The 72089-nt window shown below is 38.5% G+C and overlaps 1 pseudogene; it reads left to right on the top strand.

Moving 5' to 3' along the window:
- Positions 1 to 995: 995 nt before the first annotated feature.
- On the top strand, positions 996 to 16578 carry LOC127493255 (importin subunit alpha-1 pseudogene; annotated as a pseudogene).
- Positions 16579 to 72089: the final 55511 nt, after the last annotated feature.

The raw sequence follows: 72089 nt of genomic DNA on the forward strand, positions 1-72089 counted from the left end.
AATATCAGTGTTCTTCCCACCAGATGACACTATTTATTTAAATGCAGTGGTATATTAGATTCTTGTCATTTAATATTCATTGTCCTACTATATCCATTTAGTGAGGTGACATTTTAATATACATCTTTTAGGATCCATCTTGAAGAGAGCTGGCCTTATAAATTTAATAAAATGTTGCTTTAAAGGTAACCACTAGAGGGCAATGCTATATTTAAATACAAGGGAGTTACAATCTGAAATTACTGTCCTATTAACTTGAAATAATAGGTTCTGAAGGAAACTAGTCTAGTATAAGGAAAATTTGGTTATACTTACAACATTCAAATTTTAATTTCAGTGTGTTCATATTTAATGCCTTTGAATTTAGTTTCCCAGTGCTTCATGTCTCTCTTCTATTAAGTATCTGCTTATAATATGTGAATACCAAAAATTATATTGCACACTGTATTTTTATCAATTATCTGTTTTTTGCCTGAAATTCATATTCATATAAAAACTTTGGTAGGGAAAGCTGAGATGCTAATAAATTCAATAAAATACAGTATCCTATTAGTATGGAACTTTCATCTTACACATAAATGATTGATTTGACTGCATTTCTTTATGAGTTATATAATTTCATGCTCCAATTTTAGTAGTTTCAGTATTCTACTTCTTTAAACTAATATGCAACCAACCCTGATATACAGCTGACAAAGGACAAATGAACATGAAGACTATGAATCTAAAAAGCTAAAAGATAACAGGCTTCTTTATTAATTATTGTTACTGACAGTAACACAGCATCATCTTAATTTAGGTGACACCCAGGGAGAGTAGAAAGTGGTTATACATTTCTAAACCTCTAATTTCCAGTTCTACTATTGATTTTTCCAATGAGAGTAAAATAGGTGTAGGTGTTAATAACATGAATTACAACATAAACCACATTAGAGCTGGAGTAGGAAAGTGCTGAAGTGATACCCAACATCCCACAATCACCTTTCTTGGATGATATGACCCCCTGTGTTCTGCAGAGCTACTCTTTAGGCCTTGCTCCCGGACTTTCAGGCCTCATCATGTACAGTAGCGGTCATGTGTTTACATTTAATACATATGGCAATAAACTGTCCTGGTACTTAACCTGCAGATGGAAAACTTTTTGCATTACAGCTTTGAAAAAAAGAATAGCATCATGATTGCTATCCCCAACTTTGTTTCTTCCAGGCAATTATGGAATTAATTATTTGAACTTATTAAAATGTGAAAGTAATATTACTATAGTCAATTTGACTATTGACTTCTATTTTCATTTATTTCCCTCTAAAATAACCTTGTTAAAAATATACAACATCTTACATCTACAGTGACATTTTTTGTATTTTACTCTGGGGCTATTACTCACCTGCCAGGTCAGCTGAAAATAGGTTGGTTCTAATTATCTTTATCTAAAATATTTTATTCATCAACCACATTTCACCTTTAGTGAATACTATCTTTTTTTTGTGTGCATACTTTCCCATTCTTAGAACAAGAGAAAAAGCAGCTTTGGTAAATTCCATAATTGTTACAGATCATTCCTCAAACTACACCACAGCTTCTGCTCTCAACTGATATACCACAGGAGAACAAAGCAATGAGGGTAACCTAGAACTTGATCTGGGACCCCAAGAAGCCCAAAGAGAAAATTCAATGCTTGTTGTTGTTTCTTCACACCAAGATGTTGAAAACTTCTCTGAACTTAGAAAATGCTTAAGTCTTTTGTTGCTGTAAATTCAGGTTTTCCCAATATCTTTGGTTTAGTTCCCACTCTGGTAAGGAAGGAGCACTTAAAATCATGCTTTTCCCGTGCCAAGAGATAGGTTGTAGGAATGAAATCTTTCTTTATCCCCCAAATTCTGTGTTAACATGAACTGAAGAAAATGTTGCTGTGATCTTCCAAATTTCTTAATGTTATGAAGTAAAAGTCTAATTAATCCCTCTTGATGTTCTAGAAAACACAAATCAGGATGATCCTCTAGTTTTGATAACATGCTAGTCCTTTAGTCAACTGCCTCTTCTTTTACGTTCAAAGATTAAGGATATCACTAGTGTTCAGATAAAACGAAAAAAGTGAAAAATTACTCTTTTTTCAGAATAATTATCTCTAGATACTCATAGGATAATTCCTTTCCCTTACGTGAATACTATCTTGTAAGCTTTGCTGGAATTCATTGTGGTGTTTCCTCAGACCAATAAATGTGCCACATTTACTTGATGATATTGAAGTGTGTTCTCTCAAACACTGGACAGCTCTTTCTAACTTCTGCACCAAGTAACCATCATGATTTGTTTCACTTTCGGTTCAGTTGTGGGTACCACTCATGTGTAGCTTTAATGTGAATAAAAAGGCATAAATACTAGTTTTTTTTTTTTTTTTTTTTTTTTTTTTTTTTTTTTTTTTTCACTACACCAAAATACCTGAGACAATCTACTTTGGCAAGATAGAGAGGCTTATCTGACTTATGGTTCTGAAGGTTCAAGCACAAGATTGGGCAGCCCCATTTGCTGAGTGTCTGTTGAGGGCAGTGGATGACAATCTTGGAACCTGTGCAGAGGAAGCATCACATGTTGAACCATGAAGCACAGACAGTGGCTGAGCCTGAAGTAGGCTTTTATAACAACCCTCTTGTGAGATCTGTCTTCCATGGGCACGCCCCCAGTGACCTAAGGACCGCATGTTGAACCCACCTCCTAAACACTGTAATTGGATTAAATTTCCACTGTCTTAATACCATTAACTTATGACTCTAGTTTAAATTCTTCAAGAGTTTGGGAGTCATAGACTATTCAAACCATAGCATATATTTAATACTGAGAATTTGGTACTGAATCATTTTTGTATTTATGTCTCTAAGATCTATGTCTTAGATTCATTATTGTCTATCACACATCCAGCCTAATGCTATGAAAAAATTTGAATCACTATGGATGTAGCTGTTTGGTCTGTGGAGATTTTAATGCTGAGTCATATTTATCATCTTTCTCCTTGTACATCTGTTCAGTAATGACTTGGTTTCATGGCTCTTTGCCGTTTTCAGTTCAGTTCAGGATAACGTTATTTTAAACTGCTTCATGCTTTTGAAAATACTCTTAAATTTTTTTATATGGGCACTTTGTGAAATGAATGCTCTCATCTAGCATGTAATTATGTGGTATAGCTGTCAAACAGTACAACATTTAAATGACTTTAATAACACAGTAGCTAAATAGTATTATGCACTTCATGCTTACCTTATAGAGTGTAATTATTTGTGTTTAAGATGAAGAGTAGAACTTACTTTCATGCATAAACAACACAATAATGGGACAGAGAAGAAGAGTTATTTCAGTATCACTGTCTTTATTAGGGTATGGTTCCTTTTTAAATCCACAACTCCATTCAGAGACTAATATGCCAATTAGGCTTCAGAGAAAATGAACAGGAGTTCTAACCTCTCAGTTTCCTGATGTCTTAACTAAATTTTAGAAATTCATAAATATTAGTAGATCCTAAAATCTTTTGCAATTGTTTTATCATTTTCCTATCTGATCTCCTATGATTTTATTATCTATTTCTATATTACTCATGATATACTTGACTTTAACAAAACTGTGGACATACCTGAAAGATAAAGAAAATGATCTTCATTGGAACCAGTTAGAAGGTTATAACCCAATAAATTATAAACTTTAATGTAGCACCACTAATTTCTTTCTGCATTGTCAAAATAAGATTTTAAGGACAGTAAAATTGCTCACAGATTTCTTTTCCCTTTAAATCTTATGAACTTTATCTTGAATTTATGTGTGTGATCAGTGTTTGGTTGTTTGAGTATTAGGTGCAATCTAATTTGAAGAATGAAGCATTTGGGGATGCGTAGCCCTGTCCTTGGTGGTTTATAACTCTACTGTTGACACCCTACTAGTATAGAGCCTTTGACAACAAGAATAAGGACATTACAAATGCCTCAATATCTATGGGTGTGTGTTCCTGTTTGCTTCAAGCTGACTAAAAGTGTAAGTCATGAGTTAATAGTCATTCTGCTTTTTAAGCATGATCAGAATACTTGAATCCCATATATCCTTTGGAAAGTATTTTGCTATTGAATATGGTGTTGAATTACCAGATATAAAGTTATTTGTGCATTTGTATAACTTGTTATACTTTTGACACTTTGATACACATTTCTTATATGATTTCATAACAATGTTGGAAAGGTATTCAGAGTAGGGTTTATAACTTGTTTCTACCTTTGAAGAATCTGAGGGTCAGAGAGATTAAATGACATGTTCAAGGTCAGTGGTATGTGAAAGGAATGATAAGATCCAATCATCTGATTACTGTCACTGCTACTTCTCTCAGTTGTTGTTACCACATGCTTTCCCTGTATCAAGGTATGTGCTTTAGAAATGCATCCCATTGAATCTCCTCAATAGCCCTTTGAGAGAGGCATTATTCCATTTTTATAGAACCCAGTGCTCTCTCCAACAGATCTCTTGAAAAGCTAAAAGTTGGTTGAGCCAGAGTTATAAGTGTTGTCAGTTTATTGCTGCTTTTTCTTTGGTTTTTAAGTGCTGAGTTGATAACTCTAGCTCTCTCTACTTTGGGATCAATTCAATCTATTATTTAAAAAAATCACAGGCTTTTGTGTTCATTTCTATTCCTTTCATAATAACAGGTCTTAGAATTCAACTGTATATACCCCTTATTTTAGTCTAAACTTGTTGGAGGAAATACCAGTAGATGATTCTCTGTACCACAAAATGGTATAAAGATAAATTATACACCCAAGAAAGCACTAGTGACATGCTGTCCTCTCAGCAAAGACAGAAGTTACGGGAGTTAGAGAGAAAATAAATGTATTGGTTATATGACAAAGGATATATATTACAACATAATGGTTTGTAGGTCTCAGTGAAATACTTTTTTAAAAAGTCACAAAAATTTACTTTCTTGTTTACTTCTACAGTAGATTGTTAAGTTACCAAATACCTCCCAATGGCATACAAGGGCATAATGACTGACTTTTGTTTGGTGTAGGGCTTATACACTGTGTTGAAGCTCTGATTAATGAAATTAAAAAAAAAAAACAGATTTATTTATTGATTTGAAACACAGTGGAACAACAGAGAGAGGGAGAGTCGTTAGAAAGAGAGACCTTCCATCTGCTGGTTCACTTCCCAAATGGCCACAATGGCCAGCACTGGGCCAGACCAGATACAAGAGCCAGGAGTTTCATCTGGGTCTTCCAAGTGGATCCAAGGGGATCAAACACTTGGGCTATCTTCCACTGCTTTACCGAAGTCATTACCAGGGAGCTGGATTGGAAATGGAGCAGCCAGGACACAAACTGTGAATCATATGGGATTCCAGTGTCTCAGGTAGTGGCTTTACTTGCTATACTAAAATGCTGGTCCCTGATTCATAAAACTTTGAGCCAAATGGCAGTCTTCCTCTAACATCAAAAACATTCTTGAAATGTACTTTCCAAAAATATGGGAGCTGGTGCTGATGCTGTGGTGCAGTTAGCTAAGCCTCTGCATATGGGCACTGGTTCATGTCCCAGGTGCTCCTCTTCCCATCCAGCTCTCTGCAATGGCTTGGGAAAGCAGTCCCTGCATGGGACACCTGGAAGAAGCTCCTGGATTCTGGCTTTGAATTGGTCCTGCTCAGGCCATTGTGGCCATTTGGAGAGTGAACCGGTGATGAAAGACCTTTCTCTCTGTCTCTCACTCTCTCTGTCTGTAACTATACTCTCAAATAAATAAAATCTTAAAAAAAATGGGAGCTATACTGGAACATAATAGCAAGAACATTTAAATTCTGGATTATAATAACAGAAAAATTGAAATTTCCCTATGATCTCGTATAAGTAAATTAGATTCTTAAAATTCTAAGGTGGTTCTAAAGTTGAAGGTGCTATGATGATTTATTGTGTGGATAATGTTTAGATTTTTCCCTGATTTTTGAGTTACTGTGTGATTTTCATTTTTGAAATGAATAAAGTTGTTTCTATTAGACACAGTCAAGAAACTAGGTTTTCAATAAATACCAAATTTTCTAAAGTTATTGAATTAATTATAATCCCTTAGTTGGTATTATTTGATTCTAGAAAATTACTCCTGGTTTAGTCAAATAAACTTTGTCTTGATCAGAAGAAAAAATGTGAAAAGACTCAGAAGAAAAAATGTGAAAAGACTTACTGAACTTGGCTTCCTATCTCTGAATGGTAGTATGAGAAATAGAAATCAAAATTGATTCAATCTATTAAGAATTGTTAATATCTGAAGACACACAATGTTAGAAATTCAAGAAATAATTCTCTTTAAAACTGACTTCTAGGAAGTAGAAGTATGTGTTGGGTGAAATCTCAGTTTTGTTTTAGATGCCCATTCTGTTCTTAATTGTAATATGCTGCTCACTGCTTTTTTCTTGTTTTTTCAGCTTTGAAAATTTTATTGTGCCCCAGTTATTTTTTTTTACTTTCTTTTTTTCATTTAGTCTTTTAGTTTCTACCAGATTCAATGTAATTCACAGATACAATTCTAAGAATGTAGTGCTATTCTCTTCCTTCTTCCCTCCCCCACTCTCCTTTCTCTCTTTCTTCCTTCCTCTCCTTCCTTCCTTCCTCCCTCTCTTGCTTCCTTTCTTTCTTCCTTCCTTTTTTTAGATAACATATTTTTAATATACATTGCAATCAAGGGCTTAATGCTCCATTAAATAATTCAACAATTAAAAAGTATTTTTTTATTTTGACAGGCAGAGTTAGACAGTGAAAGAGGAAGAGAGACAGAGAGAAAGGTCTTCCTTCCATTGGTTCACCACCCAAATGGCCGCTATGGCCGGAGTGCTGCACTGATCCGAAGCCAGAAGCCAGGTACTTCCTCGCGGTGCAGGGGCCCAAGCACTTGGGACATCCTCCACTGCCTTCCCGGGCCACAGCAGAGAGCTGGGCTGGAAGAGGAGCAACTGGGACAGAACCGGTGCCCCAACCAGGACTAAAACCCGGAGTGCTGGTGCCGCAGGTGGAGGATTAGCCTAATGAGCTGTGGTGCCAGCCAAGTAAAAAGTACTAGGACTCTAATATGGTGGGAATATAGGCAAAGGTTGTAAGCAATCAAATGAAAAGATGACCATTTCACCCATATACAGTTAATTTTAAATTAATTATAGTTTTTTTTAAGCTTTTATTTAATGAATATAAATTTCCAAAGTACAGCTTATGGACTACAATGGCTTCTCCCCCATAACGTCCCTCCCACCCGCAAAACTATAGTAGTATAACATCTTTTAAATTTTTATTTATTTATTTGAAAGTCAGAATTACAGAGAGAGAGAGAGAGAGAGAGAGAGAGAGGGAGAGACGGAGATTTTTCCATCTGCTTGCGCACTTCTCAGTGGTCACAGTGGTCTGTGCTGTGCCACTTGGGTGCAGACTATCTTCTGCTGCTTTTCCAGGAACATCAGCAGGGAGCTGGTAGGAAAGTGGGGCAACTGGGACATGAACTGGCACACATATGGGATGCTGGCATCACAGGCAGAGGCTTAATCTGCTGCACCAATACACTGACCCCATGTAACATTCTTAACCATTAGCTGGACAAAGATGTAAAACAGCTTGACAAAACTATATTTGCAATACTGATATATACAGGCATTTCTTTCTCAGTTTTTTTTTTATTATTTTAGTTGCTACATATTTTGAAAATTTGTGGCATTTGTCCTACTGTGTGGCTTATTTCATAATGTGAAAATGTCCTCCAGTTGCTTCTATTTTGATACAATATGTTCATGTCTTTTGGGTATATACCCAGAAATGGGATTGCTGGATTATATAGCAAGTCTATTTCTAGTGTTTTAAGAAATCTCCATACTGCTCACCAAAATGAATGCACTGATATATATTCCCACCAACAGTTTATAAGTGTTCCCCTCTCTCCAAATCATCACTAACATTCGTTATTTCTGTCTTTTGGATTTTAGCCATTATGCCAAGGGTGAGATAGTATTTCATTGTGCTATGTATGTAGAAATGTCAAAGATGGGAAGAAATATGGACAATAATTAAGAAGTAGTTGGTGTAGGCATTTTGGGATTATGGTTGAGTATTTTGTCTTATGTTTTTAAACAGTCATAATTGTAATATAAATATAATCTAGTGTCCTGCTTTTTCTACTTACTATTTCTATAGATATATTTGCACATTGCTGTATAGTTCTTCATGATTATCACTATAAACAGCTGTATAAGTGTCCAAAGATACATTTTCTTAATCATTCATCTATTCTTTGGCATTTAAGTTATTCATAATTTTTCATTAGCCTAAGGCTGCAATGGACACACTGACTTCTTCACAAGTTACTTTCTGAAAAGGGTCTACTGATCACCACCACCAACTATAATGAACCCGCCAAGCTTAGTTAATGCTATCAACACTGACTCTATTTTCTTGGGTCCTCTTCCAATGCAGTACCTCACTGCCTCTAGTTTCTCCGGATGTTCATTCCAGCCTTAGGTGTTGCAATGCAGCTGGCCCTTATGTACATCACACCACCAAAAAAGTCCCTTCTTCCAAACTGCCTAGGACACCCCACTCAATTCATTCTCGCCAACCTGGGCTCCTAATCATTGCTTCAGCTGTTGTCTTTTGTCTGCTCCTCTTCATCCTGGGTCTGGTGCAGAGTTAGGACACCCTTCTTTTCTTACTCATTGTTGCTTCTTGTTTATTTCCACAATCTCCCTAGATTTTGGCATTCCCTGCAGCTTAGACACACTCCCTTCTAGCTCTAATCCTACAGGTCTAGGAGAGTAAGACTCAGACACATTTCCCACAGAGGGTTATTTTAATTTTGCTTGCTCAAATCATTTGCACTTATCTTTTGTTCACTTACTCTATAGATCCCCTTTTTTTAAGAAGATTTTTAAAATTAAAAAAAATTTTTTTCCAGCCAAGGCCAAAAACATTTCTTAATATAGCCACTATGTGAGGGAAGGGAAAACAAAAAAAGCACAGGTGGTCCACAGAAAAAGATACAAGGGTTTTTAAAACCTTAGACTTGGGAGGTCAATTCATGATTAAGAAGAATGCTGAGGGGATCAGACAACCATGACACTTCTAACGGATAGCTTGGAAATACTTAGGAGATCTGAAAGGAGGAGATGATAACAAAACAAATTAAGGCTGCTGGGGAACCTGAGTACGTGTTAAGGGGGGTTGACTGTAAAGAAAACATTTTATTTTATTTTATTTGTTTTCTGTTTTTTTAATCTTTTTAAATGCAAGTTAGACATAAGGTTCAAGGATCTGACTGGTAAAGAAGAGGACAATCAAGTTTAGCGAGAGAAAGATTTAAAGATTCTAGTTCCTGGGCACCCAGGGTGCACTCACTTGTGGCAGCACATTCTTCCACAGAGAAGATCCCACAGCTACTCGTCACTTAAGGCAGAAGCAGACAACAGAAGTGACGACAGGTGGTTAGCCTGCATCCTTGATTTCCTTTTTAATTTCTTCAGTGATACATTGATCATTCAGTAGCTTGTTTAATGTCCAAGTATTTATGGGTATTCTATCATTGTTATTGTTGTTGATTTCTAGTTTTATTCCTTCATTCAGAGAAGATACATGGCATGTTTCAGTTTTTTAGTGTGGCTATACCCTATTCATCTATCTTGAATCTCTCTGGCTCTGGTCTTAAACTGAGGTCTTTGTTCCATCTTGAGTTGATTTATGTGCATGGTGAGAGGTATGGATCTAACTTCATTCTTCTACATAAATACGTCCAGTTTTGCCAGCACTATTTGTTGGAGAGATTATCCTTACTTTTGTCAAAAATCAGTTGGCTGTATGTGTTTACAAAAATATTAATTCTGGGATTCTCTATTCTGTGCCTTTTCATTTGAAACTCAACTTTTATTTTCATTTGAAAACAAGTTTTGATTTGAAATCTGTGCTTAGATTTTTTTAACCCAGAAAACTTTCTATTAAGCTATACAAATTTCATGCATTTCATAAATACACATTTAGGAACATAGTGATTCTTCCTACTCTACCATCCCTCCCATGTGTACTCCCACCCTTCTTCCTCCTATCATTCCTTTTTTTTTTTTTTTTTTTTTTGACAGGCAGAGTGGACAGTGAGAGAGAGAGACAGAGAGAAAGGTCTTCCTTTTGCTGTTGGTTCACCTTACACTGGCCGCCGCGGCTGGCGCACCGCGCTGATCCGAAGCCAGGAGCCAGATGCTTCTCCTGGTCTCCCATGGGGTGCAGGGCCCAAGCACTTGGGCCATCCTACACTGCACTCCTGGGCCACAGCAGAGAGCTGGACTGGAAGAGGGGCAACCGGGACAGAATCCGGCGCCCTGACAGGGACTAGAACCCGGTGTGCCGGCGCCGCAAGGTGGAGGATTAGCCTATTGAGCCGCGGCGCCGGCAGCCTTCTATCATTCCTATTACCATTCTTATTTTTTACTAAGATCTATTTTCAATTAACTTTATACACATACATATGATTAAGCCTACGCTAAGCAAAGAGTTCAACAAACTATGAAAATAAAAACCTGTTCCTCAATAGTTGAGAATTGGGCTGTTCAAAGTCATTACATCTCAAAGTGTCAATTTCACTTCTGTAGATTACCTTTTAGGTGCTCTATAGTTACCACAGATCAGGGAGAACATATGGTATTTGTCCTTTTGAGACTGGCTTATTTCACTAAGTATAATGTTTTCTGGATGCATCCATTTTGTTACAAACGACAGGATTTCATCTCTTCTTTTTGTAGTATTTCATGGTGTACATGTCCCATAATTTCTTTATGCAGTTTTCAGTTGATAGACATTTGGGTTTTAACCACTGTTTGAAAATCCCTCATATATGATTTCAAAACTGTTTGTACCCAAATAAAATTACCTTTAGTTTTTGTTTTTTTTTTTTTTTTGACAGGCAGAGTGGACAGTGAGAGAGAGAGACAGAGAGAAAGGTCTTCCTTTGCCGTTGGTTCACCCTCCAATGGCCGCCGCGGCCAGCGCGCTGCGGCCGGCGCACCGCGCTGATCCGATGGCAGGAGCCAGGAGCCAGGTGCTTTTCCTGGTCTCCCATGGGGTGCAGGGCCCAAGCACCTGGGCCATCCTCCACTGTACTCCCTGGCCACAGCAGAGAGCTGGCCTGGAAGAGGGGCAACCGGGACAGAATCCGGCGCCCCAACCCGGGACTAGAACCCGGTGTGCCGGCGCCGCTAGGCGGAGGATTAGCCTAGTGAGCCGCGGCGCCGGCCTACCTTTAGATTTTAAAAATGTATTTATTTGAATGATGGGGGGTAGGGAGAGAGAGAGAGAGAGAGAGAGAGAGAGACAGAGGGAGGGAGAGAGAGAGAGAGAAAGAGAGAGAGAAATAGATATTTTTCATCTGCTGGTTCTCTTCCCAAATGCAACAGCTGGGGCTGGGGCTGGGCCAGGCCAAAGCCAGCAGTCCAGACAGAACTCAATCCAGATCTCCCACATATGTGGCAGAGACCCCTGCACTTTGATCATCACCTCCTGTTTCCCAGGGTTCATGTTACAGAAAAATGGAATAGAACGTATATCCAGGACTTGAACCCAGGCAATAAGAGTTTTTGAAGTAGTTGGTATTTTTGGGATATTATCAGATGAATGAAATAGGTGCATGCAATGGAATCTGGAGGTCAAGCTAATGTCAGATAAAGATATATAAAAGTTGCCTAAATATATTGTAATAATTCATTTTTTTAAAGATTTATTTATTTGAGAGGCAGAGTTACTGACAGAGAGAGGGTGAGTCAGAGAGAGAGAGGTGTTCAATCTGCTGGTTCACTCCCCAGAAGCCCGCAACAGCTGGAGCTGGACTGATCTGATGCCAGGAGCCAGGAGCTTCTTCTGGGTCTCCCACATGGGTGCAGGGTCCCAAGCACTTGTGCCATCTTCCACTTCTTTCCCAGGCCATCAGGAGGGGAGCAGGACTGAAAGCAGAGCACCTAGACTTGAACTGGCACCCATATAGGATGCTAGTGTGCAGGCGGAGGCTTAACTTCTTACACCACAGCCCCAGCCTCCGTAGTAATTAATTTAAAGGATTATTTAACTGTAGATTATTCAACCTTTTATTTTTTCTCCATATTTTGAAGATCTTTTCATTCAAATATCCTACCTTCTTAACTGTGCCTGCATGATAACTTGAAAGGAAAAAAACAAGCAGGAGCAATCCATTTTGTTAGTGTGTTATGTTTCATAGAGAATTTGCCAGTGGATCTAACTATGGCTTTATGTTAAGTGAATTTTCTTTTTCCTTTTTTTGTGATCAGTCCTATTGTCACTGGTGTGTATTACTACACTTAGTCCTCAAGTAAGAGAACATGGGGGCCTATCTGGGTCTTTATCAAGTAACTAGACATCTTATTTCTCTGGCAATATTTACAATATGTTTTTAATTTATATGGATGGATAAAATTATTTTCTGTCTCCGTTAAGGCAAAGAATTTCCAAGTTGCTCATCCAAAGGCTATGAGTAAACAACAAACAGCAAATGTTTTTAAGGAGATTTGGTGTTCTTCTTTACTATGGCAAATTGTACACAATATCACTACCCTTGTTTTTGCTTTAATAACAGATTAATATATTTAAAATGTAATAAAATCCATTCAGGGGAGGCAGTCAGATCAGTGTCTGTCTTCCTATTCTATTTGATGAAGAGAATATTTGAAGAATTTTTAAGAACAGGTAGCATTAATATCAGAACAGGCTAAATAAAGTTTGCAACTTTATTAGATTAGGTGGTCAGGCATAGGAAGGCTATTCTCATTGCTAATTTGTGTGGAAGAAAGGGAGGACTGGCACACAGTAACTCTGGAACTGCCCCATTCATGATGGAACAGCATTCTTTGGTTTCTCTTTCTGGAGATCTGCATTTGTAAAGCCATTCAGGTGTAATTTTCATGCCAGACTTCAGATTGGAAAGCCGTCCAGCGACCTATTGATTTTCTTGAAGCGATTTTAAGCAAATGCAGCAACTCATCTTTCTGTTTGTCCATTCCAAGTTTTATTAGCATGAACATATTAAACACAATCTTTCTAATGATTTATAAGAGCTTCATTATTTGTTCAGGACACTTTGGAATTCTAATTCCATTAAGTATCAGAAATCTCTCTCTACCTTTACAAGCAATCTTTCCTCCTGTACTAAATACAAGTGTATTGATACTTAAATTTTGATTTTTTTTAATTCCAAAAAGTTCAGTGGTTATTTATATGAGCTGAATATCCAGCACTGGGATTGTAAGAGAGAATCTGGGTGCCACTTGTCCTGCCAGGATTTGAGTAAGGAGCACTTTTGCTGTTGAAATAAAGGTTCTACAGGTAACAGCAGAAGCTGACATCTGGTTAAAATCTACAATAACTCTGCTAGATAATGAAAGTAGAAGCTAAATTTTTGCATTGCACAGAAATCTAGATATGACTTTTTTTCTAGAAGTAATACAATATTTGACATGTAATATTCTGGTATCTTAGGATTAGAGAAGAGTGGGTTTGTGCTTGTCAACATATGCTGTGTCTCAAAGAGGCCATGGCATTGCCAAGTGGAGCCTCTGAAAAGGCCAGAAAGGACGGAATGTGACTTGGAGTAGAATAAGTACTCTTTAGTGATGCTTTTGTATAGCAGGAAGATGTGTACCTTCTGCAAGCACTTGACAAGTCGTACACTATTACAGGATAAAGACACTTATGACTGAAAAGGAGGTTGTGGCAGAAGAAGTTTGAAAATAGAAATACCATAGTGTAATGATTTACAAGGACCAAGAAATCACTCTATTCTGAAATTTCATTTTTATAAGAAAAAATTCCTTTCCCATGACTAAAGAGACAAACTATACACTTTCTTTTTAATATTTTTTAAAGATTTATTTTTATTTATTTGAAAGACACAGAGAGAGGCGGATACACAGAGTGAGAGGTCTTCCATCCACTGGTTCACTCCCCAAATGGCCGCACGGACCAGAGCTGAGCCTATCCAAAGTCAGGAGCCTGGAGCTTCTTCTGGGTCTCCCACATGGTTACAGGGGCCCAAAGACTTGGGCCATCTTCTACTGCTTTTCCAGGCCATAGCAGAGAGCTGGATCAGAAGAGGAGCAGCCAGGACACAAACCAGTGCCCATATGCGATGCTGGTGCTTCAAGCCGGCGTTTTAACCTGCTATGCCACAGCACCAGCCCCTCTTTTTAATATTTGACAACTAAAATTTAGATATATAGATTATGAAAAAACACATGGATGTTTGACATTCTTATGCAAATATTAATTATGTGTATTAGTAAAATAAGCAATATTTATATGGTATGTTGGAATATAAACACCAAATACAAAAGAACACGAGGGCTGATGGTTAAAGTGAAAGAAAGAGGCCGGCGCTGTGGCATAGCAGGTAAAGCTACCATCTACAGTGTTGGCATCCCCTATGGGTGCTGGTTTGAGTCCTGGCTGCTCCACTTCTCATCCAGCTCTCTGCTATGGCCTGTGAAAGCAGTAGAAGATGATCCAAGTCCTTGGGCCTCTGCACCCAAGTGGGAGACCTAGAAGAAGCTCCTGGCTCCTGACTTCGGATTGGCACAGCTCCAGCCATTGTGGCCAACTGGGGAGTGAACCAGTGGGTGGAAGACCTCTTTCTCTCTCTGCCTCTCCTTTTCTCTCTGTGTAACTCTTTCAAATAAATAAATAAATCTTTAAAAAAATGAAAGAGAAATAATTATATTATTTGCATAAAATGAATATAACATCAAAAATCCAGATCAACTTTATAAAGAAAATTATCAGTTCCTGTTTATAAACTACTGTCTAACAAATGTTGGGCCCAGGCACACCGTCTTTGAGCTAGTTGCAGTGGACGTCTTTAGGGCAGCTGACGTAGCCGGTGGGCCCATAGCACATCCTGAGGAAGTCTATGCTTATTCCAAGTCCACCAATGAGAATGCTTCTCTTTATCGCTTCTCTGCCTTTTGGCTAAGATCAAGTGTGAGAATGCTTCTTTACCACCTGCCTGTCTTAGCAAAAGACAGTACAAAAATGAGATGGTGCTGAATATAAGTTAATGTGGAGTAAAGGAAAGCTACAAAAGATGACTAGATGCTGAAAAGGAGAAAAATAAGCTGCTTTCCTCATGATGCAACTTTTACAAACAGCACCAATAAGGACACAGTAAATTAATCAATAGATGGCATTGTCAAAGGCATAACTAACAACTGTTTGGAAAGTCAGTTCCAAGCTATCCAAGTTGCTAGAAAACTGCTTTCTATGGAAAAACTGTTCTCCATAGTCAATGCAATCAAAGAAAACATACAAACTTGGTTTGATTTCAAAATTACTATCTTTCTTGAGTAGAACTGATTGTAGCCCCATGTAGTTTAAATCTGCTTAAGCACTCACTAACATTGTTTCTGACACCTCATAACAGACTACAGTTGTGAATGACAGAGTTTCTGTCCCAGAATTCATTTTTCTGTGGACATCTATCCTTTCTCACATTGGTGAAAAAAATGTATGGATTCTAGGAAACATTGCAGGTATGTTGGGTCAGTTTCTCAAGACTTCTTTATCAAATGTGGTGTGATTGATCCACTGTTGGCTCTTCATGTAGTTCCCAATTTAGCATGTCATTACTCACATATTGTTACTTGCACACTTTCAAACCTTAGTTGCAGCAAGAATCTTGCATACCTGTTAAACGGTGTTGGATAGGTTCTTCCTATTTTATTTCATCTCCTGCATATGATGATCCAGTAGTGTTAGCAGATACCTGCTGGGTGATTTCCTACTTTATTAATGGCCCAAATGAATAAATGGGAATGGTCATGAAACAGGAGTTGTGCCTCAATTTATGGTACTTCCAGGAGCCAGTCATGAGTCTTGCACTAAGAGCTGTAGGGAATCTTGTCAGGAGCAGAACAGACATTGGTTGTAATACATGGCAGAAACACTTGCCATCTTTCCCAGTCTATTAACTAACCCCTAAACTAGCCAGAAGGAGGCTACATGGATAATGTCAAACATCATAGCCAGACATCAGACTCAGATACACCAAGCTGTGAATCATGGATTAATTCCATTCCTCATTGGTGTTCTAAGACAGACTCAAAAGGAATTCTGAATGACTATAACCACTATGCAAGTGGTAGAACATTGAACAGACTTTATACCTCGTTTATTGTGCATAATAGAACCATTGATGAACCTCTTAACTGGGAAAGATATCAAAATTACTCTGGATGCCATTTAATATCTTTCAGGCCACTGATAAACTAGATGAAACTGGGCAACTTAGTATAATGATTGAAGAATGTGGTGGCTCGGACAAAATTGAAGCCTTTTAATACCAAGAAACTGAATCTGTGTGTAAGGCTTCTTTATGTTGATTGAGAAGTATACCTCTGTAGAGGAAGAGGAAGATCAAAATGTGCCAGAGACTACCTGTTAAGGCTGTGTCTTCCAAGTTGAAGATGGAGAGGGCAGCGATTTGGTACAGCATTTTAAGCTGCTGCTTGCAATGGCAGTAACCCAGATTGGAGCAAAGGATTGAGTCCTGACTGCGTGGCTTCTCATCTAGATCCTTACTTATGTATTCGGGAGAGCAGTGGAAGACAGTCTGATTGCATGTACCACTGCACCCATGTGGGAGAACCGGGTGGAGTTCCTGGCTCCTGGCTTTTGACTGGCCTAGTCCCAGCCATTGTGGCCACTTAGGAAGTAAACCAGTGGGTGGAAGATCTTTTCTGTCTCTCCTCTCTCTGCCACTCTGTCTTTCAAACAAATAAAATAAATCTTAAAAAAAAAGTTGGAGGGGCCGGCACTGTGGTGCAGTGGGTGAAGTTGCCACCTGTAGTGCTGGCACCCAATATGGGCACCAGTTTGAGTCCTGGCTGTTCCACTTCCAATCCAGCTCTCTGATATGGCCTGGGAAAACAGCAGAAGATGGCCAAAGTCCTTGGGCTCCTACACCTGCGTGGGAGACCTGGAGGAAGCTCCTGGCTCCTAGCTTTGGATCAGCCCACCTCTGGCCATTGCAGCCATTAGGGTAGAGAACCAGCAGATGGAAGACTTTCTCTCTCTCTCTCTCTCTCTCTCTCTGCCTCTCCGAAACTCTGCCTTTCAAATGAATAAATCTTTCTAAAAAAATGGAGACCTTTAATTTTTAAATTATACAGCAGAGGGAGACGTCGCTGTGGTGCAGTAGGGTAAACCTCCACCTGTGGCACTGGCAACCTATGTGGGCTCCTTCTCTTCTGATCAGATCTCGGCTATAGCCTGGATAGCAGCAGCAGATGTCCCAAGTGCTTGGGCCCCTGAACTCATGTGAGAGACCCAGAAGATACTCTTGGCTTCTGGCTTCAGATTGGCTTAGCTTTGGCTGTTACTGCCATTTGGTGAGTGAACCAGCCGGTGGAAGACCTCTCTCTCTGTCTTTCCCTCTCTCTGTAATTCTACTTCTCAAATAAATAAATAAAATCTTTAAAGAAATTGTATAGCAGAGACGTAAATTGTTTTGCACCATGTTTTGTATAAGTTTTCTTACTATTTTTCTACTAAAACTTCTTTTTGAGTGTGGTTTGCTATTGTAGCACTTCTGTAACAAAATTATACTTGAATAATTCCAAACTCTACTAACTATATGAAGCTTATCCTCTGAATCATTTTGTTTCTGTGTGGAATTTCATATCTTACAGTGTCCTGAAAATAAGGATTAAATTTCACTCCTTTGTTTACTTAAAAAAAGAGGGCAAATGTTGAGCAAAGGGTGGAGTTGCTTTCCAAGAAGTGTTGTAAAATCTGTGAATTTCAAAGTGCTGGCCAACATAGAAGGTTAATGAACAGGCTAGAGATTTTCAAAGGCGCATGCTGACTCAATCTAATGTTCCCCAAGTCATGCCTCTATTCTTTTTATACCTGGAGTATCTCTGACTCCTAAATATTGGTCTTATTTATGTCACCTCTGTTAAATGTTCTGAGTTGAAATCAATCATTTCTTCTCTAGTATTTCTGCTTGCACATTCTGCCATATCTTCTAGTTTTTAATTATATACTTATCTGTCTCTTCCACAGATTGCAATTTCCAAGGTAAGAAGTTTGATCCACATCTATACTGTTTATTCCTGGTGGCCACTAGCGTATGCCTTCTACATAATAAGCACTAGATGAATATTGGACTGAATGAACACAAGGGGAATGACACAGTTAGTTAACTGGATATAATCACACTAAAATCATATGAAGTCCTGATTGGGAATAAGTTTCTTGCCATCCTGCTCATGAAATGATATTTAGTATGTCCTTAGGTAAAAATGTTGCTATTGCTGTGTTGCTCTCTCTAATAAGTATAACAATTTCATTTTAATTTTATGAAATGTGCTCAAGATTGTCTTAACTCAAAATTGGAAATGAATTCTTATAACATTTCATTAAGAACCACAGCAGACTCATGTGTCAATTTAAATGAGAGAGCTTCATGATCTTGTCAGTGGACTTGGTGAGAGTGCCAATAAAGCTGATAGGACAGTGCACAGAGATTACTCTGCTGGCACTGATACAGGAAACATGGGAGTTTTCATTCTGAATTAATAGCCTATGTCTTTTGCAGATAAATATGGCAAAGATGTGGTTTTGAGGTTTCAAATGCAAGGATAAGCTGAAAAGGAAAAAGTAATTTAATTTAGGTTTTTTGTTACTTAAATACTTCTTTATTTATCAATATCAATGTGTCCCTTTTCTGTAATCCCTAGTCATGGACTGTTGAGCTCCAGAAGGTAGACTACAAATTATTACCTTAAATTGACTGGCTTTTACCTTCACTTCAGCTCCCTTGATAGCCACACAACCATCTTTTCTCAATGACACTTTTCCATCAGCATAACCATGCATTATTTGAGGTTATGCTTCATCATTTTGAGTTATGCTTCATCATTTTTGGTTTTGCTATAATGATAAACTCAGAAATATGATAATAGCTGATAATAAAGTGGATACTGTATACCAGACTCTGACCTAAGTATGTTACAAGGATTCACTTAGAGACTCTCAGAAAAATCTTATTTACCACAGTTTCACTTAGGAAGATAGAACTAGAATTTTTTCCCTGTAGTGTGGCTGCAAAACCTGTCTGTACTCTGTACTATCTGTCAATATGTTACCTTCCTCTGATTCAACTTCCCTGTCTGCCACTTTTCCCAGTCCTTTGTGACTTCAGCTTGTAGCTTGCTTTCTTTCTTAAAATTTTTTTATTAATATAAAGAGAATAGATTTCTTGTATTTCACTGGTACTATTCTAAGTATTGTACCTCCTTCCATCTCTCTGTCCTCAATCCCCCTCATTCCTTCCTTTTTTCTTAATTTTTACAAAAATATAATTTGAATCCTCTTTATCATCACAGGCTTAATGCACCACTAACCATAATATTCAACAAGTGAGAGATAAAAAGACCTCAGCTTGTAGCTTTCTATGGAATGTAGTTTCTTAATTCCTCTCTTTCTTTCCATTGAGTGAGCTTTCTCACTGAACAGAGATTACTCACCCAATACAATTGTATAATTTGTCTCACCCATACATACTCTGCCCTCTTACTTTTTGCTCTTTCTTTGGTCACTTTCAAATCTAGGCAACTAATCACTTCCTTAATTTCTATTTTTTAGAAGCTAGCCTTTTATCACGAAGTTATGTGGAATGAATGTCTTACAAATTTAATTTCTCCATCCACCTAAACTTTCCCATGTTCCTTAAATCCTCAACACCCCATTAACCAATCTCACATTCAATAGATGAATTAAAATATTATTTTGAGAAATTTGTGTATATTGCTCTACTCTTAGGATTTTTTCTTTTTATCTTTCTCTTTTTATCCCACTTCAGAAGAAAGGTTTTTCTATTGCAAAATTGAATTCTTTATCTGTGCTTTTGATCTATTCCCATGGGTTTTTTTCCAGGAAGTTGTTTATCAGTTATTTTCTCCTGATGTTCAATGTGCTGACTGTTTATATTTACAGATTCCTGCTCATTAATAAAATAGCTAATTTGAGTAGCATTTGCTTTAGGAACAAAGCAGAGCAGAAAAATTCTGTACCTTAACCCTTTATGTGTTATTTGTCTCATCTCTTGCCTTCACTTCCCTGAAATTTTCTTAAATGTGTAAGTTGCCCACACTGTCTCTTATTATCATATCTGTTTTATTATGCCATGATGTGAAGAGTAATTGGCCTAAGGCATTAATTCCATGGCTTTCTTTTCCTGGATCTTATTTTGATTCCTGTTTACTTATATAACAGTGAGAGTGTTGGTCCTGACAAGCTGTAGAGAGCTGTAGCTCATCTTTCTGCCAGATGTGTGGGAGATGAGGGACTACAAAGGACAAGCAGCAGATAGTCCTTTAGGAAGTTCCCTGGAGAAGAATCTCTGGAATGTTAAAAGTCCACACAGAAGTAAGAACAAAACCCTTTTCACTAGCACTGAGGACAAAATGTACCTCAGCCTTGACACTAAGTGATGAAGAGAGGGGGCACCTGAACTCCCTGTTTATATGGAAAACCAGTGATTTCAGTGTTGTTCCAGATCTAATGAGTCCTAGGAAACGATGGATCATGTGTCCAGGAACTCCCTTGCCTGATAGATAACCTGAAATCATGCCACCTCCCAGGACTTCAGAAACAGCAGGGTCAGGCAGACTACCTGGAATTCTGAAGGACTCAGGTATAGGTCAAAAGGGAAGTAAAGGCCATGATTCATAACCATGCATTCTGTGTGGTTATTGTTGCTCTCATATTCCTCTAGATACGCTGCCACTTTTGGAACAACTGTAGGGCATAATTTACCTTCCAGAGTTCCTGCAAATAGGCCGAGCATCACTGGTTAGCTTTCTTCTTTTCCTTTTCTGTTTCCCTGAGTCCCTCACTGGTTTTCTTAATAAACTATTTTCCCAGAGCTCCTCAACTTGAAATCTATTTCTGTGGAATCTAACTTAAAACAGTGTATCACGGTTGTAGTGATTTCAGTGATAAGTTGGATACATTTCAGTGATAATAGGTTGGATATTCTAGAGAGTAATTTCCTTTTTTAATTTTTTTTAACTTTTATTTAATAAATATAAATTTCCAAAGTACAACTTTTAGATTGTAGTGGCTTTTTCTCCCCATAGCCCCCCTCCCACCCACAACCATCCCATTTCCCACTCCCTCTCTCATCCCATTCACATCAAGATTCATTTTCAATTGTCTTTATATACAGATCAATTTAGTATATACTAAGTAAAGATTAATATTCTGTAAAAAAATCTAATAGTTTTAATGAAATAATTTCATTGAGTTAAATAAATGAAAATTATTGATCTTAATTTGAAATACTTTAGGGAGATGAAAATGAAGAATTATAATTATTAGTTAGATATACTCTAAGTTTTCATGAACCTAATTATTGGGAAAATAATTTAAATATATAGTGAACCGTAATTGTAGTTGCTTTCGTTTATCCTCAGTAGGATAGTAAAATCATGGCTCTATTGTAAATATTTGAGAAGCTAAAAGATTCCAATTATCTTATATGATGTTATGTATAACCAAGGTTGGGCTCACCAGTGGTGTGTGGGCTGCCTCAGTTTCTTCTTGCTTTGGGAAGATGGCATTTATCCAGCAGCTGCCAGCTGTAGGAGTTGATGGTAACATATTGCCAGTTGCTGTGTGTTTATACACTGTCCTCACTTCTCCATGGAGTCTCGGCTCTGTTAAGTGTTCCCCTGAAAATTTTTCTCCAATTTTTTCTAGTGAACATGATTCTGCCTTTGTTTTTTGTTATCTTCCTGTGGCCAAAATCATTATTTTCTCTCCCTATTCAGCCATCTTGAGCCTTTATTTCTTTCTTCCTTCCTCTCTCTCTTTCTGTCTCTTTTCCTTGCTTTTGAAATAATATTTGGGGGGGGGGGCAGCGCCATGGAGCTGTAGGTTAATCCTCCTCCTGCAGTGCCGGCATCCCATTTGGGCACTGGTTCTAGTCCTGGCTGCTCCTCTTCTAATCCAGCTCTCTGCTATTGCCTGGGAAAGCAGAAGATGGCCCAAGTCCTTGGGCCCTTGCATCCGCAAGACCCAGAAGAAGCACCTGGCTCCTGGCTTCGGGTCGGCATAGCTCTGACCGTTGCGACCATTTGGGGAGTGAAACAACAGAAGGCAGACCTTTCTCTCTGTCTCTTGCTCTCACTGTCTGCAACTCTACCTCTCAAATAAATGAATAAAATCTTTTAAAAAAGAAATATTTTTAATTTATATCAAAGACTTAATATTCCACAAAATTAAGAGTTCAATAAAAAAAATAAAAAATCATAGTTCAGCAAGGATATAGCAAGGGCTATAAACAATATCCAAATAAAAACAGATGTCAATTTCACAAACAGTAAATTTTAAAATAATCACAAATCATTGAAACTATAGTAGTATGTCATTTTAACAATTTGACAAAGATATAAGTCAAAGTTTGATAAAACTATATTTACCGCAGTACTAATACACACAAGCAGTTCTTTTTTTTTTGTTTGTTTTCTGATTTTTAAAAATAATTTAGTTCCCACATATAAGGAAGAACATGTGGTATTTGTCTTTATGTGTACTGGTATTTCACTCAAGGTGATGTTCTCCACTTGCAACCATTTTGATGCAAATGATAGAATTTAATATTTTATAGTTGAATTATATTCCATCATATATAATTTTTTTAAACTTTTATTTTATGAATATAAATTTCCAAAGTACAGAATATGGATTACAATGGCTTCCCCCCCATAACGTCCCTCCCACCCGCAACCCTCCCCTTATCCACTCCCTCTCCCCTTCCATTCACATCAAGATTCATTTTCGATTCTCTTTATATACAGAAGATCAGTTTATCATACATTAAGTAAAGATTTCAACAGTTTGCTCCCACACAGAAACATAAAGTGAAAAATACTGTTTGAGTACTAGTTATAGCATTAAATCTCAATGTACAGCACACTAAGGACAAAGATCCTACATGAGGAGTAAGTGCACAGTGACTCCTATTGTTGACTTAACAAATTGACACTCTTGTTTATGGCCTCAGTAATCACCCTAGGCTCTTGTCATGAGTTGCCAAGGCTATGGAAGCCCCCTGAGTTCACTGACTCTGATCATATTTAGACAAGGCCATGGTCAAAGTGGAAGGTCTCTCCTCCCTTCAGAGAAAGGTACCTCCTTCTTTGATGACCCATTCTTTCCACTGGGATCTCACTCGTGCAGATCTTTCATTTAGGTTTTTTTTTTCCCCAGAGTGTCTTGGCTTTCCATGCCTGAAATACTCTCATGGGCATTTCAGCCGGATCCGCATGCCTTAAGGGCTGATTATGAGGCCAGAGTGCTGTTAGGACATCTGCCATTCTATGGGTCTGCTGTGTATCTCACTTCCCATGTTGGATCATTCTCTCTCTTTTTTATTCTATCAGCTAGTATTTGCAGACACTATTCTTGTTTATGTGATCCCTTTGGTTCTTAGTCTTATCATTACGATCAATTGTGAACAGAAATGCTCACTGGGACTAGTGAGATGGCATTGGTACATGCCACCTCGATGGGATTGAATTCAAATTCCCTGGTATGTTTCTAACTCTACCGTTTGAGGTAAGTCAGCTTGAGCATGTCCCGAATTGCACATCTCTTCCCTCTCTTATTCCCACTCTTATATTTAACAGAGATCACTTTTCAGTTGAGTTTCAGCACTTAAGAAGAATTGTGTATTGATTACAGTATTCAACCAAAAGTATTAAGTAGAACAAATAAACAAAAAAAAAATACTAAGAGGGATAACATATTAAGCTGCTCATCAACAGTCAGGGTGAGGGCTGATCAAGTCACCGTTTCTCCTAGTGTTCATTTCACTTTAACAGGTTTCCTTTTTGGTGCTCAGTTAGTTGTCACCTATCAAGGAGAACAAGAGGTATTTGTCCCTTTGGGATTGGCTTATTTCACTCAACATAATGTTTTCCAAATTCCTAACAGGGATCACTTTTCAGTTAAAATTTAAACACCTAAGAACAATTGTGTGTTAATTACAGAGTTCAACCAATGGTACTAGAACAAAAACAAAATACTAAAATGGATAAAGTATTACATTGTACATCAACCGTCAGGACAAGAGTTGATCAAGTATAATTTATACCACCTTTTCTTTGTTTATTCATCTGATGATAAACACCCACAGTGTATAAATGTTCCCCTTTCTCCACATCCTTGCCTGCATTTGTTACTCTGTCTCTTGAGTAATAGCTGTCCTGACAGGGATGGGATGATATCTCACTGTGCTATAGATTTGTATCTCCCTGATGGTAAGTGATGTTGAAAATTTTTTCATATATTTGTTGGCCATCTGAAGTTCTTTTGAGAACTGTCCATTGAGATTCTTTGCTAATCTTAACTGGATTTTTTTTTTGACAGGCAGAGTGGACAGTGAGAGAGAGAGAGAGACAGAGAGAAAGGTCTTCCTTTGCCATTGGTTCACCCTCCAATGGCTGCCATGGCTGGTGTGCTGCGGCCGGCGCACTGCGCTGATCCAAAGGCAGGAGCCAGGTACTTATCCTGGTCTCCCATGGGGTGCAGAGCCCAAGCACTTGGGCCATCCTCCACTGCACTCCCGGGCCACAGCAGAGAACTGGCCTGGAAGAGGGGCAACCAGGACAGAATCTGGCCCCCCAACCGGGACTAGAACCCGGTGTGCCTGCGCTGCAAGGCAGAGGATTAGCCTAGTGAGCCACAGCGCTGGCCAACTGGATTTATTTTGTTGTTTTTGTTCTTGAGTTTTTTGTATTGCTTATATATTCTGAATATTAATTCTTTGTTGCACAGGTATTTTGAAAATATATTTTCCCAGTCTGTTGGCTATCCTTTCACTCTGTTGATTGTTTCCTTTGATTTGCAGAAATTTCTGAGTTTGATATAATCCAATTTTTCTAGATTTACTTTTGTTGCCTGTGTCATCCACAAAGTCATCACCTACACCAGTGTCCTAAAGTGTTTTCTCTACATTTCTTCCAGTGACTTTATACCTTCAGATCATAAATTTAAGTCTTTGATCTATCTTGAGTTGATTTTTGTATTTGGTGAGAGGTAGTGACCCAATGTCATTCTTCTATGTATATACATCCAGTTTTGACAGCACAATTTATTGAAGAAATTATCCTATCTCCAGTGTATAGACTGGGCACTTTTGTCAAAAATCAGTTGGCTGTATGCAGGCAGATTAATTTCTGGGCTTTCTATGAGTCGATTTTTATGCCAGTACCATGCTGTAGTATGCCTTGATGTCACGTATTATGATGCCTCCAGCTTGATGTTTTATTTTATATTTTTTTCCCTCAGATAACTTTGGTTATTTTTGGTCTTTGGTGATTCTGTGTGAATTTTATTATGTTTTGTCCAATTCTGTAAATAAAGTCATTGGTATTTTGATGTGGATTTTGCTGAATCTGTAGATTGTACTATATATTATAGATTTTTAAATGATATTAATTTTCCAACCTATGACCAAGAAATATCTTTTTTTGTGTTGTTGGCAATTTCTTTCATCAGTTTTATATTTTTCATTGTAAACATCTTTCACTTCTTTGGTTAAATTTATTCATAAATACTTTTTATATGATATTGTGTATTGGGTTTCTTTTTTCATTTCTCTTTGAGCAAGTTCAACATTAACATATGGAAAATCTGCTTTTTTATGTTAATTCTGTAACCTGCAACTTTACTGAATTGGTTTATCCTAACAGGTTTTGTGTGAATTTTGTATGTTTCTCCATATACAATATCATGCCATCTGCAAAATGGATATTTTGATTTCCTCTTTCCCAATTTGATGACTTTTATTTATTGCATCTCCCTAGTTTCTCTTGCCAGTACTGTACTGAATAAGAGTAGTAAAAGTAGCCATTCTTGTCTTGTTTCAGATAACAGTGGAAATGCTTTCAGCTTTTCCCCACTCAGTATGATAATGCCTGATGCTTTGTCACATATACAGCCTTTCTAATGTTTAGGCATGTTCCTTCTATATCCAATTTGTGGAGAGTATTTTTTTTCATAAGGGACTGTTGAATCTTATCTGATGGTTTCTCTGCATGTTTATTGAGATGACTGTATAGTTTTTGTTCTTCATTATATTGATATGATTTATGACATTTGTTGATTTGCAAATATTGAACCACCCTTGCATCTCTGGAATAAAGTCCACTTGATCTTGATGTATTGATGTATGATCTTTTTCATGTTGTGTTGGATTCAGTTGAGTATTTTTGCATCTATGTTCATAAAAGGTATAGGTCTCTAGTTTTTGTTGATCTTTTGTTTTTGTTTAATTTTGGAATCAGAATGATACTGATCTTGTAGAAAGTTTGGCAGAATTTCATGCTGTTCAGTATTTTGAAATAGTTTGCAAATTATTGGAGCTGTTTTCAATATTTTGTAGAATTCAGTAATATAGCCATCAGTTTATAGACTTTTCCTTAATGGGGGACTTTTAGTTACTGTTCAGTCTTTTTAATTATTATAGGTCTGTTTAGCTTTTTCATATTTTGTTGGTTTAATCTTAGTAGGTTATATGTATCCAGAAATATATCCATTTATTTGAGGTTTTCCAGTTTAATAGCATATAGTTGTTCATAGTTGCTTCTTATGATCCTTTGTGTTTCCATGGTGCCAGTTATAATATCTCCATTTTCATCTTTAATGTTATTTATTGAGGGTTTTCTTTCTCCTTTTCCTTTGTTAGTCTGGTTAAGGGTCTGTATATTTTGCTCATCTTCTCAAAAACCAACTTTGTGTCTTTGTGTTTCATTGATTTTTATGTTTTTTTTTTTTTTAAGTTTCAATGTATTTTTTTTCTGCCCTGATCCTGATAATTTGGTGTTTGATTTTTGTTCTTGTTTTTCTAAGGCCTTTAGATGCATCATTAGATCATTTATTTATTTCTATTCTATTATTTCAATTTTCATGTAAGCACTTAATGCTATAAACTTCCATCTTAATACTGCTTTTGCTATATCCCACAAGTTTTGAGATGGTATATTTTCATTTTCATTTATCTTCAAGAGAGATTTTGATTTCCTTTTTAATTTCTTCAGTGACCTGTTGGTCATTCAGTATCGTTGTTTAATTTCCATGTATTTGTAAATACTCTTTTTTTTTTTTTGTAAATTTCTACTTTTATTCCTTTGTAGTCTTGGAAGATGTATGGTATGATTTCATACACATATTAAAATTGATGGGATACACCAAAAGTAGTGTTAAGAAGTAAGTTTGTAGCAATTAGTAACATTAAGAAATTGGAAAGGCATCAAATGAATGATCTAACAATGCATCTCAAGGATCTATAAAAACAAGAGCAAACAAACCCAAAATTAGGAGGAGAAAAGAAATAATAAAAATAAAAGATAAACAAATTGAAACCAAAAATGATACAAAAATTGATGATATTTAGGGCTGTTTTTTGAAAACAAAAACAAAATTGATACACCATTGGCCAAACTAACAGAAAAAAGGTGGTGGTGGGAGAACAGCACAAATTAATAAAATCAGAGAGGAAAAAAGGAGTTGTTACAATGGATACCACATAAATAATAAGAATCATCATGGATTACTACAAACAAAAATGTGCTTACAAATTGGAAAATATAGAAGAAATGGATAGATTTCTGGACACATACAATCTACCAAAATGGAATCGTGAAGACAAAGAAAACCTAAATACACCAATAACTAAGATGGAGGTTAAATCTTTGATTTTTAAAAATTTTATTTATGTTATGGAAGTCTCATGTATTCCATATATACAGATTTAGGAACATAGTCAGCTTCCCACCCTCCTCTCTCTCCTGCCAGTGTTCCAGCACTTCTTCCTTCTCCCACTCCCATTCCTACTCTTAATTTTTACAAAGATCTATTTTCAGTTTACTTAATGATTGTAAAGTTAATCTTACACTAAGTAAAAGAGTTCAACAAATACTTTTCCCCAATAGAAGAGACAAGGGCTGTAAACAATCATTGAATCTAAAAATGTCCATTTCAGACTAATACATTACATTTTAGGTACTCTATTAGGTACATCAGATCAGGGAAAACATATGACATCTATCTTTTGGGGACTGGCTTATTTCACTAAGTATAATAGTTTTCAGTTGTGTCCATCTTGTTGCAAAATGAAAGATTTCATTCTTTTTGAAGAGCTGGAGTACATATAAGTCTTTCATATGCTTATTTCTTTTGGATTGGGTAAATTCCCTGGAATGGTACAGCTGGACCATATTGTAGGTCTATATTCAGAGTCTTTTGGATCCACTACACATGGAATCATGTCATCTGCAAAAAGGGATAGTTTTATTTCCTCCTTTCCAATTTGTATCTTTTTTATTTTTTTCTTGCCTAATGGCTCTGACTAAAATGTCCAGGACTATATTAAATAGCAATGGTGAGAGTGGGCATCCCTGTCTGATTCTGGATCTTAGTGATAATGCTTCCAGCTTTTCCCAGTTCTATAGGATGCTGGCCAAGGGTTTGTCATAAATTGCCTTGGTTGTGTTAAGGAATGTTCCTTCTATACCTATTATTCCTAAGATTCCCATCATGAAAGTGTGCTGTATTTTATCAAATGCTTTCTCTTCATCTATGATATAACCATATAGTTTTTTATCTTCAGTTTGTTAATGTGATATATCACATTTATTTACTTGCAAATGTTGAACCATACCAGGGGTAAATCCCAGTTGTTCTGGGTGAATGATCATTTTGGTGTGTTGTTGGATTCAATTAGTTAATATTTTGTTGAAGCTTTTTGCAATCTATGTTAATCAGGGATTGATCTATATTTCTCTTTCTCTGTTGTTTCTTTTTCTGGTTTAGGAATAAGGTGATGTAGATTTCATAGGAGTTTGTGAGGATACCCTCCTTTTCAATTGTTTTGAATAGCTTGAGAGAAATTGGAATTAGTTATTTAAATGTCTGATAGAATTCATCATTGAAGCCTTGGTCCTGGGCTTTTATTTGCTGGAAAGGTCTTTACTACTGATTCAACTTCTGTCTTGGTTATTAGTCTGTTTAGGTTTTCTATTTCTTCATGACTCAGTTTTGATAGATTGTATGTGTCTAGAAATCTATCCATTTCTTTTAGATTTCCCAATTTGTTGGCATACAGCTCTCTGTAGTAATCCCTGATGATTATTTTTATTTCTGTGGTATCTATTGTTACATTTCCTTTTTCATCCCTGATTTTATAGGTTTGGGTCTTCTCTCTTTTTTTGTTTAGTGGGGCCAATGGTGTATAATTTTTTTAATTTTCTCAAAAAAGCAGCTGTTCATTTCTTTGATCTTTAGTGTTTTTTGTTTCATTTTTAATTTCTTTTCTAATTATAATTACTTCTTTTCTACTACTAATTTGGGGTTTAATTGTTCTATTTCTAGGACCTTGAGATGCACTGATAGATCATTTATTTGGTACCTTTTCAATTTCTTCATGTAGGCACTGATTGCTATAAACTTCCCTATTAACACTGCTTTTGCTGGATCTCCTAACTTTGATATGACATACTGTCATTTTCATTTCTTTTCAGAAAATTTTTTATTTCTTTTTTGATTTCTACTATAACCCAGTATTAATTCAGGAACATGCTGTTCAGTCTCCATGTGTGTGTATATAATCTAGAGATTCTCAAGTTGTTGATTTCCAGCTTCATTCCATTGTGATAGAGAAGATGCATGGTATGATTTTGATTTTTTTTAATTTGCTGAGACTTGTTTTACGGACTAGCATAAAGTCTATCTTAGAGAAAATTACATGGAGTGATGAGAAGAATATGTATTCTGCAACTATGGGGTGAAATATTCTGTAGATATCAGTTAGTTGTATTTGTTCCATAATATCAATTTGCTCTGTTGTTTCTTTATTGATTTTCTGTCTAGTTGATCTGTCCATTGATGAAACTGGAGTGTTGATGTCCCCCATTACTATTGTATTGAATCTGTGTCTCCACTTAGATACACTAACATTTCTTTTAAATAGTCAGTGCCCCATAATTGGATGCGTATACATTTATTTTTGTCACATCTACTATTGAATTGATTCCTTAATCATTACATAATGTGCAGCTGATTCTCTTTTAACAGTTTTTGTGGTAAAGTCTATTTTGTCTAATATTAGGGTGACCAAACCTGACTTTATTATTTTCCTTTAGCACAGAATATCTTTTTTCAATCCTTTAACTTTCAGTCTGTGTGTATATTTGTTGATGAGATATGTTTCTTTTTCGTTTCTTTTAGGCAGCAAATAGGTGTATCTTGTTTTTCAATGCATTCAGCCAGTCTTTATCTTTTATTTTTAAAGATTTATTTTTAGCTGGTGCCGTGGCTCACTAGGCTAATCCTCCGCTTGCAGTGCCGGCACCCTGGGTTCTAGTTCCGGTTGGGGTGCCGGATTCTGTCCTGGTTGCTCCTCTTGCAGTCTGGCTCTCTGCTGTGGCCTGGGAGTACAGTGGAGGATGGCCCAGGTCCTTGGTCCCTGCACCCACATGGGAGACCGGGAGGAAGCACCTGGCTCCTGGTTTCAGATTGGTGCAGTGCGCCAGCCGCAACGCGCAGGTCATAGCAGCCACTTGGGGGGTGAACCAACAGAAGAAAAGGAAGACCTTTCTCTCTGTCTCTCTCTCTCACTGTCTAACTCTGCCTGTGGAAAAAAAAAAGATTTATTTTTATTTATTTGGAAGACAGAGAGGTGGATAGCCAGAGAAAGAGAAAGGTCTTCCATCTGCTTGTTGACTTCCCAAATGACTACAGTGGCCAGAGCTGATCTGATCCAAGGCCAGCAGCCAGGAGCTTCTTCTGATCTCCCGTGTGGGTACAGGGGTCAAGGACTTGGAAGATCTTCTACCGCTTTCCCAGGCCATAGCAGAGAGCTAAATCAGCAGAAGAGCAGCCCAAACTTGAACTAACACCCCTATAGGACGCTGGCACTGCAGGCTGGAGCTTTTTAACCCACTGTGCTACAGTGCCGACCCCCACTCTGTATCTTCTAAGTGGAGAGTTGAGGCCATTTACATTCGAGGTGACTACTGATAAGTAAAAACTTGACCCTGCCATTTTCCCCTATATATATATATATGTATATGTAAATGTATATATTATATACATTATATATATTATATATGTATACATGTATTATATGTATATATACATTATATATACATTATATATATACATATATTCCTATATATACATTATATATATATATATTCCTATGTTTACTTTGGATTTCTTTTTTGCTTTTCCTGAGGATTTTCTGCCTTCACAGTCTTTTATAATGTAGCACACCCTTAAGCATCTATTGCAAGGCTGGAAGAGTGGTGACAAATTCTTTCAATTTCCCTTTGTTATTTCAGCTTCATTCATAAATGAGAGCTTTGCAGAGTGCAGTATTCTGGGTTGACAGTTTTGTGTGTGTGTGTGTGTGTGTGTGTTAAGATTTGGACTATGTCTCACCATTCTCTTCTAGCCTATAGGGTTTCTTATGAGAAGGCAGCTATGTGTCAAATTGAAGATCCTCTGAAAGTAATCTGGCATTTCTCTTGTGCACATTTTAGAATCTTTTCTTTATACTTTACTGTGGAAAGTTTGGTTACAATGTGTTGTGGTGAAGATCTTTTCTGGTCATGTCTGTTAGGAATTCTATCTGCTTCCTGTACTTGGATTTCCCTTTCTCTCTCCAAATTTGGAAAGTTTTCTGTAATTATTTCACTAAATAGTCCTTCTAGTGTGTTTTCTCTTTCCACACATTCAGGAACTCCTAAGACCCGTATGTTGAGTTGTTTGATAATCTCCAACACTGGTTTAAAGTTTTCTAACTTCTTCTTGGGTTTTCTTTTATTTATTTTTTTGGTCTGACAAAGATTTCCAAAAATTATCTTCTATCTTAGATATTCTTTCTTCTGCCTCACTGACTCTGCTATTAAGGATTTCTACCACATTTTTTATTTGATCTATTGAATTCTTCATTTCTAATATTTTATTTTGATTTCTCTTTAAAATCTTAATGCCATGGGAAAATTTTTCATTCTTGTCATGTATGGTTTTCTTTAGTTTATAGATTTGGTTTAGATTAATTTTGAGTAATCCTATGAGTAATTTTTTGGATTTTGTTTCTGGCATTTCATCAATCTCTTCATCTTCACATTCTAATACTTAAATCTTGATGTTTTCCTTTGGGGTGGGGGTAGGGGTCATGGTGTCTTCTTTATTCTTTCTTGAAATTCTGCATTTCTTTTTAGGCAATTGTGGAGTTAATTGTTGGTTTTTCTCCTCTGGTGGCTTTTATCTTTGAGCCATGCTTAGTGGAATGTCTGTACTTTCAGTGAATACCGAGAGGTATGTCGTAGGTGTGGCCAGGGACTTCTGGGCAATGTTCCAAGGTGGAGTGAGTATCCATAGGAACACCCAAGTTGGGTATGGTAGATTTCTGGTTAACAGAAGCCAGGGAATGGTCATTTTTGTTAGTGTGATCATCTCCTCTCCTCTTCTCCTTCATTCTGAGCAGTGCCTGGGTGTTAGGCCCAGTGTGTTCAACACTCATCCACACTGCCATACGAACTGCACAAATGATATTCTCAGTCGTCACCCTGAGCATAGTTCCCACTGCAGTGACCTGCCCTTGGTAATCAAGGAGCTCTGAGTGTGTGGAGCCACACCCAGTGATTGCCCAGAGACTCAGTTATACCCGGCACCCTCTCAAGTAACCACTGAGTCCCCACTATCTCAGCACATAAAGCTCCCTGGTTGCAGGGGTATTTCTCTGCCCTGCCAACCTGTCCAGTTAACAGAGAGGCAGATGTTCCCTGAGCCAGCTCCACCTAGGTGTCTTGATCCTGGGAGGCTGAGGTGTTTCACTGTCCTACATGGGTGCCCAGCCACCTCTCAGGTAGGCAGTCATTGGAGACTGAATTTTTTCTTCTGCTAGAATCTCTGGACCAGATATGTACACAACAGCCACTGGCCAAATGTTACTCTCTCCCTGCTACTGCCACTGGTACTGTGGAAAAGATGGAGTTCTGGGGCCGGTGCTGTGGTGCAGTAAGTTAAAGCCCTGGCCTGAAGCGCTGGCATTCCATATGGGTGCTGGTTCTAGTCCTGGCTGCTCCTCTTCCAGTCCAGCTCTCTGCTATGGCCTGGGAAAGTGGTGGAAGATGGCCCAAGTCCTTGGGCTACTGCACCCATGTGGGAAGCTGGGGGAAGCTCCTGGCTCCTGGCTTTGGTGATCAGCACAGCTCTGGCCATTGCGGTCATCTGGGGAGTGAAGCAGCAGATGGAAGACCTCTCTCTCTCTGTCTCTACCTCTCTCTGTAACTCTTTCAAATAAATAAAGTAAGTCTTTTTAAAAAAATGAAAGATGGTGTCCTGTCTCAGCTAGTTGCTATGTGTGTGCACAAAGGTTTTTGCATCTCTTGCCCAAACCCAAAATGGCGCATGCCCTTTCTCAACTGGGCAGAGGGTGCTATTGTAGGGAAGCTGGGGTGAGACAAAAGTGCCTCTTCTATTTCCACTGGGTCCACAGGCAATGCTAGCAACTGCTAGCCCCCAGGGCTCCAGTCCAAACTCATGCCACACTTTCCCTGTGGCTATATCACTGCAGGTTACTAGAGTCTGGTCTCACCTCTGTCTCCAAGCCGTCGCCTGTCCATGTTTGTGCTGTGCATCTGCACCCTCCACACAGGTCCATAGGGTTTCTCTTCCTCATGTAGAATTTCCAGTGCAGTTTTCTCTCCAATTCTACCCTGAGAGTACACTTCCTACACTTCCTTTTTGTTACTATTTTTATTCCTAGCCTAGCACAGTATGTTGTTTCCTAATCTGCCATCTTGGGATCTCCAGATTAAATCTTTTAAAATTTTCTAAGAGTTGATTTGTGCCCTAGTGTTTGGTGTATCCTAGAGAATGTTCCATGTGCTGATGAGAATAATGTGTATTCTGTAGCTGGTGGGTGAAATGTTTTGTAAATAACTGTTAGTTACCTTTGCTCAATGGTGTGACAAATAGCGCTCATTCAGAAGAACTCAGAATAGAGCTTTCGCTATTTCTTCCATCCCATCCCACTTCTAATTTCTTTTCAAGGAATAAAGAATGAGTTGTATGATTAGTAAGTGTGAGGAAAGGACTGAGGCCGTTCTAGGCTGTTTTGAAGTGATTTACACATATGAATTAGGATCATCCTCAAGAGGCAGGTCTGAAATATCAGTAGTTTTGGAACTGCCCTCAGGGATTCCTTGTCAACCAGCTATGTAACAGCTATAAAACTCCTTGAATCTGGCTCAGGAAATCCTTGCTTTGCAGGTCCAACTCTTCAAGAGTATCTCAAGCACTGTAGTTAGAGGGAAAGTGCAGGAGGACTGAATAGGGCTGCAAGCTAATGTTCAACTTCATAATCTGCCAGTAAATTAAAGATTTTATGTTCTATATGGTCCTTTTATTGATTTCTTAGCTAGATTAGAACCTGTGGGTGTCAGAAAAGGGATGTAATTTGCTATCTTAGAACTGTAGGAATAGTTATATTAGCTGGAGCAATATTATCCCTTGATGGGCATTTTCTGTAGTGAGGAGAGTCTAATGTATCACTCTTCATCAAGTCTTGCATAAAACATTTCTCAAGTGAATACATTAATTTTTATCCAAATTTCATAGTCTCCATTTTGTTTTCTGAATATTAATTAGACTTTCTTTGTACACTGGTACTTGGAACAAAGTCTTCTTGTACACTAGAGTCTGAAATCCTGGACAGAAATTGGGCCAGACATTACCTGAATTTAATGAACTATTTGGAATTTTTATATTAAATTGATATATTATGATAATCTGTAGGTCTACTTATATTGAGATATAGGCTTAGACTTCACTTTGTAAACTTTTTCAATTTAATGTTCTCTTTTGAGATCTCTTGAAAACAAGGAAGCCAGCATCTGTGTATTATTAGTGAAGTAATCACCATAATAAACCTCCATTAATTTTTCTACCTGGTAACCCATGGGTAAACTCATGGTACAGAATTTATATACTTTAGTCCAAGGATTATTCATATAGGCACTTTGGCTTTAAAAGCCTGGGAAAGTTGCCAATCTTATAGCAAAACTGGCGAGTTGGAAAAAATGACTCAAATCACCTGCTGGTCTTCTTCCCAACAAGCCAAATAAAGTTGAGGAACCCAATTAAGAAGCAATGTCAAACCATTTCACCTGCTGTAACACAACTGACCTTTCTATTTTTAGTTTTTAAATAGACAGTGCTGATGGATTAGCTTGTAAACTTTTCAGACATCTGTAGGAAATTACTAACTCTGTCTTTCTCTTTTACTTCTAAGACAATTTGAACCATTTTGAAGGTTCAATAATAAATTTCCTCTGGAACTTTGCTGATATCATTTGGTCTCAGTCAATTAAGAAACATCTTTTTTTTCTTTTTAAGAGATGATTTGAGGTATCAGCACTGTGGCATAGCAGGTAAAAAGCTACCAGCTGTGGCATTGGCATCTCATATGGACACTGATTCAAGTCCTTGATGCTCCACTTTCAATCCAGCTCCTTGCTAATGTGCCTGAGAGAGCAGAAGAAGATGGCTCAAGTCCTTGGACCCCTGCACCCATGTGGAGACCTTGAAGAAGCTCCTGGTTCCTGGCTTTGTATCATTCCAGGTCCGGACCTAGTGGCCATTTGGGGATGGAAGATCTTTTTTTCTTTCTCTTCCCCCTGACCCCATAACTCTGACTTTCAAATAAATAAATCTTTAAAAAAACCAGTTGATTTGAAAGGAAGAATTAGAGAAAGACACACACACACACACACACACACAGTCACACACACAGAGTCTTGTATCTGCTGCTTTCATTGTGCATTGTAGATTTAGCTTCTGCACTCTGTTTTGATTTCTTCCCATATTCACTTCAGCCTTATTTGAGTTTTCAATGTGTCTCTCTGAACACATTTTGAACTTCATTTTTAACTGTTGTCTTGACAGTCTTGATGAAGGTTATTCTCTTATTTATTGCTGTGGACAAACCAATTGAAGGTCAATAACATAAATAATAATTATTTTATAATACTCATGTATTCTATGAATCAGGAATTTAGACAGGGCATAGTGGCCATGGCTTGTATCTGGTTCTTAGAGTCTAGGGCATCAGTTGGGAATATTTGAATGGCTGATGCTAACTCCAAAGGTTTGAGGCTGTAATCATCTGGGAGCTTCTTGATCTGATGTCTTGGCAGGTATTACTAGAAGGCTGACTGTTGAGAAGAGAATATACATGTGACATATCCAGAATGGCATAATTGGAATCTTGCATTATTAACTCATTCTAGAGTGAGCATCCAAAGAGAAACAGGTAGAAGCCAGATGACCTGGCACTGGAAGTCATAACAGAGTCACTTCTTTCAATCTTTACTTGTCAAAGCAGTAGCAGGCCTGATTTAATTCAAAGGGTGAGGATGGATAGATGATCAAAGAATTTGTGGTCCTTTATACAAATCTACAGCATTGGTTTTTATAATATATAAATCTGATCAAGTGACTTGCTTTATTAAGATACTTCTTTTTCCTCTGCTGTAATGAATTAAATTGGAGCCTTTGGCAAAACTAAAAAAGAGTGTCAAATACAAATACATCAAATAATAAAATGTCTTCAAATGTAAACGTAGAAGTATATAGTAAAATATTATAGACAAAGGCGAAAAGGCAAAGGACAAATTGTGAAGAATTTGAGGCCAGTGTTGACACAGTGGGTTAAGCCAACTATTGCGATGCCAGCATCCTATCTGAAAGTCAGTTTGAGTCCCAATTGCTCCATTCCTGCCCAACTCCCTGTTACTATGTCTGGGAAAGTGGTAGAGATGGCGCAAGTGTTTGGGCTCCTGACACTAACATGGGAAACCTTAAGAATTCCAGATCCTGGCTTTGGCCTGGCCCAGCTCTGGCCATTGAGGTCATTTGGGGAGTAAGCCCACAGATGGGAGTTGTCTCTCTTTCTTTTTCTTTCTCTCATTCTCCCTTTGTAAATCTGTATTTCAAATAAATAAATAAATAAATAAATATTTGAAAATTATGAAGAATTTTTATAGCAAACACAGAATTGTGTCAATTTTTAGAGATAGCTTACAAATTAGTAACAAAAGATAGATAATGGGCAAAGGATATGAAGCGACATTTCTCAGAATGAAAAATATATGCAGCAAAACATACGTAAGTATATGAAAGGCTAATCAAAATTACTACTTATTGATATGCAAATTGGAAAGGGTGATGCTTTTTTATTTTGTTTTAATATACAATTGGGACAGATTAAGAATTTTGTGGAATGTCTGGGTATATAAGCACGTTCATACAGTGCCTTTGACAGAACATGCTAGAATAAACTTTCTGGAGAACATTTGAGCAGTATGAATAAAAAAAGCCTAAAATATATACATTTCTTGTTATAGCATAATTCCAAGACTAGGAATTTGTCCTCAGGAAATTCTTGCAGAAGCATGAAAAATAAAATGTCTATCTATGGGGAATTTACTTAACACATTATATACAGTTATAGCCATACAGTAGGCTATATACCAAGTAATATATGTATATAGCTTAAAAGTCAAGTAATACCACAAAGGTTCTAATACAAAAAACTACTTGTCGCTCCCCCATTAGTGGAGGAACGACACCAGACCCTGCGCTGTTCTTTTGTCTGCTCGGCCCTTCCCGGGTTAGCTGCCGTTCCCTCATTTGTGGAGGAATGACCGCCGTCCCGGGTTAGCTGCCGGCCCCCTGCCTCTGCGGAGGGGCGGCACCCCCCGCCGCTTTCCCTGCTTCCGTGGAGGAGCGGCACACCGCCAGCTGGCTCTCTCGGGGGCTGCTCAGATGTTCCTCAGGTGTTCCTGGTGCATGTTGTTTCTCTCCTCCTTTATAGTCCTCTTCCACCAATCCATGCTCTGCTGCCCACACGCCGAGCACGCTGCTCTCCTCCAATCAGGAGCAGGATCAGCTCTTGCAGCTTATCAGTCAAACTAATGAGGCATAGAGGTTGTTTGGTCTCTCTCTCAGCGCCATATTGTGGGAGATCAGATGCATAGAATAAGTCTTAATTCCAGTAACTTAGTCTAGTCTCAGTTGCTCCCCACACTACTTCCAAATCATTCCTTCACATCAAATCCTTTTTTCACTAGTGTTGACCATTATCAACACTTCAGCAATTCATTTCCAGAAATTTACATCCATATTTGAAAAAAAATATGCTATTCTACCTCTTATGTATTATCCCAGGCTAGGTATTACATATTGAATTTCTGTTTTGTGAGATAAGAATGAAGTTCCCTACATTCTCCATCATCACAACTGCATTTCCCTCATATTCTTCTTCCAATGTGCTCATGCCAAATTTTATGGTAAAATCAATATTCATTGTGGAATTTATTTATGGCAGTTCCAGAAAATTATTAAAATCTATTTGATCTCAGTTTCTCATCTTTCTTAACACTGATACGTTCAGGATGACAAGTCAGCTATTTTCTTAAGTTGGGCTGGTCTCCTTATGATTAAATTCCACTTGCGCATTTTTTGGCAGGAATAAAAATGAAGGGGATGTTGTGTCCTCAGAAGTTTGTCTTAAGAGGAATGCCAAATTTATATTGTTGTTGATCTCTAGATCATTTGTTCTAGGATCCCTGGGCCACTGTGTAAAAATCTTAACCACCCCAATTTGACATGTTGTAAGACAATATAAATTAGGCATATGAGGACTCCATGAGGGAAAAGAAAAGGAGATATCAAGTCACCTCCCAATTATTCCAATTCCCAGTCAAATGATTGTAATGCTGTTAAGGTTCCAGACAGCATCAGAGCAGAGATTAGTGTTTCTGTGGCAGTGCAGAAGCTTCTTTTTTAAAAAAAAAAACATTTATTTAATAAATATAAATTTCCGAAGTACAACTTTTGGATTATAGTGGCTTTTCCACCCATAACCTCCCTCCCACCCACAACCATTCCATCTCCCACTCCCTCTCCCATCCCATACTTCATCAAAATTCATTTTTTAAAATATTTTTTAGAGAGAGAGACAGAGGGAAAGGTCTTCCTTCCGCTGGTTCACTCCCCAAATGGCCACCACGGCCGGCGCTGTGCCAATCCGAAGCCAGGAGCCAGGTGCCTCTTCCTGGTCTCCTATGCAGGTGCAGGGACCCAAGCACTTGGGCAATCCTCTACTGCCCTCCAGAGAGCTGGACCCGGTGCCCATATGGAATGCTGGCACCACAGGCAGAGGATTAACCAAGTGAGCCATGGGACCGGCCCTGAGATTCAATTTCAATTATCTTTATATACAGAAGATCAAATCAGTATATACTAAGTAAAGATTTCAATAAACTGCACCCACACAGACACACAAAATATAAAGTACTGTTTGAGTAGTAGTTTTACCATTAATTCGCATAGTACAACACATTAAGGACAGAGATCCTACATGGGGAGTAGGTGCACAGTGACTCCTGTTGTTGATATAACAATTGATACTCTTAATTATGATGTCAGAAATCACCTGAGTTCTTGTCATGAGCTGCCAAGGCTATGGAAGCCTCTAGAGTTCACAAACTCCGATCTTATTTAGATAAGGCCATAGTCAAAGTGGAAGTTCTCTCATCCCTTCAGAGAAAGGTACCTCCTTCTTTGATGGCCCCTTCTTTCTACTGGGCTCTCACTTGCAGAGGTCTTTCATTTAGGTCATTTTTTTTTTCCAGAGTGTCTTGGCTTTCCATGCCTGAAATACTCTCATGGGCTTTTTAGCTAGATCCGAATGCCTTAAGGGCTGATTCTGAGGTCAGAGTGCTGTTTAGAACATCTGCCATTCTATGAGTCTGCTGTGTAATCTGCTTCCCATGTTGGATCATACTCTCATTTTTAATTCTATCAGTTAGTATTAGAAGACACAAATTTTGTTTATGTGATCCCTTTGACACTTAATCCTATCATTATGATCAATTATGAACTTAGACTGATTACTTCGATTAGTAAGATGGCATTGGTAGATGCCACATGTTTCTAGCTCTACCTTTAGGGTTAAGTCCGAGTGAGCATGATGAACTGTACATCTTCTCCCTCTCTTATTCCCACTCTTACATTTAACAGGGATTTCTTTTCAGTTAATTTTAAATGCCTAAGAATAATTGTATGTTAATTAAAGAGTTCAACCATTGGTATTAAGTAGAGCAAAAAAATACTAAAAGGAGTAAACTAGTAAGTTGTTTCTCGACAGTCAGGACAAGGGCTGATCAAGTCATTGTTTCTCATAGTGTCCATTTCACTTGAACAGGTTTCCTTTTAGGTGCTCAGTTAGTTGTCAACAATCAGGAGAACATACGATATTTGTCCCTTTGGGACTGGCTTATTTCACTCAGCATGATGTTTTCCAGATTCGTCCATGTTGTTGCAAATGACTGGATTTCATTTTTTTTACAGCTGTGTAGTATCTATAGAGTATATATCCCATAATTTCTTTATCCAGTCTACTGTTGATGGGCATTTAGGTTGATTCCATGTCTTAGCTATTGTGAATTGAGCTGCAATAAACATTAAGGTGCAGACAGCTTTTGTGTTTGCCAATTTAATTTCCTTTGGGTAAATTCCAAGGAGTGGGATGGCTGGGTTGTATGGTAGGGCCATATTCAGGTTTCTGAGGAATCTCCAGACTGAATTCCATAGTGGCTTTACCAGTTTGCATTCCCACTAACTGTAGATTAGTGTTCCTTTTTCCCACATCCTCTCCAGCATCTGTTGTTGGTGGATTTCTGAATGTGAGCCATTCTGACCGGGGTGAGGTGAAACCTCATTGTGGTTTTGATTTGCATTTCCCTGATGGCTAGTGATCTTGAACATTTTTTCTTTTTTTTTTTTTTTTTTTTTTTGACAGGCAGAGTGGACAGTGAGAGAGAGAGACAGAGAGAAAGGTCTTCCTTTGCCGTTGGTTCACCCTCCAATGGCCGCCGCTGCAGCCGGCGCACCGCGCTGATCCTGGCAGGAGCCAGGAGCCAGGTGCTTTTTCCTGGTCTCCCATGGGGTGCAGGGCCCAAGCACCTGGGCCATCCTCCACTGCACTCCCTGGCCATAGCAGAGAGCTGGCCTGGAAGAGGGGCAACCGGGACAGAATCCGGCGCCCCAACCGGGACTAGAACCCGGTGTGCCGGCGCCGCAAGGTGGAGGATTAGCCTATTGAGCCACGGCGCCGGCAACATTTTTTCATATGTCTGTTTGCCATTTGGATTTCCTCTTTTGAAAAATGTCTATTGAGGTCCTTGGCCCATCTCTTAAGTGGGTTGTTTGTTTTTTTTGTGGAGTTTCTTGATCTCTTTGTAGATTCTGGTAATTAATCATTTATCAGTTGCATAATTTGCAAATATTTTTCCCATTCTGTTGGTTGCTTCTTCACTTTACTGACTTTTTCTTTTGCAGTACAGAACCTTCTCCATTTGATGTAATCCCAATTGTTAATTTTGGCTTTGACTGCCTGTGCCTCTGAGGTCTTTTCCAAGAAGTCTTTTGCCTGTGCCTGTATCTTGCAGGGTTTCTCCAATGTTCTCTAATAATTTGATGGTGTCAGGTCATAGATTTAGCTCTTTAATCCATGTTGAGTGGATGTTTGTGTAAGGTGAAAGGTAGGGGTCTTGCTTCATGTTTCTGCATGTGGAAATCCAGTTTTCCCAGAATCATTTGTTGAATAGACTGTCCTTGCTCCAGGAATTGGTTTTAGATCCTTGATCAAATATAAGTTGGCTGTAGATGTTTGGATTGATTTCTGATGTTTCTATTCTGTTCCATTGGTCTGTCCATCTGTTTCTGTACCAGTACCATGCTGTTTTGACCAAATATATAGTCTATATTAGAGTAATTTCCATGTACTGATAAAAAGAATGCATTTTCTCGAGGTAATAAAAACAAGGAAGTCACCATGACGCCCTCAAATGAAAAAGACACCCCAATTCAAGATTATGAAGATGATGACATAGAAGAAATGCAAGAAGCAGATCTCAAAAAATTGATAAGAACATTAAGAAGTTCTCAAAAACAAATTCTGGAACTACACAAATCCTTAATGGACAAGATAGAAAATCTCTCTCGTGAAAATGAAATATTAAGGAGGAATCAAAATGAAACGAAACAACTAGTACAACAGGAAACTGTGATAGTGACTGAAGTGAAGAATTCAATAGATCAAATGAAAAACACAATAGAGAGCCTTACAAACAGAATGGGTGAAGCAGAAGAGAGAATATCGGACTTAGAAGACAGAGAACAGGAAAGGATACAGTCAGACCAAAGAAAAGAAGAGGAAATTAGAAATCTGAAACATATTGTCGGGAATCTTCAGGATACTATTAAAAAACCCAACATTCGGGTTCTAGGAGTTCCTGAAGGCATGGAGAGGGAGAAAGGATTAGAAGGCCTTTTTAGTGAGATATTAGCAGAAAATTTCCCAGGTTTGGAGAAGGACAGAGAAATCCTAGTACAGGAAGCCCACAGAACCCCTAATAAACATGACCAAACGAGATCCTCACCACGACACGTTGTAATTAAACTCTCCACAGTGAAACATAAAGAAAAGATCCTAAAATGTGCAAGAGAGAAACGTCAGATTACTCTCAGAGGATCTCCAATCAGACTCACAGCTGACTTCTCATCAGAAACTCTACAAGCTAGGAGGGAATGGCGAGATATAGCCCAGGTACTAAGAGAGAACAACTGCCAGCCCAGAATATTATATCCTGCAAAGCTATCATTTGTGAATGAAGGTGAAATAAAGACTTTTCATTGCAAACAGAAATTGAAAGAATTTGTTGCCACTCGTCCAGCCCTGCAAAAGATGCTTAAAGATGTGTTACACACAGAAACACAGAAACATGGTCATCAATATGAAAGAAGGTAAAGGAAGGAAACCAAGGAAGGAAACCTCACAGCAAAAGATCACAGGGAATTCAAAGCATATATTAGAACTTGTCTTTGGCAAATGGCAGGGCAAAGTTACCACTTATCATTAGTCACTTTGAACGTGAATGGCCTGAACTGTCCAGTTAAAAGACACCGATTGGCTGATTGGGTTAAGGAACAAAACCCATCTATTTGCTGCTTACAAGAAACACATCTTTCCAACAAAGATCCATACAGACTGAAAGTGAAAGGCTGGAAAAAGATATACCATGCCAACAGAAATGAAAAAAGAGCGGGCGTAGCCATCTTAATATCGGACAACATAAACTTTACCACAAAAACTGTTAAGAGAGACAAAGAGGGACACTATATCATGATTAAGGGATCAATTCAACAGGAAGATATAACAATTATCAATGTATATGCACCTAACTACAGGGCACCAGTTTATCTAAAAGATTTATTAACGGACTTAAAGGGAGACTTAGACCCCAATACAGTAGTACTGGGGGACTTCAATACTCCACTCTCAGAAATAGACAGATCATCCGGTCAGAAGATCAACAAGGATACAGTAGATTTAAATGACACTATAGCCCAAATGGATCTAACAGATATATACAGAACTTTCAATCCTACAGCTAAAGATTTTACATTCTTCTCAGCAGTACATGGAAGCTTCTCTAGGATTGACCACATACTAGGCCATAAAGCGAGTCTCAGCAAATTCAAAAGAATTAGAATCATACCATGCAGCTTCTCAGACCATAAAGGAATGAAGTTGGAAATTACCAACTCAGGAATCCCTAGAGCATACGCAAACACATGGAGATTGAACAACATGCTCCTGAATGAACAATGGGTCATAGAAGAAATCAAAAGAGAAATCAAAAACTTTCTGGAAGTAAATGAGGATAACAGCATAACATACCAAAACTTATGGGACACAGCAAAAGCAGTGTTAAGAGGAAAGTTTATATCAATAGGTGCCTACATCAAGAAATTGGAAAGACATCAAATAGATGAGCTTTCAATTCACCTCAAGGATCTAGAAAACCTACAGCAAATCAGACCCAAATCTAGTAGGAGAAGAGAAATAATTAAAATCAGAGAAGAAATCAACAGGATTGAATCAAGAAAAACATTACAAAAAATCAGCCAAACGAAGAGCTGGTTTTTTGAAAAAATAAACAAAATTGACACCCCATTGGCCCAACTAACTAAAAAAAGAAGAGAAAAGACCCAAATCAATAAAATCAGAGATGAAAAAGGAAATGTAACAACAGACACCACAGAAATAAAAAGAATCATCAGAAATTACTACAAGGACTTGTATGCCAGCAAACAGGGAAACCTATCAGAAATGGATAGATTCCTGGACACATGCAACCTGCCTAAATTGAACCAGGAAGACATCGAAAACCTAAACAGACCCATAACTGAGACAGAAATTGAAACAGTAATAAAGGCCCTCCCAACAAAGAAAAGCCCAGGACCAGATGGATTCACTGCTGAATTCTACCAGACGTTTAAAGAAGAACTAACTCCAATTCTTCTCAAACTATTCAGAACAATCGAAGAAGAGGGAGTCCTCCCAAATTCTTTCTATGAAGCCAGCATCACCTTAATTCCTAAGCCGGAAAAAGATGCAGCACTGAAAGAGAATTACAGACCAATATCCCTGATGAACATAGATGCAAAAATCCTCAATAAAATTCTCGCCAATAGAATGCAACAACACATCAGAAAGATCATCCACCCAGACCAAGTGGGATTCATCCCTGGTATGCAGGGATGGTTTAATGTGCGCAAGACAATCAATGTGATACACCACATTAATAGACTGCAGAAGAAAAACCATATGATTATCTCAATAGATGTCGAGAAAGCATTTGATAAAATACAACACCCGTTCATGATGAAAACTCTAAGCAAACTGGGTTTGGAAGGAACATTCCTCAATACAATCAAAGCAATCTATGAAAAACCCACAGCCAACATCCTATTGAATGGGGAAAAGTTAGAAGCATTTCCACTGAGATCTGGAACCAGAGAGGGATGCCCACTCTCACCACTGCTATTCAATATAGTTCTGGAGGTTCTAGCCAGAGCTATTAGGCAAGAAAAAGAAATTAAAGGGATACAAATTGGGAAGGAAGAGCTCAAACTATCCCTCTTTGCAGATGACATGATTCTTTATTTAGAGGACCCAAAGAACTCTACTAAGAGACTATTGGAACTCATAGAAGAGTTTGGCAAAGTAGCAGGGTATAAAATCAATGCACAAAAATCAACAGCCTTTGTATACACAGACAATGCCATGGCTGAGGAAGAACTTCTAAGATCAATCCCATTCACAATAGCTACAAAAACAATCAAATACCTTGGAATAAACTTAACCAAAGACGTTAAAGATCTCTACGATGAAAATTACAAAACCTTAAAGAAAGAAATAGAAGAGGATACCAAGAAATGGAAAAATCTTCCATGCTCATGGATTGGAAGAATCAATATCATCAAAATGTCCATTCTCCCAAAAGCAATTTACAGATTCAATGCAATACCAATCAAGATACCGAAGACCTTCTTCTCAGATCTGGAAAAAATGGTGCTGAAATTTATATGGAGGCACAAGAGACCTCGAATAGCTAAAGCAATCTTGTACAACAAAAACAAAGCCGGAGGCATCACAATACCAGATTTCAGGACATACTACAGGGCAGTTGTAATTAAAACAGCATGGTACTGGTACAGAAACAGATGGATAGACCAATGGAACAGAATTGAAACACCAGAAATCAACCCAAACATCTACAGCCAACTTATATTTGATCAAGGATCTAAAACTAATTCCTGGAGCAAGGACAGTCTATTCAATAAATGGTGCTGGGAAAATTGGATTTCCACGTGCAGAATCATGAAGCAAGACCCCTACCTTACACCTTACACAAAAATCCACTCCACATGGATTAAAGACCTAAATCTACGACCTGACACCATCAAGTTACTAGAGAACATTGGAGAAACCCTTCAAGATATTGGCACAGGCAAAAAATTTCTGGAAAAGACCCGGGAGGCACAGGCAGTCAAAGCCAAAATCAACTATTGGGATTGCATCAAATTGAGAAGTTTCTGTACTGCAAAAGAAACAGTGAGGAGAGTGAAAAGACAACCGACAGAATGGGAAAAAATATTTGCAAACTATGCAACAGACAAAGGGTTAATAACCAGAATCTACAAAGAGATCAAGAAACTCCACAAAAACAAAACCAACAACCCACTTAAGAGATGGGCCAAGGACCTCAATAGACATTTTTCAAAAGAGGAAATCCAAATGGCCAACAGGCACATGAAAAAATGTTCAAGGTCATTGGCAATCAGGGAAATGCAAATCAAAACCACAATGAGGTTTCACCTCACCCCGGTTAGAATGGCTCACATGCAGAAATCTACCAACAACAGATGCTGGCGAGGATGTGGGGAAAAAGGGACACTAACCCACTGTTGGTGGGAATGCAAACTGGTCAAGCCACTATGGAAGTCAGTCTGGAGATTCCTCAGAAACCTGAAGATAACCCTACCGTTCGACCCAGCCATCCCACTCCTTGGAATTTACCCAAAGGAATTTAAATTGGCAAACAAAAAAGAGGTCTGCACCCTAATGTTTATTGCAGCTCAATTCACAATAGCTAAGACCTGGAACCAACCTAAATGCCCATCAACGATAGACTGGATAAAGAAATTATGGGATATGTACTCTTTAGAATACTATACCGCAGTAAGAAACAACGAAATCCAGTCATTTGCAACAAAATGGAGGAATCTGGAACACATCATGCTGAGTGAAATAAGCCAGTCCCAAAGGGACAAATACCATATGTTCTCCCTGATCGGTGACGACTGACTGAACACCAAGAGGGAAACCTGTTGGAGTGAGGTGGACACTATGGGAAATGGTGGCTTGATCAGCATAGCCCTGACTGTTAATGAACAACTAAATACATTATCCCTCTTAGTAGTTTTTTTTATCTGTTCTACTTAATATGACTGGTTTAGATCTGTAATTGATGCACAGTTATTCTTAAGTGTTGAAAATTAACTGAAATGTGATCCCTGTTGAACATGGTGGTGGGAATGGGAGAGGGAAGAGATGTATAATTTGGGACATGCTCAGGCTGACTTGCCCCAAGTGGTGGAGTTGGAAGCATACCAGGGGATTCCAATTCAATCCCATCGAGGTGGCATGTACCAATGCCATCTCACTGTTCCAGGTGATCAGTTTCAGTTCACAGTTGGTCATGGTGAAGGGACTGGGAGTCAAAGGGAGCACATAGACAAGTCTAGTACCTGCTAACGCTAACTGATGGAGTAAATAAAGGGGAGAGTGATCCAACATGGGAAGTGAGAATCTCAGCAGACTCATAGAATGGCAGATGTCCTAAATAGCACTCTGGCCTCAGAATCAGCCCTAAAGGCATTCGGAGCTGGCTGAAAAGCTCATGAGAGTATTTCAGGCATGGAAAGCCAAGACACTCTGGCAAAAGATCTCTGCGAGTGAGATCCCAGTGGAAAGAACAGGCCATCAAAGAAGGAGGTACCTTTCTCTGAAGGGAGGAGAGAACCTCCACTTTGACTATGAGCTTGTCTAAACAAGATAAGAATCAGAGAACTCAGAGGGCTTCCATAGCCTTGGAAACTCATGACTGGAGCATAGGGAGATTACTGATGCCATAGACAGGAGTGTCAATTGGTAAAGTCAACAACAGGAGTCACTGTGCACTTACTCCTCATGTAGGATCTCTGTCCTTAATGTGCTGTACATTGAGATTTAATGCTATAACGAGTACTCAAACAATATATTTCACTTTGTGTTTCTATGGGGGTGCAAACTGTTGAAATCCTTACTTAATGCATACTAAACTGATCCTCTGTAAAAAAAAAAAAAAAGAAATTATCAATTCCCAACTTGACTCTCACTGGGATTAAACATGACAATAGGTCTGCTCTGATTTCATCATCATTTTAAAAAATCATCTATTATTTTTCACTTTATGTTTCTTTGTGGGAGCAAACTGTTGAAATCCATACTTAATGTATACTAAGCTGATCTTCTGTATATTAAGATAATCGAAAATGAATCTTGATGTGAATGGAAGGGGAGAGGGAGTGGGAAAGGGGAGGGTTGTGGGTGGGAGGGATGGTACGGGGGGAAAGCCATTGTAATCCATAAGTCGTACTTTGGAAATTTATATGCATTAAATAAAAGTTAAAAAAAAAAAAAAAGAATGCATTTTCTGCAACTGTGGAATGAAATATTCTGTAGATATCAATTTTGCCCTTAGTCTAGATTATTTATGATGCTTCTTTGATGATTTTTTGATACTTGATTTGTCCATTGATGTAAGTGGGTTGTTGAAGTTCCTCATTAATATTGTAGTGGTGTCTGTCTCCCTTTATATTCATTAGCATTTGTTTTATATAGGTGCCTTAGAATTTGGTGTATACATATTTACTATAGTCACATTTCTTGATAAGTTTATTTCTTAATCATTAAATAGTTTCCTCCAGTGTTTCTCTTAACAGTTTTGTGTTAATGTCTATTTTTCCTGATATTAGGATGATTACTCAGGCTCTGTACTCCATCCATGCACACACATATACCCCACAAAGAATCTATGCAGAACTGAGAGTGAGCACAGAACCTTGTGCAGTGATTCACCCCAAACACTCAGGGTATTCTGAGCCTCTGAAGTCAGACACAGTGATATCCCAGAGACTTAAGAACTCCCCATGCCCTATTGTTCAGTCCTAGAATTCCCAGAATAATAGCATGCAGGACTCCCATAGTCATAGTGAACAGGGAATCCAGTATTGGGTACTGGGAGCCTGCTCCATCCACAAAGAGGAATGAGACATTCCCAGAACTTGTGGCCTGTTGGTGTTCCACCTTGGCAGTTTGAGTATGGGTACCTATGATAAAGTGAGTGAAGAGAACACCTCACAAGGATTAAGTAGGTGCCGCGTCCCCTGCCAATCTTACAGGACTGACTCAAATTCAGTGGAAATCATGGATTTATCCCTCAGATAAAATCTACTAGTCATATGTACCCTAACTGTTGCAACCTGTACTTGCCTTTTTTTTTTAAGATATTTTATTTATTTGAAAGACAGTGTTATAGGGAGAGGTAGAGCAAGAGAGAGAGAGAGAGAGAGAGAGAGAGAGAGAGGTTTTTCTTTTGGTGGTTCATTTCCCAAATGACAACAGCCAGAGATGAGCTGATCTGAAGCCAGGAGCTAGGAGCTTCTTTCAAGTCTCCATGAGGGTGCAGGGGCCCAATGATTTGGGCCATCTTCTACTGCTTTCCCAGGCTGTAGCAAAGAGCTGGATCAGAAGTGGAGCAGCTAGGACTTGAACCAGCACCCGTATGGGATGCCAGTGCTGCAGGCTGGACCTTTAATCCACTGTGCCACAGCACCAGCCCCCTGTACTTGCTTTAGTGAGATGGCACTTCCTCCCTGCTAGTTGCCAGGAGCCCTTGTTGGGGGGATGGGAAGCCAACCATGTGTTCTCCCTTCATGGAGTTAGGTGGGCACCCTGCACCAATTAGCACTGCAGCAAAACTGAAAATCTATTCTCTTTGTCCTGCAGGTTTATGATTTTATGAATATTTTGAGAGGAAAGAGGATATATATATTTGTGTATGATAAATCTACCTCATAAAACCAGTTTATACATTACGTTTAAAATTAAAAAAAAATGTTTCCAGTTTTGGAAAAAAATTCATCTTTTCATATCTCCTTACCTGCCTTTACATTGAGGTCTAGGAAGAAACATATTCTCTGACTTATGAAATTGAAAGCATTGACATAAGACATATATATGTATATAGTATATCTTTATATATCATCAAAGCTGCTTCTACTTCTTGTCATTGTGGTAGAAGAGGCTTTTTTTTTTCTGTTTGCAATGAGGTTACTTTATTTTTTAAATTTTATTTAAGGAATACAAACTTCATGCATTTCATATATAGTACTTTAGGAACACAGTGATTCTTCCCACCCTACCTGCCTCCCACTTGTACTCACCCTCTTTTCTCTTCCTACTCCCATTACCATTCCTATTTTTTAACAAATCTATTTTCAGTGTTTGTTTTTTGTTTTTCTTCATACTGTTTGTTGAAAACTCTACTTATTATTGGGTTAACCTTATGGGAAATTACTTTATAATTTCATAAATGTAGCATCCTTTCATGATGGGAATATTATCACATCTTCAAATGAGAAACACCAAATCTTTCAAATGTTCATAGCCTTTATCTAAGTGTGTGCCTATCATAATCAGTATTCTGTAATGTGTCAAATGGATTGCTGTAACATCTATTATAAGGTGAGATAAAAATCTCAGTGAATTGTCAAATCTTTTTTTAAATCACAGCTTCATGACTGTAACTGATAAGTTGACATTTGGTGAGTTGATGATCAGGATATAGGCATCCATTCAAATCCCTGCAATCAACACTTACCACTAAGTGTTTCCTCTTTCTTTTGCAGTCCTTTTGTTACTTGTCAGCTTATTCAAAGCTCTCTTATTATAAAGTCATCCACTAAAGTATTCATATTAATTTTCAAAATTCTATTTTTTATTTAAATAATTTGACCTACTTATGCATAATGTATTATTTTTATAAATGTTTATGATGTAGAGTTAACAAATCAGGTGAAGAACAAATCTATGACCTCTCCTCAGATACATATCACATTTTTGTAGTGAAAACACTTAAAATCTACTCTTGTTGCAGTTCTGAAGTATGCAAACAATTATTATTTTAGTCACTATTATAGTCATTATTATTTATTGAAGTGTTACTGGTTAATTCTTTAATGATTTAATATTCATTCTTACTTAATATTGAATCTCTGCACTTCAAAGAGAAGATTACTTCTACTGATAGATTATCTTGAAATGAGGCAGCTGTGAGGAAGAGATATTCATACAATATTCCTGCAATCATGTGATACCATGGTTACTAAACTTGGTAATACCTATTTGGAAGCCTCATATGAGCTTCATATAATAAGAGTCTTGTGATTTTTTAAAATTGCAATTTTAAACGCTTAAGAGATGATTTTGACGATAACTATTGCTTGAGAACAATTGAATCATTCCTTTGCTTTTTGAAAAATATTTATGTTATTTATTTGAAAGGCAGCATTATATAGATAGAGGGAGAGAGAAAGATTGCACCCAAATGGATGCAACAGCTTGGGCTAGATCAGGCCAATGCCAGGATCCAGGGAATTCTTATAGGTCTTCCACATCGGTGCAGGGCCCCAGGCAGTTGGATCATTTTTTGCTGCTTTCCCAGGCACATCAATAAGGAATGGATCAGAAGTGGAGCAGACAGGACTCCAACTAGTCCCCATAAGGTATGATGGTGTTGTAGGAGGCAGCTTAACCCACTTTGCCACAGTACTGGTCTTCATGCTTGTGCTGTTTAACTATCATAATTAACACAGTTTGGAGAAAACCATGGTTCTCAAACAACTTTTTATTGTCTAGTCTGGCATTGTTGTAAAATGTGCTCATAAAAAAACATGGGGACCTTTGTTCACAGGGACCACTTATTAATTCACTTACTCATTTAATACACATTTATTGAACATACACTATGGGCAAGGGCTTGTGAAAAGCTTCAGTTTAATGAGAAATAAAATATGGACAGAATTATAAGTTCTACAGCTATGTGTAGTACGTTGATTATATCTTGAATTCTAGTTTCCTTTTTTATTTATTTTGAAAATTTATCATTCTAAAATATTTATTATACTGAAAAGTATCAGGCTGCTCAGAGTCAACACAGTATTTTTGTTGTTGATGTTGTTAATATTTATTTGTGAGCCAGAACGAGTGATAGAATTACTATTCACTAGTTCATTACTTACGTGTCCACAATGATAGAGATGGTGGGGGGAACTTGGAGAGTTTAGTTGAACCACCCTGAAGCTTGGAGCTAGAAATGCAATCTAAGTCTCCCATATGGGTTGCAAAAAAACAATTATTTGAGCCATCACCACTACCTCCTGGGGTCTGCATTGGCAGGAATTTGGAATCTATAGATGCAGCTGAGAATCCAATCCAGGTACTTTAATATGGGTAGGTGTCTTAATAACTACGTTAAATGCCTGTTCCTTCAATATAATTTTAAAGTAATATTTCAATTTCTTTTAATGCTTTTCATGTTGTGAATATTTCCATATAAACCTATGAAATGTATGTGAACACATTGTGGGTAGAACTAAAACTAATCAAGTTTCTTTCTTTGCTTCAAAACATGGGTAGGGTAGACATGTTTCCCAATTTAATTACTCCATTAACACAGCCAGTCTCAGAAGAAGAATAATCAATACATATAAAAAAACAACATGTGAATATTTTAGTATAACACAGTTTGGCAGGTTTTGCATGAGCATGTCATACTTTTCAAATAGGTACATGACTTTCCTTTAAACAAGGGACTTCATAGACGAATTGTTCTACATTTGATTAGTATATAAAAAACATATATTTGAATCACCTACAGAGTTGGAATTCAGCTCTTTCAGATCCCTTCCTTACCTAAAATATGTGGGCCACATTATATCTCCTAGTCAGTTCAATCTTTTGGTAATAATGTGGAATTTGAATACTGGGAAGATATTGGTATACAGTCATTGTTAGAAAGCACTAAATTCATCTGAATTTTCAATGCAAATTACATGGCTCAGTAATTTGAGGAGAATAAATAAAGAAAAGATCTATGATATAGGACAGTTTTGATAATAGCTCTTATCCAGACATTAGACATAAATTATAAATGGCAGGAAAGAAGAACATGATGATAAAATTGTGTGTGTAGTGCTGACAGAGAATACTTGATAAAAGCAAAAGAAACATATCCTTTTATTACTCCCCATAGTAGTCTACAAAATCTATTTGTAAAAAGAACACTACTATTTAACTGGCTTTTAAAGAAGTAAAAATGGATTGTCATACTACATAACGATCCCCTCTTTGGTTCTGATTGGATTAACTTTTTATCAAATGTCCCTATACAATGAAATTATATATATAAAATCAGAACCAAAAAAGGGTATCATTAGGTGGTGTGACAATTAATTTTTACTGCTTTAAAATCCAGAATTTAGTAGTAGTATTCTTATGAGTAGATTGTGTAGACTACTATGGGAAATAACAAAAAGATAACTTCTCTTTGCCTTCATCAAGTATTCTCCTTCAGCACTACACACACAATTTTAAAACTGTTTTCATAAGTGAATGATAAAGGAAGTATTTAATTAGAGGTTATTACTATTTTCAAAGTAATTGCTTTTAACTAAAAATTATTTACCCCTGATTTTTGCTTCTCATCTGCATGATTTTCAGATATCATATTGAATGTGATCTCCTCAAGGATAAATTTTCTAATCACTTAATAATTGCAAATATTCAGATATTGTAAAACTAGAAAAATACAATCAAGACTCAAAATAACACACCAATAAATAACTGTGTAATTGGCTGATTTTTAATGGTGTGAAATAAATATTTAGAATGCATGCATATAGTCAGCAAGTAACTACTAAACTGTAATAGATTTTTAGCTCCACTCACATGTAATTAAATGTTACAGTTGTAATATATTATACTACTTTTAGTAAATAGTTGGAACATTTTCAGTTCATATTAATAGTTATGTTTAGATTCTCCTGATATCTTGTGTTTCATAATTCCTTATGACTTGTTTTCTGTACACCTAAACAGCCATCTAATTGTTATCATACTCTACTTGTTAATTTTTCTCATAACACTTTTTGTTTTCTGGTAGACCTTTTACTCATTTATTATATTCTTCTAAACATATTAAGCTATAATCTCCAATGCTAATCAATGAATATATGAACACTTCTCTATGTTGGAGTCAAAAATTAAAAATCAAATATAGAAATAATATGCATATGGAAATTTAGATATATTTAAATTTTTCTTATATTTCTAATAACTTTTATTTTCTAGTTGTAAGAAAATGCAAATTGCCCTTCAAATACTAATTAGTAAGTGAATAATTTGATATTACTCTATGAAAATTAAGACTTGTGAAACTCTTAACATATTTGTGAAAAGTAAATATATTTTCACTTACTAACTGCAGTAATCATAATAAGATTTTCTATAGCTATTAGAAATATAGCAATTCCTTAAATTGTACAACTTGAACATAAGCCCAATTTTAGAATTTACTGATTGCTTTTTTCTTTTTGAATAAGATTAAGCCTTGGATTAGGACATTGTAATTTATTAAATTCACCTAGCTTCAATGACAATAATCTGAGAGGAAATTGAAATAAAATACTAAGTTTACTTAGTTTTGGTAGGGTAGAACTGAGAAAATGAACAAAAGAATGACAAGGGAGAGGCTCAAAATTTCTGCCTTTTTGTTTATCAGACAATTTTGGAATATTTTAAATATTTTACTTTACTTTCTCTTCCCAGTGCTAATTGATGACTTCTGTCTGATTTTGAGTTCCATGTTATCCATATTGCTGACGAGAGGAATTTTGCTGTTTGAAGTGTTTACTCTTGTTTTGTCCCAGCTATTCTTCTTTATATCCATTTCCTGATGCTGAGGCTGGTGACTAATAGATTGGTCTTTGGGCAGAAATTAATACTTTGGTGTTATTACTACTGTTTTGTGAAAATCATAATGCAATTAAGTGTATATTCACTAAAAAGATCTTTTTATAAAAAGATTTATTTATTTGAAAGAGTTATAGAGAGAGATATAGAGAGATCTTCCACCCACTGGTTCATTCCTCAAATGGCTGCAATGGCAAGAGTGGAACTGATCTGGAGCCAGGAGCCAGGAGCTTCTTCTGGGTCTTCCATAGGTACAGGGGCCCAAGGCCATCCTCTGCTACTTTCCCAGGTGCATTAGCAGGGAGCTGGATCAGAAGTGAAAGAACTAGGACTTGAATAGGTACCTATATGTGATGCCAGTGATGCAGGCCAGGTCTTTAACCTGCTGCACCACAGTGCCAGCCCCTAAAAAATCCTTTTTAAAAAAAATAAAAGCAATTTCATATGAACTGATTAGCAGCTCAAAATAATGATGAACATTGGGTTTGCTAGACTGCAATTAATCTTCATAGTATCAAAGAGAGAAAGGAAAAGGAAGAGGGAGAATAAAATAAGAAAGAAGACAAGAGAAAGAAAGGAGGAGAAGGAGTGGGAGTAAGTAGGTGATGTGGAAGGGAGGAAGAGGGATGGGGGAGAGGGAGAGAGAGGGAGAGATAGAGGGAGAGAGAGAGAGATGTATCCTCATACTTAGAGAAGAATGATAAGCTGTACATGAGATATTCTCTCCAGGGCTGCGAAGGCAGCATCAGTGAGCACTTCCTGTGAGTATATATGTGGAGTAGCAGCACAGAACTGTCACTGTCAGAGTCTTTACTTACTGGGGAAGTGCAAAGGAATTTGGTTATTGGCATATCCTATTAGAAACCTCAATTATTCCATTAAGACAAGTGATGGCCGGCGCCCCGGCTAACTAGGCTAATCCTTCACCTTGCGGCGCCGGCACACCGGGTTCTAGTCCCGGTCAGGGAGCTGCATTCTGTCCTGGTTGCCCCTCTTCCAGGCCAGCTCTCTGCTGTGGCCCGGGAGTGCAGTGGAGGATGGCCCAAGTGCTTGGGCCCTGCACCCCATGGGAGACCAGGAGAAGCACCTGGCTCCTGCCATCGGATCAGCTTGGTACGCCGGCCGCAGTGCGCCGGCCGTGGCGGCCATTGGAGGGTGAACCAACGGCAAAGGAAGACCTTTCTCTCTGTCTGTCTCTCACTGTCCACTCTGCCTGTCAAAAAATAAAAAAAAAAAAAAGACAAGTGATGACCTTTACGAGAAACTGTGATCGTTTACCAGCTGAGATTTGATTTTCCTTTGTACCCGTCTCCATTAGAATTTGCAGCCTCTAAACAAGGGTACAGAAAAAAGGAGAGGTATTCCCTATTAAAATAGAACCTGCATTTCAAAAGTTGTCAGGAAACTCAGGTAGGCCCAAGGGAAACTATTAAAAAAGGTTGAAACTGTTTTTATGATTAGGATACTAAGAAAGGCAATATCAACAGAAATAAAAACTGCTGTCATGGTCATTATGTTTCTTTTTTTTTTTTTTTTTTTTTTTTGACAGGCAGAGTGGACAGTGAGAGAGAGACAGAGAGAAAGGTCTTCTTTTGCCATTGGTTCACCCTCCAATGGCCGCCGCGGTACCGCGCTGATCCAATGGCAGGAGCCAGGAGCCAGGTGCTTTTCCTGGTCTCCCATGGGGTGCAGGGCCCAAGCACCTGGGCCATCCTCCACTGCACTCCCTGGCTACAGCAGAGAACTGGCCTGGAAGAGGGGCAACCGGGACAGAATCCGGTGCCCCGACCGGGACTAGAACCCGGTGTGCCGGCGCTGCTAGGTGGAGGATTAGCCTAGTGAGCCATGGCTACGGCCAGTCATTATGTTTCTTAATCGATCTATTAAATCAGGTTAAATCCTTGTGGGAGTTTGCTCCAAACCAGTAGGTTGGATTGTAACATCAAGTGTCGTTTTCCTCATTAATGTTTTTTGTTGATACTAACTTTTGTCTTTGCCAATACTTCTGTGTGGCAATATTCCAATATCATCATCAGATGTAAATGTTGGGGGTTCTGTTTCTTGGTGTCTTCTGGGTGAGGAAAAACACAGCTGAACTGGACTGGCAGTACCATGGTGAGGTGGGGGGTTAGTTAGGGTGCAGAAAGGGAGACACTTCCCTGCCTCTCACCAGCCGCATATTCATCTTGCAGTGTGCCCCGGAGTTATATAGCCAGTGCCAGCTGGACCCTGTTCTCCCCAAGACCACTGAGACGTACTTGCTTCAAGATTCAGTGAGGCCTCAGAAGGCCTTGTCTTCTGTAGCCCCTGTCAGTTTGGCCTCCATCCATGCTTTCCTCCTTAACCCTCTTTTTCCTATGCTGGTTGCCACCACATGCCCTTGGTCCTCCTCCTGTCTCCTCTTGTCTGTTTTGCAGGGGTCTCCTCCTCAGCTCTCGCTTACTGGTTGGTGCTGGTGGTAGGGATGAGGTTGGTTCTGCCTTTCTTGTCTACACAGCTCTTTTAGTGTTTTCATTCCACTGTGTGCTGACTGCCCTATCCAATCCACATGCTCAGCTAAACCCCAGACTTCATTTCTGGATGTGCTGCTGTGTCCAGTGACTACAACTTGTTGTCTTCCTCCTGGTTTCCACAGGCACACATATTCTTATTATGTACCAGAGAAGTTAATCTCTGCTACTAATAACTATTGCTTATGCAGCACCTCTAAAAGCTAATTGTATTGCTTATATATATTTGTATGACTTGATTCACAATTATGTTTAAGGTAAGTGTTATTACCTGTGTTTTATAGATGAAGAAACAGGATCAGGGACCAGTCTGAGGTCACAAAGCTGCTCGATCACTCAAGTGCTTGTTAAATTCCAGGGTGTATCTTTCTACTAAAGTCACAAAGTGCTGTAGTGATCTTTGTATTAGATACTAATGACCTATGTAAAAATAGTCAACACTGGGTATGTGCCAGACACTGTCTAAATTCATTTAGACAACAGTGTTATGTGGTAGACCAGATCAATCATTACAATGCTATTAGAAGGTTTTAGTAGCTTTCCCAAGGTCACACTCTAAGTAGAAGGAAGAAAGCCAGGGTTTCAATCCAGGCAGTCAGCATCCAAACTCCAGGCTCTAGCTAGCACAGCACACTGCTTTTCCTGCTCTCTTTAGAGGTCAACCAACTCTGAGGAGTTCAGAAGGTGCCTTCTTCATAGCTAATTTCCTGTTATACACGGTTTTAATGCTGTGCTTGTACTCCATCTTCACTGGAAAAGCAAACGGCATGCAGTTTCTGTAGACATACCAGGTGATACCTTAAACAAAATTATTTGATTTCATGTTGTGCCCTTCTCCTTTATGGATAGAGAACTTGAGCAGCATATAATCCTAAATTAGTCTTTTGAAATATGCATTAGCCATAGTTGAACAACATGAGGGAATAAAATGCTTAAAATGCTAAGACAAATAATTAGGGAGACAACATTTAAATGTGTCATTAATTCATTCATCAAATATTTATTGAGCATCTGCTATATGCCAGGTATGGAATGACCATAGTTAAAAAGCCACAGTCTCTAACCATACAGGCTTCAGTCTTCCAGAAAAGACAGGCCTTTACTCCAAATCCCTAAGCAAGAGGAAGTCTGCTAAGGCCATGAAAACTACTGGTCAGATAATATCTGAGTAGAACTGACTTGGAATCCTGGAGGCATACTCTCTAACCTTTCAAAAACCTTATTTTCATCATCTGTAAAATGGGTTCCAGCATCCTTGTATTGTAAAAAGTTATAGATGAGATAGTCTATGTCATGTTTAGAACATACTAAGCATTGACTAATTATTAAACAGTATTATTCTTAAATTACTGCCATTAGAGCTGAGGCTGAGCTCACAGGAAGGTCAAATTGTCTCTAATAGAGGAGCAGCTTACTCTTAATGGCTCCTACTGACACAAAGGAAACCATCAAGTAAACATTCATAGCAATAAATGAAATGGCCTGATTTGGACACAAAAAAGAAACTGTGACATCATCTGCCTCTTATATCTCTGGTTTTCCCTACCTTGTGTCATGGAAACTTAGTTGTGGCTGGAGATGAAGTTCATGATGGCAAGTCCTACTGAACCTTGGCAAGCCTGTTAGAGAGGTTCTATCGCTATGGGTGATTCTAGGGTAGCCAGTATCATCAGCACTCAGAACTTCCTCTGTGCAGACAGTTCTAGCATTTCAGTATCACTGGCCTGAAGCTTACGCCTCTGGTCATACTTTTTTCAGGATCTTGTCCTTGGGAACTAGGGATTGCTTCCCACTGGCTCATCTTCCATGAATCTGATGACTCAGAAGGAGTTTCTGATTTTAATTGACTTATAATTTTTAAATTTATTCAAAGAATTACAAAATAAAGCAACAGCGGGATGTATCTTATTATTTAGAAATCACTCTTATGTTAAGATAAATTTTGTTGGATTACTTAAATATTTATTCTCTTGCTTTGTGATGATTAGAGATCATCACAGCTAAACTTTTATAGACAGTCTAAGAACACTGCATCACTTTATTGACAATTGTCTTTATTAGTGTCCTTTATAAGTCAGAGAAATTAAATCTATACTAGATATTTTAAAGAAGAGAAGTGACAGGAGAAAATTGACTACGTGTTGGAGCATGGAAAAGCAGAGAGAACATTGAGGAATTCCAGCTAATAACTGAAGGAAAAAGCTAGCTCCCACTAGGCCTGGGGGAACAAAGGGGAGGAGTTGGGTTTTCAGAATTTAGCAGCTCAGCGCTGGGGCTCCTGGTACCAGGACTCAGACCTTTCGGAAAGGGTCACTATCCTGCTGCAGCTGCTACTTTGGAGAGGGCCCAGTGAGACTGTTTTGGGAATAGAGGGAAAGATGAAGATTGGAATTAATTCTCCCTGTCAGGGTAAAGGGTCAGTTTGAGAAGCACAAAAAGCAAAGCAAGAGAGAACGTGTTCATTCTTGCTCCTCCAGCCTCCCAGTCCCCTCTAGTGCCATTATGGTGGCTTAACCTTACAGGGAGGCGGGTACCAAAGGATCATGGAGCCTGCTCAGTCCGAAATGCAGCATTATGCATCAGAGTTACCAAGAGCAAGTTGATAACTGGAACAAGCCTTTGCCTGCTTTAGCAGTAGACCCTCAGGTATTTCCCAATCTCTCTTAATGTGAGGTGGCTATGTTTAGGGGCTGGCTGCCTACATAATTGCTAAACTGGCACTTCTGGTATATATTGAACGCCATGAGGGACAACTCTGGAGATGCTCCACACACTTAACATAATTTTCAGCATATTTAAGTGGGGTGTTCACTTGAAACCTACAGGTGTGTGTTTCACGTCTTTTAGAATGGAAAGCCATTTTCTTCACAGGATAATTGACATAATTGTTCAAATCCTTGGTCATCCCTTCAGTTGTTTCCTTTTCCTTTTAAAGATTTACTTTTACTTATTTGAAAGGCAGAGTTATAGAAAGAAAGAGAGAGAGAGAGAGAGAGAGAGAGAGAGAGAGAGAGATCTATCCATGGCTTCACTCCCCAGATGGACACAACAGCCAGGGCCAGTGCCAGGCTGAAGTCAGGAGCCCAGAGCTTCTTCTGGGTCTCCCACATGGATGTAGGGACCCATGTACTTGGGCCGTCTGCTGCTTTCCCAGGTGCATTAGCAAGGAGCCGGATCAGAAAAATGGAGCAGCTGGGTTTCAAACTGTCACCCATATGAGCTACTGGCATTACAGGTGGTGGCTTAACCTGCTACACCATGATGCCAGACTCTGTTTTCGTTTTCAGTCTTCACATCTACCAGAGTGTATGTCAGTCTTCAATGTGTCTGTCTATTAAGAGGACAAATGTGAATTAAAAATAAATTTAACTCTCTCTATTGAAAATAATGAAAGAAACTGTTCTCTTCCTCTTGTTTCTTAGAGCATTTACGTTAGAAGACTTATAGTTATGAGTTCTTTCTGTCTTTTTGAAATGCATGTAAATATTTTAAAAGGTTGAATGGACTCATCATTTTTAAAGATCCAAGAATGTCTTTCTTAAAAATCTGGGATCCATGTGTTTTAAATGCAAATATCAAGAGAAATATTATCTCTATCTTCCAGTCTTTGTGGGAGCATAGGAGTCTAACTTCACAGTGTCTTATTCCAAGTTGGCAAACAACCTCCTTTCATAATGATATGAGATATTTATTTCTCCTTTAGATAGAGCCAATTAGCACAGATGGTCACCCTAATTAGTGGGGAGTCCAGGATAAACTATCTTTAACAAATGGTAGTATCAATTCTACTTCACTATTATTTATCTTAAAAACACATATGTAATGGATTTTATTGGATTGGCTATATAAAATGTTTACTTTCTTTCCTTCTTTATAATTTCTCAGCAGATTGCCTGTGATGCATGTCACATTTTGGTTTGATGTATATTTGCTATTAAAATTGTCTTTTAGTTATTACACCTTTTATAGGTTGGGAAGAAATTTTGTTTCTAATTACATTCCCTCAACTATCATCTCTGTCTCCAAGACCAGATGAGATTGGGTGCATTCAGTATTATATGGCTGTAGACTCATGTCTGTCTTTACCTATCTAGGTCTGTTTCTCCCTGTCATCTCTGTCTCTATCTCTATTTCTGTCATCTCCATAGGTATCTCTACCCTTGATCCCTCTTGCTTCCTTCCCCATCTAGAAGTCTGTCACATCCACCAGTCTGAATATTTACCTGTCTTCAGTGTTTGCCTTTTTGTTTTTATTCATGTTCCCCTCCACACAGTCAAGCCAGGTAGCCGTTACAAAATGCAACTTAAGTTTTGCCACTCCTCTTCCTAAAATCCTACAAATGGCCCATATGGTGTCTGAAATTAAATATAAAGTCCTTTAATCTTCAGAGATCTGGCCCTTATCCAACTTGCATACCTCAGCCCAGTCTTTCCTATTGGCATACTATTGTTCTGACGTTTGAGGTTTCCTAAGTGTATCATGTTCTTTTTCACCGGGGACCTCCCACATGCCATTCTCTTTGTCTTCCTTTCACTTTCCACATGGATCACTCAGCAGTTCTTAACCTAATAGTCTCCTGTATAGAGAAATCATCCCTCACCTCTAAGTCTGAATAGAGTGGTCTCCTTGCCTAACAACATTACAGCTTTATTTTCATCAGGGGGCTTATCGCCACTCAGTACCAGGTATTTATTTGTTCTGCATTTGTTTTTCCAACAAAGCCACGGGACATGATTTTTGTTTACCTCCTCATTTTAAACCCAGTGTTCTCCATGGAATTTGCAACGTGGTAGGTCCTCATGGCTATTTGCTAAATGAGCCCAATCTCCACTGAAGTTCGATTCAGAGACTCAGTAGTGTCCCTCCCCTTCCCCTTTGTCCTGTTTGTGCTTTCTCCAGCCGGAGGGCTGGACTGACACTGCAGAGGTATGTTTGGAACATCAGACTTTCCATGGGATAGGACAATGCAGTGCTTAAAAAACCAGAGAATTACGGTTGAGACCCTCACTGCTTTTGTCATGCTCTCTGTTAGTTGGCAAATCCAGAAGGTGAGGCCTGTGGCACTGTTTCACTTGATGGCCTGCTGGGGATACCAGGTGCTCTAGGAGTAGAAGGAGGTCTCCATCTGTTAGCAGACTGGGCTGGGGACTTTTCAGCTTGCATTAGAAGTCAGTACTTTTGGGAAAGGATGGAGGAGTGGGAGCTTGGGCAGCGCTCCCTGTTCGATAACAGGGATGGTGGTGTGAGGCTTTGCTGTGCTAGTGGCTGAAAGAACAAGTCCTGGGCCATGGTAGGTTGCTGAGAATGAGGTTAGCCCCCAGTGCACGCTGCACTATGGACGTTCAAGAAGGATGATATTCAATGCAGCAGAGGCTTGTGAAGCATGTGCAAGCAAGATTGCTCAAAGGTAACCTGGTTTGCAAACTCTTTTGGTAAGTGTTTTCTATCTCATTTTATATTTTCACTCCAGTAACTTAAAAACATAGCTAGTTTCATTTTTCAAATGCCTTTAACAAACACACTGATGAACCTTAATGACATTAGGAATGGCAGTAGAGACATTGCTGTGCAGTTTTATTAATGAGACAGAGAATGCCTTAAATGGTGATTGAAATGGAGAGGTTTTCCACCTCCATATCTCCCCCTCTCCCACTCCCAAGAACTTTTAATTTCTGGAAGTAAACACGTTTGTCTTCATGTACGCACCATAGGTACTTCTGCATTTGTGACTTGGTGTTTAGTTTTGCCTAATTAAAAGAGCAGAGCTTTGGCTGTGACTTGAGACAGTTTTTTTTCCTCACTCTAGCTTGGCTGTGGTGTGTCTTTCCTTGTCTGTTGTGTGAATGGCTACAGCTAATACTTTTGTGGAAGCTGCCAGGCCTGCTGCCCTTTGTTCCCAGTCCCCTAGGCTCCAGCTCGATAATGCAAGTTGAGCCAAGTGTATGTCTCTGGAATTACTCTCTTCCTTGCCTTTTTAGTCTTTGAAAGTGCTGCTGCAGCGCTTGTGGTCATCGACCCAAGGAACCAGTGGCTCAGAGTGAAAGGTATCAGATGCTATTAGGGACTGCCTGTCTCCCTGCTCAGCTGTTCTCTACAGACAAAAGGGGATTCGTATCAAGTTCTCCTATTGTTGAAAATAGAGAAGCCAGTGATTTCCTAAGATCTTTTGTTGAAAACTGAATCTAATCTCTGCTTTTGAGGCTGTGGGTCTGAGCTCCTGCTCACAGGTCCAAGGAGACAGAATTTAAACAACCGACTCTCAGAGCAAACTGCTACTATAAATCCTTTATTTGGCCTCTGTCTTCCTAAGGTTAGAAGCACCCTACTGCTTGTAAAACTCCTGTTCTATCAGTGTTAATCACAATGGTCAGAATTTCTGAAGGTGTACGGCATTAAAATTGTCTAGGGCCTTTGGGAATACTTGCTGGTCTAGCCCAGTGCACCAAGTCATATTATCTGAGCAAGGGGCCTAGGAATCTTCCTTTTGAACAAGCTCTCACAAATTCTCTTCTACCCTCAAACATTTGAAATCCACTGAGGGGAATAAAGCACCTTGTACAGTACATAGTGCAGAGTAGGTGTGCTTTCAAGTAGTGCCTGTTAATATCTTAACCCATTGACACAAAACGACTTCACAAGTAGAAGGAAAACAAAAAGCCCAATATTTCTTTCAGCACCTCCTGCAGAGAATTTCTACAGGAGACTGTTCTTTCTCCAGACGAAACACCTACCTCGTAATCCCTAAAGGAATTACTTGGTAGTAGAATTTCCAGCTTTCGAAAAGGAAAGGTAGTCAGTAGACTTCACTATTGAATGTTCTGATCTAGTGAGTCAAACATCAAAGGGACTATTCAAATGACCACGGTGATGCTCACATACTTTTCTCCTCAGGGGGAAGTCAGAAACAAAATGTTCTTTGTTATATAAGATAAATCATCAGTGTTTTGAGTTTTTTAATTAGTATTATTGTGTGAAGAAATTGTGCTCTCTCTCTTTCTCTCTCTCTCTCTCTCTCTCTCTCTCACGCACACACATCCCCCCACTTGTTCTGTGAATTTCTATGTTTTCAAAAGGCATACAATACAGAAAGGCAGTAGTGGAGTAGGAGTGAAGATTGAAGAAGCGGGCATAAAGATATATCACAGTAAAAACTTAGCAGCTCCCATTTCTTCAGTTTATTGGGAATTGGAGATCACAGGTTTAAAAGAGTTTTATGGAAGAATTTATCAAGAAGAATATTCTTTGTTTGGACACAAAGAGAAAAACAGTCTTAAAATAACTGCATGTTTTAAAATGAGCTAGTGTTAGAGCAGATATAAAAGAAGTGACTACGGCCGGCGCCACGGCTCACTAGGCTAATCCTCCGCCTTGTGGTGCTGGCACACCGGGTTCTAGTCCCGGTTGGGACGCCGGATTCTGTCCCGGTTGCCCCTCTTCCAGGCCAGCTCTCTGCTGTGGCCCGGGAGTGCAGTGGAGGATGGCCCAAGTGCTTGGGCCCTGCACCCCATGGGAGACCAGGAGAAGCACCTGGCTCCTGCCTTCGGATCAACACGGTGCACCGGCCGCGGCGGCCATTGGAGGGTGAACCAACGGCAAAAGGAAGACCTTTCTCTCTGTCTCTCTCTCTCTCACTGTCCACTCTGCCTGTCAAAAAAAAAAAAAAAAAAAAGAGAGAAGTGACTAGCTTACTTTTTTACTTTTTATTTTCTGGTATTTATTTTTGCATCTATTTGCTTCCTTAAAATTTATTTCTTAGATTTATGGTTACAAAAGAAAAAAATACTTTACAAAAGGATAAAATACTTTACAGGAGTGTCTAGAGAAAACCATGCAGACTTTCTAACATACATGTCTTATAAATTTAAATTTGTTAAACTGGTGCTAAAAGCCTTGATATATGCTGCCACTATTTAAATAATCAATTATATACAATCATTTAGTTTTAACTCCAATGTTGGCTTTTGTTAAGGCTTGCTAAAATTCTGTTGGAAGTTTAATAAGAAAAAAATCACATATACACAAATCTTTATATACTAACAATTTTCTTTTTGTTATAGATGTTGTTATGAGTCTCATAAAAGAGAAGATAAAAATCAAAGGCTAAACTAATTTGTACCATCAATTAATTTTATCTAGTAATCATTTATAGAGACTATTTTTTATTAACAGAAAGAAATAGATTGCTAGGTTCAAATAAATTAAAAATTAAAATCTCAAGATATTGATAGAATGATACAATTTTGAAAAATCTATAACACACTTAAAAATGTAATTTTATCATCTAGTTAATGTTTCCCTGAGAGTGTTGTGAAACTATTTTATGTCATTAAAACAATAATAAGTAGTTTCTAAATCCAGGAATATGTTTTTCTGTATATAATAGAAATATTTTAGATCTTAGACCATCATGATTTTGACATTTGTGGTATGTGAAGATTTTAGGTAAACTGAAGATTCAGAAAACAGTAATTTGCTAATTTATAGACACAGAAAACTTGTAGGTACCAGTTATCAGTGGTAAACCTAGCTGACTGTCCATTTTTCACACTTTAATTTGGGTTTGAGCCATTTCCTCATTTCTATGTACGTGTAAGGAAATATATTGTTTTTTTTTTTCATGAAGTCCTCAGAAATGAATATTTTCATTTGCTGCATAATTTATTTCACCACCATATTTGGTGGCAAGCAGCATGTTTATTATGACTGCTTTATTGATATTTTTGGATACAAAATGTGCAGATGTGTTGTGAGTGCCTGCTGTCACGCAGCTCGACAGGGCTTAAGGGGGACGTGTTGGAGTACGAGGAAAAAGGAACACATAGACACCAGACTGTCTTTCCAATGAAAGGTTTTTATTGTTCACAACAATTCCCACTAGGACTTCACCACTCTGCATACGAATCCATGTAGTTATATTCATTAATCCGCAGACCATAACACACATCTGTCATCAAAGCAGTCTCAAAGGCAATCCGACTAAATTAATGTAAGTCCACAGACCATAACATACGTTTAGCATGAAAGCAATTTCAAAGGCAATGCAACTATAATAATATAAGTGCAGCAAAGCGTATAACATTATTCTTAATCATAGGGTCGAGGCACATTCCTTCATATTACACATGGCTAATATCATTATAAATGCTGCGTTTTCAATGTTCGTATCACAGTCACGAAGAAGTCAAAGTCCAAAGTCCAGAGTCCGAAGTCTCTGTTACCGCTTGGGGAGATGGATCTCAGAACAGTCACTACAGGCAGAAAGTTGTGGGATGGTTGTCACTCTGGGCAGTAAGCCCGGAGTTCCCAGGTAGATGGCAGGGCGAGGAGTTGAAGAAGTCCCCTGCTGAGAGGTCTGGTCCAGCTCTGCAGTTGGGTCTGGCAGCAGGCTGATAAGTGGTACAGGTGAGGTGGGAGGCAGCGGCTCCACTGGAGTTTGGTCCCGTGGTCGTCTTGTGCCACTACAGAGTAGCAAGCCGGCTTTTCAGCTCCAGGTACGTGGAGATCCAGAGGTTCACACATACTGGGCCATGATCCCTGAGAGGATAGAGAGCGGTGGAAAAGGCTCTCCTTTCATCCTTGTCACTCTGAAGGGGGAGTCTCCAGTAGGGATCTGGGCATCACCAGTCAGATGCGCTCCTTCTCGGAGTTACCCAGGGTGCCAGTAATCCGCTGTTTAGGACAAGGTGTATCTGGAGCGTTCCTCGGGTGCAGCCAATCACCGTGCAAGTACGAAGGTGACTTGAGGTTATCATCTGTAGCACACACGTTATCAGGCTGCCCAGGGATGTCTGTTCAGTCTGATGAGGAGCATCTTTCTAGCAAGCGCTGAGCTTGACATAAGTGATGTCATCAGCTTCTGGCTTAGCATAAGTAACTCCATTTTTATTTCTTATTTTTACTTCTTTATGGGCAGCGGTGAGCTATAACTCTTTTTGGGGCTACCAGTGGATTTCTCCATGGCCCACCTCCTTTGATCATTGGGTAAGCGGTGATCTGTGACTCGTTTCTGGGACTACTATGAGATTCCCCACAAGATGGTTCATGATTAATGTTAGTATAATAATATAATGTAATGTTGTATGGAGTAGAATGGTGATAGAGTTTATTTTTTAAAAGCTTTATAGCGGCATTTAACTTAGTGGTTAACTTATCAGTTGGGAAGCTCACTGGGAAGCAGCAGGTGATGGCTCAAGTGGCTTGGTTCCTGCTACCCATGTAGGAGACCTGTATTGAGCTCCAGGCTCTAGGCTTTGGCATGGTCCAATTCTGGCCATTCTGGGCATTTTGGAAGTGAACCAACAAATATGAATTCTTTCCCTATCTATCAGTATCTCTCTATCTTGTTCATAAAGAAATACATAAAAATTTTAAAGAAAAAAGATTTATACATTACTCTAATATTTATAAATTAAATTGTACACTTATAATTTATTGTCTTCAGAGGAGGAAATTACATGTCGGATTTTGAGACCATAAAATATTTTGGAGATACTTATCATGGTGTATATGGGGGGCTTTAAAAGCTTGTCTGTAATTGATTTCCCTAGGGAAGCATTAAGATATTTGAATAAAACAGAGACTTTCAAGTACTTATTTTTCCCCCTTGAGATGAGGTTATTAACACTGTAATGCTTACTGGTAGGAGGCTCATCATGGTAGCAGTGTAAGGAGTAATCTTGGTATCCATAATTTATTTTTTAAATATATCTACCAGCTCACATATTTACTGTCCCTACTTTCTTTTTCTCTTTTCTTCCTTTCCTATCCCCTCCCTTCCTTCCTTGTGGGTGATCCGTGAGACTGCCTACTTATCCCATGCAGTAAGCCTGACTGCTGGCAGGCAGCAGGAGCTCCAAGCACATTTCCCCCCACCCACGCCTTCTGCCAATCAGGTAAACTGCTCCTGGGTGTGGTCCAGGCCCACCTGGAAAGCTACCCTAACTACATGATCTTCAAGCTGATTGGAGAGGCATATTGGCGCCGGTGTCAGTTCTGTCCTGTAGAGTTAGTGTTGCCCTGACTTAGTTTCACCCCTTCTGCCTGCACTTTAAGTGTGTACATGGTCATTAATAAAGGTGGACATGTTCATCGAAGCCTGTCCCTGGTGCTTCTTGTGGAAGACAACCATCACCCCACTCTCCCTGATGGTGTGGGCCTAGCAGGACGAGTCCGCACTTCCTTCCTTCCTTCCTTCCTTCCTTCCTTCCTTCCTTCCTTCCTCCCTTCCTCCTTCTTTTCCCTTTCTCTTTCTTTCTTTTTTGGTGAGAACTCTTAAAATCTAAGCATTTAGTAAATTTCAAGAATGTAATACAATATTATTAACTACAGTCACAGTGTGCTGTGTGTTAGAACTCCAGAACTTGCTCAGCATGTGTGACTGAAACTTCATACTCCCTGTTCTCCCACCCCCAATCAGCACTTGACTTCCTGCTTCTATGAATTTGACATTTTAATTTCACATGTAAGTGATATCATGCACTATTTACTTTTCTATGTCTAAGCTATTTAACTTAATATAATGTCCTCTCATATTCATACATATTGTTGCAAATGTCAGAATTTCCTTCTTTTTAAAGGCCAAACTATATATATATATACATATTTATATATATATATATATCACATTTTAATCTGTGACTACAAGAATAATGATGCAATAAACATAGGGCATGGATTTTGCACTAAGAACTAGCTTTTAATTTCTTTGAATAGATACCCAGAAGTAGGACTGCTGGATCAAATAGTAATTATATTTTTAATTATTTGAGAAACTTCCATAGTGATTTCTATAGTTTTATAGTATAATTTGCATTCCCATCAGCAGTGTAAAAGCATTTCCAGTTCTCTGCGTCCTCGCCAATATTTGTCCTTTGTTTTTTGATAATAGCTGTTTTTTTTTTTTTTTTGGACAGGCAGAGTTAGACAGTGAGAGAGAGAGAGACAGAGAGAAAGGTCTTCCTTCTGTTGTTTCACTCCCTAAATGGCCAACACAGCCAGCATGCTGCGCTGATCCGAAGCCAGGAGCCAGGTGCTTCTCCTGGTCTCCCATGCTGGTCAAGGGGCCCAAGTACTTGGGCCATCCTCCACTGCCCTCCCGGGCCACAGCAGAGAGCTGGACTGGAAGAGACCAGGACAGAATCCGGCACCCCAACCGGGACTAGAACCCGGGGTACCGGCAACGCAGGTGAAGGATTAACCAAATGAGCCGTGGTGCCAGCTGATAATAGCTGTTCTAACCATTGAAACAAGATTTTTTTTTTAAAGATTTATTTATTTGAAAGTCAAAGTTACACACACACACACACACACACACACACACAGAGAGAGAGAGAGAGAGAGATCATCCATCCAATGCTTCATTTTCCAAATGGCCACAACAGCTGGACCTGGGCCAACCTGAGGGCAGGAGCTGGGAGTTTGTTCTAGGTCTCCCATGTAGGTGCAGGGATTCAGGCACCTGGGCTGTCCTCCACTGCTTTTCCAGGTACATTAGCAAGGACCTGGATCAGTTGTGGAGAACTGGGCTTGAACTGGAAACTGTGTGAGATGCTGGTGTCATAGGCAGAGCCTTTACCCTTTAATCCACAGGGGTGGCATCTGAAAAAACATTTTTAAAATTGTGGTTATAATTTGCATTTCCTTTGTGATTATTGATATTTAGCAACTTTTCCTGTTTCTGTTGATCATTAATATGCTTTTTCTGGAGAAGTTCTATTTAGGCCCTTTGCTGATCTTTAATTGGAGTGTTTATTTATTTTCTAATGAAATGTAGGCATTTCTTTTATATTTTAAACATTAATACTTTATCAGATATATGATTTGCAAATATTTTTCCCATTCTGTAGACTGCTTTTAATCATGCTGTTTCATTTGCTGTGCAGAATTTTTTTTTTTTTTTAGTTTATTATAATCCCCTTGTCTACTTTGGCTGGTTTTGCCTGGGCTTTTGGCACTGTCATATCCAACAAACCACTGCTCAGTCCAATTTGTATAAGTTTTCCTCGTTTTTCCCTCAGTTTCTTTGTTTCAGGTTCTATATTTTATTGTTTGATCCATTTTAACCTTTGTATATGGTATGAACAGGGAGTCCAGTTTCTTTCTTTTTTTTTTGTTTTGACATGTTGACATATAATTTTCCAAATACCATTTCTCAAAACAACTGTATTTTCCCAATTGTGTATTCTTGGCACCCTTGTTAAAGATCAGTTGATTATATTTGAATGGATTTATTTCTGAGCTCTTTGTTATTATTTTAATTTAGCTATTTTTCCTTGAAGGATTTAACAATAAAGCTGTGTTTTCGGTAGAATTTATGAATTGTTGTGACTAAGTAAAAATATTTTAGTTGCAACACACAAATTTATAACAGAAAGGTGGGTAGAAATAAAAGAAAGGATCAGAAATGTGGTTTCTTAGGTCTTTATATGTACGCATAGGCAAGCTGAGATTATGTACTGACTATATTATGGGCGTGTGTGTGTATTATGTTTAGTGGGTTATTATAAAAGATACAACTAAGAAGTAGCCAAATGGAAGAAGTGGATAGGACTTGTGGAAGGCTGGAATAAAGACAACTTTCCCAGGTTCTTTGGTATCACCTTTCCATCATGTCAGTGTATGTACCCAACCCACAATCTCTTTGTTCTTGAATTCTAATAACCCAGTCAATGCCATCTCCATAGTTCCCTGCAGGTTGGGAATGGATGTAAAAGTTTTCATCTTTTTTTAAAGATCTTTATTCATTTACTTATTTGAAAGGCAAAACCTCAGAGAAAGATAGGGAGTGGCAGAGAGGGGGCAGAGAGAGAGAGGGAGAGAGAGAGAGAGAGAATGAGATTTTCTATCCACTGATTCATTCCCTAAATGGCCACAACAAATAGTTCTGGGCCACATCAAAGCCAAGAGCCAGGAACTCCATCCTGCTCTCGCACATGGGTGGTGGGGTCCAAGCACTTGTGCCATGTTATGCTGTCTTTGCAGGCACATTAAGATTTGGGAGGCCGGTATTGTGGCATAGCAGGTAAAGCCACTGCCTGCAGTGCCGGCATCCCATATGGGTGCCAGTTCGAGACCTGGCTGCTATACTTCTGATCCAGCTCTCTGCTATGGCCTGAGACAATAGTAGAAAATGGTGTAATTCCTTGGGTCCCTGTACCCGAGTGGGAGACCTGGATGAATTCCCAAGCTCCTGGCTTCAGATTGGCCCAGCTCTGGCCATTGCTTCCATTTGGGGAGTGAACCAGCAGATTGAAGATCTCTCTGTTTCTCTCTCACTCTGCCTCTGTCTCTCTGTAACTCTGCTTTTCTAATAAGTAAATAAATATTTATTAACAAAAAAGACTTGAAGCAGAGCAGTTTTCAATCAGCTGTCTGATGTGAGTTGGTGGAGTCAAAAGCCACATGAACTCTATTTTCTATTCTATTGGTTCATGCCTGTTTTTAATGCCAGTACTATGACAGATGAGCAAGGTATATTTTCATAAGAGCCTTAACCTTAGTGCAACTATGATACTGTGCCTCAGTAGCATGCGAGATAAAGGGTTGTAAGCCCAAAGTAAGTCAGATATTGAGCTTGCTTTACAAATGGTGCACTAGCTGTTATCTTTATAACCTTCAGCAATTCTGTAATCTGTAATCATCAGGTGCCTGTTACATGGTGCTCTCATGTCTTAGTTCCTGGAGCCTTGATGATGCCAGTTTGTAACTCCTATTCCTTTGTCCTAGATCTGCCCAGCAATACCCATCCCTGTTACCCCTGCCAACCCTGCCATAGGCATCATGCCAGGTTTAGATTCTACCTCCCAAAGTTTCTTAATCTGTGAGAAACTGGGGCAAGGGACCTCTGTGTAGTAGGGATAAAAGAGATGAATTTCTGAGAGCAGTGCCTGCATCCACCTGCTGGTCACTGC

Source organism: Oryctolagus cuniculus, chromosome 5 (assembly GCF_964237555.1).
Source record: "Oryctolagus cuniculus chromosome 5, mOryCun1.1, whole genome shotgun sequence".
NCBI lineage: Eukaryota > Metazoa > Chordata > Mammalia > Lagomorpha > Leporidae > Oryctolagus > Oryctolagus cuniculus.